At 36.9% G+C, this 72089-nt stretch overlaps 1 protein-coding gene across 5 annotated transcripts; it reads left to right on the top strand.

Annotated features, from left to right (window-relative positions):
* The first annotated feature begins 19389 nt into the window (after positions 1–19389).
* On the top strand, positions 19390–65004 carry pax2a (paired box 2a). Of its 5 annotated transcripts, XM_088916601.1 has the most exons (13): positions 27255–27297; positions 29368–29545; positions 30192–30212; positions 30892–31089; positions 36050–36135; positions 36777–36896; positions 38161–38173; positions 39062–39096; positions 46877–47052; positions 49500–49620; positions 58333–58434; positions 60522–60608; positions 61499–61575. In XM_088916601.1, exons 1-13 carry the CDS (start codon positions 27255–27257, stop codon positions 61573–61575), a joined length of 1257 nt encoding a protein of 418 aa, XP_088772727.1. The 5 variants fall into 5 exon arrangements, with proteins under 5 accessions (XP_088772729.1, XP_088772727.1, XP_088772726.1 ...); XM_088916603.1 differs by lacking the exons at positions 30192–30212; positions 38161–38173; positions 39062–39096 and adding exons at positions 19390–19405; positions 55627–55836 and having other exon boundaries at positions 27277–27297; positions 29380–29545; positions 61518–65004; XM_088916600.1 differs by lacking the exons at positions 30192–30212; positions 38161–38173; positions 39062–39096 and adding exons at positions 30420–30430; positions 30673–30679 and having other exon boundaries at positions 29380–29545; positions 61518–65004.
* The last annotated feature ends 7085 nt before the right edge of the window (positions 65005–72089 follow it).

The following is a 72089-nucleotide window of genomic DNA, read 5'->3' as shown; positions in this document are numbered from 1 at the left end:
ATTTTATTTCAATAATTTTTTTGAATATAGATTTAATCTTTCTTGTTAATCTTCAGTAAAATGGCAATATTTGCTTGCAATTCCACTTTGTGGTGGTATAATTTCTGAGGTAATGTTTGAATTGACAATTTAATTTGAATCATCAATTATTGGAGAGGTCTCACCATTTCGGCTGATGATAACTGTATTCACCTGACCAGATGTCTGTCATTCACGATCATTCTGGTTTTGTTAGACCATTTCTGACTTCCATTTCATTCAAGTGTGATGATTAAATCCTGACTAGTATATGTATTTGCCTTTTTTGACTTTTACCTTGTTGAGTCTGAAGTTTTGCATATTTTCAAAATTGTAACTGAACAAAAATACATTCATCTTCAGTAAAATGAAAATAAATACAAGTGCTCTAAAATGAATAAATGAGTCGCATTACCTGTTTGTTGACTTTCACTCAAACCACTTATTATCATATATTATTATCACATTTTATTATGGAGTCTGTATGCTTGACAGTGCCATGTTTGACTCATATCTTAAAATCTGAAATGCTGTTCTATAAGGTTTATTTTTAAAATGGTGCAATAATGCAGTGTTCATACTTCAGTCTACATACTGTATGTATTTTAAAACATGAAAGAGAAAATACACATTTAGTACATAATAGGAAAGTTTTTGAAATTTTCCTGTTAGGAAACTAAAAATGGGAAGATTTAATTCCTGTTTGAAATTTATTTGTTCAAAACAAGACAAAATCCTCCAACATTCTTTCATCATAGAGTGTAAAAATGTCCTAAGACAAAAGTGCTTTACTGCGAAAACACCACATATTTGTAACATACTTTTCAGATTAAAAAAAAAATAGTTTTAGTTTTCACAACATTTTCCTGCTAATAGTAGCTAAATCAGCAACTGCATAAGATCATCAGACACAATATTAATGGAATAACAACCTGCTTTGTTTTTGTCAATTATAAAACCAATTATTGAGTATTCTGCCCAAGATTAAATCCTTAAAGATGTAGTTCAATAATCACCAATTTTCAAAGAGCCAAATGCATTACACAAAGCTTTCTTGCTAAGACTTCCATTGATGACAACTTTGTTCTGATGAAGACAGTCAATCTACCTCTATTCTTTCATCATTGCCAAGAAATTGTACAGGTTTTGGGACAAAATGTGCCAAAAATGAGTTTTATATGTGCTTTCTGATAATATATACATCAAAACACAAACTGATTACACCTAATCAGACTTTTAGAATATTTATTGTATGCGGAATGTACTAGAGCTTCTCTCATTATACTCTTATTTATTATACATGTGGTGTATTTTGAGCACTTAGTTCATGTTTCTTTAAGTAAATTATTTTGTATTTTGTACTACAAGCACTATTTTTACTGGCACTACTACTTATTTTAAATTTTTAATTTGAACAAAAACAGAAGAAAAATCAAACTGCAGCTTGATTCCTGTTTTATTTATATTAAAACAGAAAGCTGGCCTAAAAATAGTTAATGGTAACTGTCAGCCTACCTAAATCTGGCAGCACCTGCATATTTACTGAAAGTCCCAGTAGAATAACAATGTGAATAGAATAACAGTGACACATCTCATAAAGAGGCTTCAATTCTAAGATTTTACTTTGTATGAGATGATGTCATAACTGCTGATGTGCAGAATATCCTGTTTCTATGCTTTATTTCTGTTAATGAAGAAGTATTAATGTCTTATGGGTCAGTATTATATGAATATGCTACTCTAAGGAAAATGTATTGATACCAACCACAGAGTGTGAAACAGATCTACTGAAAATGTTCTCATTTGAGCATTGCTGGAGCTAGTGACCCTCACAATGTGCTCAGTTTCAAATGTTAACTAATCCTGAAACTAAACGATTTCTCCCACTGTGATGGGGTTTCTGCTAACCCTCCCCGTGCAATGAAATTAGGTAGAAAACCATGTCTTCTTTTTCTACCTTGATGTAGGATACAGCCTTGTCAAGCAGTCTAGAAATTGACAGAGACAGATATTGGTGTTCCACTGCTTCTGTGTCACAGAGTTTTGCAGATTTTGTGACCCATATGAAAACAGGTCAAAGGAATAGAGAATGACCAATTCTGTCCAGAGTGATATTATCAGTACATTTATTGGGTTCACTGACTTTTAAACTTACTGGAAAAGGCTTCTCTCCAGTTGATTATAATCTGGTTTTATAGTGCTCTATTTTCATGGTGTTAAAACAGTGTCAATTATGTTGATGTTTTTGCATGTGCTGCAGCCATATTAATTAATTAATATGTTTGTTTTGTTATTACACATTTTAATTAATGAAGTATCACGTCAAGTAATGTTAATACATAAAAAGACACTAAAACAACTGCATGTCAGAAAATTGCTTTCTTTCAGCTCATAACTGTTTTTATTGCTATTTTTGTTTTAATTCATTAACTTTGTAAATCAATACAAGTGTGTTCCTCTGACAAAGAGAGAGATTCTTTTTTTTTTATTCAGAGAGCTGAACATATGGGATACATCCATCCTTGACCTATTTAATGGCTGGGTACTGCTAAAGACCTGAAGAGCAAATTGAAAAGTTTTCAGTCACTAAGTGAAATGTATGGCTGTGTCTGAAGTCCATAAAAATTGGGGATTGTTCTATTTTAATTTTGAACTCAATTTCAGACATTCTTACTGCGACAAAGGAGAACCCAAGGCCATCCATCCAGCAATACAATTTGGAATTTCAGCTGCCAGGATTCGCGATGAATGAGTGAATATTGATGAACTCGAGAAATCCACAGTGCAATTTTTTTCCCTCAGTGGAGAATGGGGAGAAGCGCAGCCAAGCTCCCAGGGGAGGGAGCACCTCTCTCAATATTCAGAATATTTTGTATGAAGTTCAGAAGGAGATATCAATCTCACTTTGAAGCTCTGGGGCTTCATTTGTTTGTGAGGGACAAGACGTGCTGCTAAAAATGACTATGCCAATTCTTCAAAACCCACTTAAACCAGACACAAAGGTGCTTCTGAGTCTACAAGTCTTCTTCAAAGGAATGTTGAAAGCCATTACTGAAACAGCGCACCCGTTGGATAAGACTCCTAAAAATGAAGACTGCGAAACGTTCCACTTATGTGTGTTGCCTTAGTTCACCTTGAGGCACAGATTTACTGATATCCACCAAGCTGAGCGAATTCAGGTTCTGAAAACCCTGAAAGTGTTACTGCAAAAGATCAAACGGCCCTGCAAATATTTTTGGAAGAATCTATTTCAAAGTTGTTGTTTTTTTCAAAATAACTGCTGTTTTATTTTAAGAGATTTTGATAATGACGTGGCACAATAAAAATATAAGTATGGATTTTTTTTTATTTAAATATTTTGGTTTTTCAAACCTGCAGTAAATCTGTTAATTTCAAAAACAGATTTGTCCTACGAGGATATCTTCTGTTTTTCCTTCACAAGGTTATATGAAAATGCTTTATTTCTCAGAATTAAAATGAATATTTTAAGATATAAATACACATTTAACAAATACTGCATGGTGGTAAATGATTACATATATTAAGCAGTCGTTGTTACGTTAATGGTAAATCAACACTTTTCAAAATATTATTCAAATGCGTCCAAAGCAGATTTTTATGAACTATCAGAGGATACACTTTTTACACACTGTAAAATTCCAACCTGAGCAGCAGTCTCGCCAACTCTGACAGCAAGACCAGAGGTAGGCTTTCATTTAGGGAAACACATGTTTCAGTAGCTGTTTAAAATGTTATGCTTGTGTTTAATTCATAGAAGCTTCTGGACCAAAGTCCTTAACCACTGTCAGCTTAGTGTAGGCCTAATAATGTCTATATGAAGCAAAATAATTATACATGTCCTTTTTAACACACTCATCCCCCACCTCAATGAGCACCTCTCACAAGTCTTATCTTCATAAGGATGTTGCTCACTGGAACATTTGAACAGCCAAATGTTCCTGTCAAATTGCTCTCCCTTTCTGACACTTTAAAAGGATTTTGTCAACTGCAGATTCCCTGCTTATGGTATTTTTCCCCTTAAAATGGCAGTGTGTCTGGAGCCATTCTCCTTGCAGTTTTAGCTGTGCAATGGCCCATAAGGTTTTCTCAGTGTGTGTTTATAAGTTGAGACTGCATGTCTGCTCAGTTGTGCCTGGTTTACCACTACTATTGATTGTAGGTGATGTTCTGGACAGAGTCCAGCTGACCTCGAGAGGGATTTATATACATCATTGTCCAGAACAGACCTCTGGAGACCACTGGAACATCACACATAGGCCTCTGCTCTTCATGTTAATCTATACTGATCGAGCAATTTGCCAAAGGAAAAATGAATAAATCTAATTCATCGAAAAGTGCATGGAGAATATATGCTAGACTTGTGCATTACTGCTGTTGTTGCTTTCTGTTTGCCTGGTCTTTTTTTAACATTTCTCTTATGAAAAGAGACACATTAACATTTTGAAATAGCAGATGGTTTAAGGCTGACAAAGATGATAGATGTGCATAGGAAAACGCCAGGCTTAGTTTCCAGCAGTTCTTCCAGAAAATAACTGAAAAAGTTATTTTCATCCTTAAACAAGCAGTAAAAACGTGTATTAGCTTTGTTGCTATTTTTTGTAAGCAGGAGAATTTTATTTCAACATACAAACAGTTCTTATCTTCAGAAAATAATAAAGAATGAAATATGGATTGCTAAAAAAAGTTTCATATTTCATAAATGAGATCAAGCAAATCTTTTGGTGTGTGTACCTTAAAAACTCCTGAGTCGCAACAAGCAAAAAAAAACCAAACCTGAGAAACGTTGTCATGAACAAGGAAATAATCCACAGAGCAGAGCCCTTCCATAATGTGGAAATTCTAATATTAGTCTGTTCTTCTTTTTGCAGTACTGTGAATACTAATTAGAATCCTTAATATGCAATCATGTTAACATTCACCCTAATTTGCGTAGCGTGCCTCTCTCTTTCCAACACACCTCAAAGCAGTTGATAAAAATCCAATGAGACGTAGGCTTACCTGCCTTGAAACTACCTCTGCTGTTGTCGACACATTGTGGGGACTGGGGGAAGTACGCTTTAAATTAATTAACATCAGACCTCTTGTAGCTGTTCATTTCTGTAAACAAACATTTTAATATGCAGCAATTAATTAAATCTGCCAAGCTTCCCCACTCCTCCCATTGATCTTTCTTCACTTCACTTTCTCTTCACGTTAAAGAGTTTATCACTGTTGGGTTGAAGAAGGAACAAGACAGGATTCTCTTCAGCCCTGCCTTTCCGGAGACAGTGAGCACAAACACGCACGCACCTGTACTTGGCGAGATTCAGGCTTAAAGAGAAGGAAGGCCTTGCGTCACTTCTTGCACATAGACCTGATGTACTAAACCCTGTTTAAGACTCACAGTGGAAATCCTCATTGCCTCTCAACACAGTTGAACCTAGGAACCATAATGTTTGCTGAACACATACTGAAAGAGTGATGGTATTACTAAAATAATGGTCTTGTTGATTAAATCAAGGTTGCTCCAGGAAATGCACACAACCAGTAAATTCTGTGCCTGTTCTCATGACTTATTATAACATCTCCATCTTCTCTTTGTTTTTCTTGCAGATTGCTTTTCAGTTGCATCCCTATAAAATGCCTTTTGAACCAGATCCCATGTTACATGTCCTTTCTATGAAATGGGGCTGATAAAAATAGAAAAGCCTGCCTGTTTTGGCCCAGATGAAAGTGGAACTGCACCATGAGCTGAGGGCAAGCATGGCTAATCAGGATCATGAAGAATAATGTTTTGCCTGGCAGATGATTAGGGGTGTTAATTTTTGTTGGCTTTGTGATGTCACTTCTGATATCTGAGCAATCTGGCAGGGATTATCCCTATGAAATGCTGCTCCATTTCCTCTGTTTCTGCCTGTTAATGAGCAACATTGCTCCAGGTATCCATGTGTACCATGTCATGAAAATAACATGCAGCCCTTTCACCTGACAGTGTGACAAGGATTGGACTGAGCAGGTCCCCTGACAGTCAGTTGGTATTCTGGAAGAAAAATCGTAGATAAACAGACAGGTGGACAGACAGACAGACAGGTGGAACAGGGCAAGAAGTGTCACAATATTGATTTCTTCAAGCTTATGCATGTGATTTCAGACACTCAGCCATGAAGTCTTCATAATACCAAAGAAGATCCAGCCAGGTAGCATGTGTTTCAGCTACTGTCTTAGTCTCTTTTCACTGCGAGGAGTGCTCAGAGGTCACAGTAGTTACTGTTAGAAGATTTCTTTTTTGTCCTATTTGTCCTTATGAAGGTTTTCACAAAATTACTTATGATCTGAATACATAGCAAAGCAGTATGTCTATTAATATTAGGTGCTGTTTTTGTATTATTTTACATTTCCTTGTTTATGAAATATCAGCAGGGGTGTGCAAAAGGACATATTTTTATGGGATGTTTTCCTGGATATTTTTCGCTATATTGAACTTTCTGCAGACTGCAAGTTATCACAGTGTGTCTGTCACAACACTGCATTTGTGTCCCCCTAGTACTCAAAATAGCCAGTTCTGAAATTCTCAAACATCTGTTTTTATGTTGATAGATTCCTGATAACTATAGTTTCTTTTCAGTCAAGAAATTATTAAGGCAGCCTAATAAGGAATATGTCAGTTCCCAGTTTTCTTCTGATCAACTTCTTGATTCACTGATCAAAATCTTTCAGGAAACCAAACATACTACCATCCAAACCTTGACAGTTGTGACTTGCCTTTACAATACCTAAAACAGCTCTCAGGTGGGTTGTCATGGTTGATTGCTCAGGTCTTAACCTTGACACATAGCCAACCATTGCACTGGTTTAAGAAACTCTTGATGTTCAGGGCTTCTCTCCCCTGTCTTTTTAAAACTGCACCCCTCTTCTACTAAGAAACACTACAGGATACACTTAGTCTACATTTTCCTGTAAACATTGACAGGTAACAGTTAATGTACCCCAGACTCCATTCAAGAAGCAAACCTCCTTGAGATATGTGACAAATATAATGTTTTTAACATCCATGCAAAATTCCTGTTTGGAAAGGTTTTGCATATACTGTATGTTTTTAGTGCTGTTTTTTTATTTATAAATAATAAATTATAAATAAAGTGCTATATTTAACATATTTATAGATAATGTATATATACTTATTTATTTATTATTTCACAATAGTATACTTTAATTTAACAGGATTCCAAGCTGGTTGAGATTCCATCTAATATGTTTTTTCCTGCTACAAATGGGATTGCAAATTCCATCCATTGCTGTGTACATCAAAACCCATTACATCACAGTGTAACAGAGATATCAGCAGTTAGTTGCTAGCACTGGCAATAAAGACTACAGTGACCACTGTACAGTACACATAGTTAAAAGTTAGTGCTATCAATATAAAATGATAAGAAAAGCCAGATGTGAGAGAAAGGACTGTCAGGCTCACTGCAAACAGGGAAATCAGACAATATCAAAACAAAGATGTTAGAACACTTGAACAAACAGAAGCAGAAAAACACAGAACTGGACTATATGGTCTGATGCTTCCATGGAAACACATATTCTAAAAAGGATCACATATTGATTAAGAATGTTTATCCATAGTTCGACAAAGAATTGAAAAATGTTTTTTCAAAAGAAAATGACAAATGCATATTTTTTGCTTATATTAAAACTACGCAGTCATTGACACATTGTTAATCTGCTTGTCATAACCATTTTGTATTGAAGAGTGTGTTTTCATTGCTGCCTCACCTTTCTCTGTTTTTGCAGGAAAAAAAAGCATTTAATGAAATGTAGCATCATAGTGCACTTGTAACAGGACATTCTGCCTTTTCTGTAATTTTTCCAAATGCATGATCGTATATGAAATGCATGAAGTTTCCTAGAACACCTCCATAAAATTAAAAGGTTTCGATGACTAAAGTGGCAGTGCTGAATTTTAATGACAAACCACCAGTCTGAAATAAGTACGAATCTCATGTCATTTTCTGAGGTTTCATGCAACGTTAAGCATGTACATCTTTTTGTGGCATACTAACTGGTATTACTTTAATACTATATCCTGGTGTATATCAATATTGTAGTGCAATTAACTCTGAAGTGAGCAGTTCTAGGTCCAGACCTCCAAAGTGTCTTCTGATGATATGGAGATAGATAGCGTGAACCATGCACAAAGCTGTCACAATCTATGAGCTGTCCCCGAGAATTCAAATACGTCTAAAAAAAATGGGAAAACCTTGTTTAATGTTTGTGCTTCTGGAAAACTGGTAACGGATGCATTGCCCTGAGTGTGTAACGGAGACAGTTTATTTTTTCTCTGTGATTATCCTAACAGTGCTGATATACGAATGTAAATGTGCTGCTTAGAAATCTCCCCCCTCTTTCCCTCTCCCATCTGCCAGACAATAGTTTTTAATCTTTAATCCATGAGCAACCATTGAACACCAGCGAATTGCAAATTACAGATGTTTTACTGTCTCCAGCATTTTTTTGCTTTCTTACTTCCCACTGTCACTCAGTGTCTCTCACACATCCTTCGCTCTTCTGCATTCATTAGACACTCTGCACCATCATGGCACCATATGACACTGTCATCATTTGGTAATTAAACCTTTACTCACTTTAAATATGAATAGCTGGCTAGGGTTTGATCATAACATTCGCTGTTGTAGGGCCTGCAAGAAACCTTAATTTTCCATAAGACTATATCATTTTTATTTAGATTGTAAATATTTATTACATAAAACATTTTCTTTCTTTTTTTTACTTTCAGAAGACTGGACGTGCTGCTCCTGATTTTGCCTTTTTTCCATTTTTCCAAACATCCTGTCTGTCCGATGAGAGACGTATTCCAGGCGTCCCATGAAGGCCCAAATTACAAAGTAGTTTCAAAATAATTTATTTTAATATCAACAGGGTGGCTCAAGTCAGGTGAAAAGCAGTTAAAAATGTCTTCTCATTCAAAGTCACGTTCATTGTTGGTTATTATCATTGGATTCAAGTAGTGTTCTAAAGTAAGTAAATAATCAATTAGTTCATGTGTTATAACAACATGTGTGCATAACTAACATAACAATAGACCAGCAATTAACAGTGAATTGGTATTCATTAAAATGTTTGTCAAAAGAAAGACATAGTATTTTTACATGTTACAACAATGCTACACTCTGTCAAGCTTAAGTTTATTATTCATAAATACATACAGTAAATTATGACAACAGCGAGTTTACCAAGATTTTACAAAGACAACACGGAGAAAGAAAATTTTCATCACTGACACATTTTTTTTTCATTCTTAGAATAAAAGTAAATAAAAGATTTACTCAGATGTTTTCCATATAACTGTGTAGTTAAAATGTTCTAATTTATTGATTTACAATCCCTTTTCTAGGGATTGTTTCTGGCTTTAAAAACTTAAAACATAATCATACAACTGAAAATCACATTTCTCTTGCTTTCAGAATTACATGTCTTAATTTAAGGTTTCAAATAGATTTCTAAAATGTATAAATCCTTGAACATTTTTTGAATTATGCTTTATTATTTAATAGTGAGATTTTGCAGTTTGGTGTTTAGAGTGCCATGAAAGTTTCATCAGCTACATACAATTTCTGATTAACTCTTTGTAGTGGACTGATTTTAATTCCTATTCTTATCAGCAAAAAAAACTCTTAATTAAAGATATATGTGTGGTTGCAATACTTGTTAATGCCACATTTCAAGTGTTTAATCTGATTTAGTCCCCTGAGAAAACATGGCACTGCTCTATAATTTTAGTTCTTATTTATTATGTGGTTCTCCTTTCATGAACAAATAATTAAAGGAGATCCTGAATGACATCCTTTCTATCAGCTTCTTGTGTGTCTCGGTTGGAATAGACTTCCATTTTTCACACAGCACACCAGTGCAGGTCATCTCAGTGATGCTCAGCCGAAGACTCTCTGTAAAATGGCCATCTCATTATCTATGAACCACTCCTTCAGAAACCTTGCTGTATGGCAGGACATCATTTGCTGGAAATATCGCACTACCACAGAGGCCTATTATCGAAATTGCTTGGTCATTCAACATGGTTTGATAACACTGTACATTCAATTTTCTAGCCACTTGGATAAGAGGATCGTAGTCTGAGTAAACAGAGCTGACATTGAGCAAAGCCCCCGAGTGTCTTTCAGAACAGAAAGGAGATAATAATGCTTATATAATACTTCTAGCGGGAGGAACTGTGACGCATTCAGAAGTGGTCCAGCGAAAGGTCTCCTCTTGGTGCTTTTGACTGCCCTGCAAACTTAGCATTGCTACCAAACCACTGATTTAAAAAGCAATGCCTTTATTCTGCTGATAAAAGCGAGGGAGCACGCGATAAAACCCCATCTGTCATCAGCCATTCCTACAGTCTCATATGGACTGTAATCACAGCGACTGGACAAAGCGCACACCAGTGAAAGCATACCCTGGATATTCCAGTCCTTCCTCTGGCCTTTACCGCCTCTCATCAGTCTTACTGGAGTCCCTCCTTCACTTTCTCCATGTTCAGCCTCCAGCATCAGAACTGAAAAGTATGTAGGGGGCTTCATCACTCCACATTATAGTTTTCCATAGATCAAGGTCACAGTTTTCATGATCATTACACCACTGAAGGTGACAGGGAGAATTTACTGGAGTGATCAGGAGTTGATGTGTGGCTGCTCATCCACAGATTTCAATGGAAGGCAACATATCCACACACACACGTACCACACACAGAAATACACCTACACAAATAGATGTTTTCTACACACACTTTTTTTTTGCTACACAAAAAACATCAAGTACCGATGATTCAGATACGTTTCACTAAGTTTGTATACCGGCATATAGAATAACACAATGCATCACAAATGTGATTTCCTACTAAAATGAAAAATGACATAGAAAGGAAGGTTTATTCCAATATTATGTAATACAAAGGTATGCAAAATCTTCCTTCATGGAACTGATTTATACAAAATATCAGATGTTAATATTAAATGTTTAGAGCACACGCATCATATTTGGTATTGTTCAACAGAATTATAGAGATACCTTACTTATGTTGCTGCCAGAAGTAATTTCATTCAAGCTGTGTTCATTTGCAAAGATGCTTATTTACCAACCACTTCCAGAAATAGTGAAGTTAAACATAAAAAATAATTAGCCATAAAGAGCTGTCTGATATTTTAACACTCTGTTGTTATTTATTGTTCATATTGGTAAGACGTGCCAAATTCAAATACATATGAAAAAGACTTTGTATGTCAATGTTTTCATAAGGATTTTTTTTTCGCCCTCAGGAGTTAAAGAAAAATAGTAACAGTTCAATGTATGGAGTACGGCCCAATGCAACTGCCATTGTCATTATCTGTGTGTAAGCATAGACCGGATTAAACACACAACAAGATGCCAAGGGCAAACAAAGGCAAGAGTGTGCCATAGGCTCCTTGGAAAAAGCCTTGTTTCCCATATTGCTGACATGTTAGTGGAAGCTGTTTCCTGTCTGGTTTAAAATGTGGCAGCTGGGTTGAAACACCCCCAGGCAGCCTCAGGGCTAACATACACAGATACAGAGATTATGCATCAATTGAAACTTTCTAATGGCCAAGGTGCAATACAGTATAATGTACAATGAATAAGGTTTTCATTCGGGGAATTTTATAGACATTTCACCTTAGGGGCAGGAGAGGGGAGGAGGGGATGGGGAGATTGGGGGATGGAGGAATCTAAAAATGTCATTTTTTCATGACAAGTTTGTATGAGCTAAGCTGTTAATGCGGAGTCTGAATTTCTGGCAGTCATAGATCAAAGATTTTAATTCACAGTTTTAGAGAGGCATTGAAATCACAAAATATAATATTAGCAGATGAGTGATTTCTGTCTACATTTTTAATCTTTAATGGAACAATGAGGAAAGGAACATTATTAACTTCATAATTCTGACATTTTAAAGCCCAGAATATGTAAAGGTAGTACTGTTCAATGGACATCTTCTTGTTGAAAAAGCTTAAATGTTATTGCTGAAAAACTTAAAAATAACATAGATATTTTTAAAAGACACCAGATTGATATAAAGAAACAAGTGGTATACATGTATTTTTTAATCACTTCACGTTTCAGAAATGATTTATTTTAAATTACAATATACAAAAATACATCAGAGTTATTGCTGTTTATTTTCTAAAGTATGTTACTCTTGTACCTAAACAGCAATCATGACAAACTTCTTTTTTTTTTAAAGTACCACAAGGAATAAAATGTGTTAAAGTTGCACAGTCAATAATTACAGTATATACATACAGAGCAGGTTTCCCAGTATATAAGAATGAAGTTAGTGCCAGACCAGGATATCATTTAATTGTTGGTGTGTTGCTTTTATTAACTTCACCTAGCTCTGACCTCAGATCGTGCACGCATGAAACAGGCTCTTAAGAAATGTCAAGCAAGGAGCACAGAAACAAGTCAAGCAATGTTTTCAAATCAATTAGATGCTTTGAGAGAAAATGTCAGCTCTGCTTCTTTCTGTGTGGGAAGAAGATTGACAAGTTTAAGGAGAATGTTTTAGCCCTGGAGATTTACATGTAACCTTATGCTAAAGATACACAGTTCCAGTTGACACTGATTATTCAGATATCTATTACCAGCACTACACATGCAATGTATATAGCAATGCATATCTTTAACGAAACTTTGGATGTTGTCAACAGTTTTAATCAACAGTTTTAAAATCAACTTAAATATATTTAGGAATTGCTGAGGCTACATACAGTTTGCATGATAGCTTGATAGCATGATAGCATGATAGCATGGTATTGGTTACATACAGTTTATCTTAAATGAAAAAAAGTTAGAGCCTCGCAATTTCCTTCATGGGGTTTGTGCATTTAATTCAATACCGACAACACCTTTCTTTATATTCTCTGGGGTTAATGCCAAAGGGCACTTCTTACTACATTGGTGAAAAGATAATCAAATCATTCACACTTATAAGGTGACTTTGTATTTTTGTATTTTTTTTAAATTGGGGAGTTTGCCCCAGTCTCAATTAGAGTTAATTTTAACCATTACGCCTCGTCGTCACATCCATTATCATAAGGTCGGTTCACTGTTACAAGAAATTTCGTTTATTTTTAGGTAGTATTAAACGTAAACCAAAATACTCTTTTAATGTTGAAGTCCTTCATTAGTAAACGACAAAAATACAAGGAGACAGTTTTAATTTTTACAATACAAACTTTATTTTTCTCGTTTTTTTTTCTTTCACAGAACAAGCAGGTTTGGCGAAGTTCATAACATTTCATATGCTGCAGCCGCGCGTGGGTGGCATTTATTTTTTTTGTTGTTGTTCTTTACTAGTAACTTTCCAAATGCACAATATCACGACAGGTTGTTTCCCCACATGACACTTTGAAGGCATTTACTGGGAATTATTCTTGGGTGTTAGAAGTGTTCTACGCAGATGAATATACACGCCCACTAATTCAATTATAAAGAAATGCTATATAGAGCATATATCGTTTGTCTCTGTTCTTGTATGTGTCAGCTCTGAAGTATATATTCACTTTTAAAGATGAAAAACTAATTCAAAGTTTTTCAGAGCTAAGAAATTAGAATGAACCATGTTTAAACCCAAAAGGTAGTTAAATAACGGGATTTCTTCCCGTTTAGCAACGAACGTGTTCGCAACAGAGCACTGAACTTCAGACGTCGCCGTAGAGGTTAACAGTGCGGAAGAATACAAAAAAAATCAGAGGAGGATTATAAAACTTACTAACTGGAACATTAACAGAAGAGTAACTTGTAAAAAATGCAATATTACAATATTCACAAGAACGACAGAGCGTGGTAAAGCAATAAAATTCAACATTTAAGTCTTATAGCAGCCATATAGCCTAGTTAACAAACATTTTCCATGGAACTACTTTTTCACAGTTTAAAATTATCTGAAATGACAAAAAATCAATCAACCAAAATATTCAGCACAATTTTGAAATGCGACAGCTCTTCACTGGGCGCATATAACCTATTTAATACAAACATGGGTAGAATGAGAATTTTTAGAAATAAAACTTTTTGTCCAATCCCTGATTATGAAAATAAATGTTTTCCATCCTTAAAAATTACTTCCTTCCATTGGTTTACCTAGAAATTCGTTTTTTATTGGAGCCTGTCAACATGCTTTACTAATGTGAAATAATCGCTGAAAAACCATTTCTCATTTTGTCAGTTAATAGTAAATGCGTTATTTGTACATATCCAGGGGTATCTTATCTTACTCTCGGGCACTCAGCGGCTAAGGGTAAACGCTGCTACATGTATGTCTGCTTTTGCAGTTAATATTTTACATTTAAGTTTTCTGCAAACGGACATTTATAAAATGGGCAGTACAAATGAAAGTCTAAAGTCTATAGTCACACTATAGTTTTAAAACGGCACAGTTTAAGTAAACGGTAGTTGAAGGATGTTGGTAAACGTAGTTATCAATGGAAAAAAATGTTCCGAAGGCGGACAGTTCCAACCGCAAAGATTCTGTTATCGTGTATCTTCTATATTTGATGCTGATGTGATTTATTATTATAATATATATGAGGAACTGCCAAATATAAACCGAGAAGATCTCGGAAGAAGGTGTGCGATTGTTAATTTTTAATCCAGAAGTCTTATTTCTCTCTTTAAATTTAAAGTGATTTGTAACTTGATCGCTAGAAAATCTTTATAATCTCACAGGCCACTGGGGGAAAAATTACCTGACCCGTACTTGGAAAGAAGACCTCATTACCTGAAATCCCTCAAGAGGGGAAAGTAAACTATTAAATACGTACATCAATGACTCATGACCCACACATGGAGAAATAATGGAGCATATTGTGAAAAGAAAGAAGAAACAATTTGAAAACAACATTTGATTAATCTACATAGTACACGCATGTACAGCTAAAAAGTAAACGTGGCTAATGGTCTTGTTACCTCTTTTGTTCAAAACGTTCACTAAGATAAGCGGGAATGTTTTTTTAGACGAAAAAGTTTTCTTCGACAAAAAAAAAAACTTTATAGATGACTTATTTGAAAAGACGCAAAGTCGAAGATTTGACTTTAAATGTCGCCGCCTTTAACCAAGCTCGCTTTATTTTCCTCCTAAAAGAAACTGCTTTTTCCAGAATGGGTGGCTGTTCACTGATACAGCAGCGGCACACCTTTGACTGATCGGCTGGAAAGATGGAGGGGAGGGTGCCCTCGCCCACGTCTCCTCGCCAGGTATTTCAGGGAGTCTGCCCTGCTGCCTTACAAATCTCAGGATGGTTCTGAAACCCGAACATGAACAGAGTCCTATTTTAATCATCTACTCCAGGGCACATTTAATAATTACTCAAATATCTGCATATTTTATGAACTGCCAGAACGTGGTCTGTGTATGTAATTATTTCTTATTCCTTGGTGTTTTAAATATAAGGGATAGTCACCAAATTAACCCCTATCTGTCATTGCCGATGTGGGTAACAGTCGTGCCCAATAATCTCCGTGCCCGATAGCAAACTTTTAAGAACCTAAATAAAACAGAAATTGCAGCAACAAAAGAATTTCGTGACACTTTATTTGTGAGTTAAATTAATACATAAATAAATGATCTCGTGTTGGATAATGCATTTTTTTTATTATTTTAACATAGGGAACGGTGCTGTGATTTTGAACACTGGTTTTTGTGGGCCAAATTCATTTCGTTTTATTTCAGTTAAGTATTTTAGGCACGTTTGCCGTGTTTAAAACGTCACATGGAAGTTTGGCATTGTTGGCAGGCATTTGTACAGTGACACACAGACAATGTGATTTTTGGTAATGCTGAAAGAGGTAGAATGTCCCATAAAATAAACGAAGGAAAAAATCGTTTTGCTCATTTCTTTAACGTTTTTAACACGTAAGTCCTCTGCATTTAAAACTCTTTTAACTGTTTCTACCCGGGTATATCTGTACGCCTGTATCCACAAATACAGACACGTACAGACGTGTACATTCGTTTGGAACCTGCGTAGTTTATTTCCAGCCCTGACTCAGGTGCAGCGAGCCAGGACTAAGTTCGTTTGGTGCAAAGCAAACTCGGCTTAATGAAGTAGAAAGTGCACAGCGCTCTACCCTCCAAAGTTGCTCTACAGGCATGTCCACACTAAAGACTCCTGGCTTACAAGCTATTCTCTACAGGTTTCCACGGGTATACAATCGGCTCTGGTTTAAGCGCATATGTGGCACGTGCTGCGTCTTTCTAGTTAGTATGCAGCACAAACTTAAGCATGTGAACAGACCAGAAAGCCATATAAATAATATAGCCATATAGACTATTTCTAAATGCTGGTTGGGTGTTTTGACATGAAACGCAAGACAAAACTATGTTGGAAAAAGTTCTCCAGCATGCTCGTGGTCTCCTGGGGGTTGTAATATTAAAACATATATTTTCTTCACGTTCTGATGCACAGTGTAAAAAAAAAAAAACTTTTACACTGACAGAATTCCAACAAAACTGTTTACTTAATCAAAGTGCGCCATCGTTTTTAATCCCTTCACCAAAACACCTGATCTATTTCCCCTTTGTTTACATTTCTGATAGACTATTGTAGGCTTGGAAAACTAGCTATTAAGTATCACCTTCCATTAAAAACTGAGAGTAAATACTAGAACAATGTCTGAAAAATAAAACAAGCCTTAGCAACGGCTTCCATCATTTTTAATATATACATTATATAAAGCCGTGAGGAATATCAGCGAAATATTCCTGAATTGCACTGCCCCTTCTGGTCGAAAGAATTAGGTTGTTGTTGTTGTTGTTGTTGTTGTTGTTGTTGTTAAATAGTGTCAACATTTGTAATTTACTGTGTAAATGATGTTAGCAGGCCCCCATATCAGAGGACTGATGAAGAAAGAAACAAATGTCACAAATCATCAAATACAAAATTGAAAAGGAACACAAGAGCGAAAAGAGTTTCACGATATTGCGAATAACAACAACAACAAAAATACATAAAATGAAAATATTTCAGGGATTAAAAAACATGTAACAAGAAACAAATACTATTGTCCTTCTTACAATTCCAATTCCTTTATGTGTTTAAATTGCAAATGAGATGTTAATTGTGGTTAATAATCTGCTGGACCCCGGGCTGCAGAAACTCGAAAAGCTTTAAATTCTGACTGATATTACGCTCAGGGTATAAAAAGTAATTTAAACAAGTCTCTTCTAATTAAAATAATCTAACCTGAATTCATTTTCCACATCATTTTCATTTTTGTTTCAGTGTACTTTATATGGAAATATAGAAGGGCACCTTACATTTTAGTCATAATACCTACAGGATATTCTTTCATACACATCTTGAGTTTTTTTTAATAACGTCAGTTATAAAAGGAATTCCCTCCTCTCTTTTCTCCGAGACTTGTGGAAACTTTAGTCTGAACTTTTACATCACTACTGCCTATTTCTGAAAGGCTTATGGCATTGGTTGTGTATTCCAATTTTCAGTGTTAATTGATTTAACACGATAAAGGCAGGTAGTGCGTTTTACGGCTGTAAATTAAGAAACAGATTTCCTCCAATTTAAATTTTATGATCTGGATTATACCAATTGTAAAACTCTTATGTTTTACCACTGATCCAGGTCTTTGGTCGTGACGTTTGTCCCGGTTTCGTATTAAAAACGGGTTAGAAAACCTTAACAGTTCTTCTTTACCTGGACTGTACCTCGTCATTTCTTTCATAATAATTTAAAGGTTAACTCATTAGACTCCTAACAAAGAAGTAACTGAACTTGTACTTTGGACAACTTCATACAGTTGTATTTTTGTTTGGAACATATCCCATATATAGCGTAAAATAATTAAGTTAACTGTCTATTTAAAATGCCTTCACCACCCTCAGTGACATTGCTAACTGTTATTTAAGAAGTCAGATATATTCAATTTCATTGTGTAAACACAATGAGCTGCTGTTCGGATGTGTCCGCTGGCTCTCGAGTGCTATTCTTAATTCAATGCTATAAAACCACGTCTAGCTGTTTGTTTGTCTCAGTGTAAGACAATAATTGCAGTTTATGAAGTTCTAACAGGTTTTTGTCAGGGACATTTTTCAGACTGGAAACTGGTCTAGCGTGACGCATTAAACATTAATTATTTATATTAAAAATTAATATCAATTGTCATAACGTGAATCCTATATTCTTAGCTAATTAGCACGTCTGAAAAGCTGAGTGCTGTTTGTCTGGTGTCTCCTGGTCCTTCTAGCTAGGTAATATTTAATAAGCTGGTTTCAGCAATCGTACAAGCTGTGCTCTTATATATGATCAGTACTTTATTACTGCAGCAATATAAAACATTTTATGTCTTTTTAACATTATCCAAATCTCAAGCACAAAAAAAGCAGACAAAATCAACTGAATAGAAATGTCATCGCAAGACTCAGCAAATCTTGGAAGAGATTAACCCTTATTGATAAAGAGACACAGGAGATAGCTGGACAGATAGATGAATACAGATGCATGGATGAACAGATATTGTAGAGAGATGACACAAAACGAAATCTCTGAAGTATCCCAACTGGACACGACTGCAACGCCAAGAATTCAGTTTGCTCATCGCTTTCCCTCTCGCGGTCTTCTTACCGTAAAGGCAATTATATCAGATATTTTCTGAAGCAAATTATTCCTCCGTTATTATTATTAGTATATTAGGTGTGCTTTATGATGAAATGGATCCTCCTACTTTCGGCTGCAGGTTCATTGCTGAGTTCAACCAATAGGCTGCTCCCTTCTGTAATCAAACTGTGTGCAATACCCAACCTTTCATTGAACTTTTTTGTCTTAAACTTCAAGGAAGTTATTGATGAAGATAGCTTTTGAAAAATAAATTTAAGAAATTAAAATCCGAAAGAACTACTTACTCCATGCACGACTTGTGAATGAGCGTTCAATAATTTAGATCCTACCTTTTAGTTTCCTGTTAATGAACGAGAAAGACAGGCTTCTGGACAGACCTAACCGCATTTCATTATACAAAGTCTTCTTTATTTCCAGCAGGCAAGTTTATTCTTTCTTTTTATATAACACCTGAAACGCTTTACTTGCTTTGATTGCTATTTTTCTCTTTTATCAACCCCCCAGCTCAGTCGAGCAAGGTCCGCTTCCCTTTTTGTTGTCGTCTAAACCGTTTAGTTTTGGATGATCGCTCATAGATTCTGAGAGCCAGCGGGGAAAGGCAAGACGCCCAGCCGGGGAGAGAGCGCAGGAGGCCGGAGAGATCTAGTGGGCTGCATCGGAGAGACGGACCATTACACAGGAAGAAGCCATGGCTCACAGCGTTGGGCGATCAGGTAAGGATTTTTTTTTATTTCTCCCCCTTGCTCTCTCCGTGATTCTCACAAACCGTGTCAGAGTGTTTATTTGCTGTCGAGAGAGGTGTATTGGCTTCTGTTCCGAGATAAGATCACGTTTACTTTGCAAGAGGTGAGTCTAGGTGCCCTACTCTGTTACGGCCTTTAAAATAGCCGGAGTGTATATATATATATTCTCTTTTATGGTAATGCAGTGATAACAGCATTTCAATAAAAGAAATGCATCCAGAAGAGAAATAATTCTGTAATTTAAAATTGTAGAATAAGCTTATTTACATTACTGTGGTTTGTAATTCTGTATACTGTCACGACTGATGGATTTATTTAATCCTTTTGATTCTATTGATAATAAAAATGAATCACGCCACCACGTATTTTAAAGTAATCGTAAAACAACACAACCATGATTTTCCCAGCACGTTTTGTTCAGGCAGTTACTTAGCCTCATGCACAGAGCTTTCGGGGGTTTAATTGACATTTCTTTTGGGTTTATAGAAGTTTCAAACATACAGTAAAGTTATGCATTTGATCTTTCTGCTATCAAACTCACATTTACTTTCAAAACATTTTAAACATTATTCCTACATCTCATTGCGATAATGCAGTATTTGTCTTCCAGTGCCAGGGTAAGAAAACATTCTACCATGGATTTCTGTGGCTTTTGTGGATGTCATTTTTGTCTCAATATGCTGTCTGTTCTTGATTTCGCTAGTTGTTTTTTAAACTTTTAGCCGATTTAAAATTGGCTTTTTAAATTTAAATAGGGAAAAAATGTCCTTGATACTTGTAGATAATCACGAAGAACATAGGAGGAAGATTTGTCTTGGTATATTTAATTATTTGTGCTGTTGATAGGGTGTAAAGTATGCCTATTTACAGAAATAGAGAGTCGTTTGCACATTAGTGCTCGTTAGTTGAATTCATTGCAGTCGTATCTCTATTACAAATATAATTATTTTGAAATTCGAGTTACAATATATTTTTCATAGACGTGGTCACATGGTTATATGTACAATTTTATCTCTCTTTAAAGTCCCTTGTAGTTATTGTTATTTTTGTTTTGTTTCACTTTCTCTAGTTCTTCAATAGCGTGCAACGTTTAAAATTAGTTTAATAGGTCTAAATTGTTACCCTGTGTACTTTTACAAGAAACGTCGTCCTACTACTTAATATAATGGAAAACATAGATCTCATACCATTTCACCTTTCCATTTTGGGTTTAAATGGGGAGATCAATGAAAAACAGTTGTAATGATCTAATTAATTATGGCAAAATTAAAAGCAAGTACAAAATCAATCTCTGATGGTGTCGAGGATAGAATTAAATTGATGGTCCATCTGTTCACACTACAGACTACATGAATAAGCAATCTAAGGACGCAGCTAACAGACTGCAGCTCAAGGTTTATTTTACTCTACTATTGTAGACTTACATGCAGCTGAAGATTGATCTTAAGATTTTACTATTTAGGCTTTTAAAAATGATAGAATATATGTTTTCTTTGTTGTACACAAAATGTTAGGTGTCGAATGAAAACGTTACCTTCAAAAAACAAGTGCGTCTCTTACTCTGAGACTTTTCCGGACAAAAAAAAAGATGAGTTTGGAATGCCTTCTCTTAACTGTCCTTCCTAAGTAGCCATACTGTACATATTTTAACCTGGAATCCTTTTCTAAAACATTCGTTTTTAAAATTCTGAAACAGGAGATTAATGTAGCTGTAGACAGGTCAAGATAAAGCTCACATAGTTTTACATTATCGATTCTTTAGGAAACAGAGGTTGATTTTGGGATGGAATTACTAAAACACAGAGTACAGTACATGCACCTTGGCTTTAGAACCCAGTCGTATCTTTTGAGTTTTTCCTCATACAAATACAGCAAAAATTATTATATCTCTGATCAGGATAATAAAACATGTATCTAATTTCACGAAAACACTATTGTTTATGAAATTTCTAAAGACCTGGAAATGCAATTAAAATCTCAAATTTACAAAAGGTACTAAAATTAGTGATTGTGATCTATTGTCGTTTTTTTCATTATGGTTTACAGGGTGATCTTAAGTAATGTACTGTATATTACAGAGACGATCAAGAATTTATCCTGTCATTTACTTTTAAATGAAACACTGTAACAGAAACAAATGTGCTTTCAATTTCTGAAATTATGAGAAATTTATCTTTTGCATTATCTTCGTGGTAATCTCTAACCGGAGTAAAATATAAAGTCCAGTCGTTTATATTGCAATTTATTTAATATAACTATAGGCCTTGACTTAGTAGTTACCATAGATTACAGTATTAGCTTGACCAGAGAAAATGTTTGAATGACAGCTGGTTTTGTTGGACTAATTATAAATAAAAACCTCAGCAAGATAAAGTGAAAAGCGTAACATTTAAATAAAACATTTTTCAAAACCGCTTTGTTTAGAATTACTTAATTGCTTAATAAAACAAAACATGCACCGTGCGTTTCAACAAAACAATACGTCTACGTCTTACTATGCACTTAAATCGTTTACCTTTAATCGTGCACTTTACAGTATTTAAAAATGCAGTCTGCATCATTTTCAAACATACAGTTTTCCTCCGGATCACTAATGCTACAGGCATAATATCCTTCCGATAAGCAGCTCAGGAATATCAAATACAGAAATTCAATTTTAGGATTACAGAAATAATCTCTCCAGAGATCTAGAAGGTTTGATGTTCAACTTACACCCAGTGATGCCAGCTCCCAACTGAAGTGCACGTCAGGTCTAAGGGAAAAGCCGTATCGATTGGTGACGTTGGCATAGTAATATTAAGGTGAATGGAAACAGGAACCAGAGGCTGCAGAAAATTGAAGAAAAGCGGATTTCCCCCTTCTCATAGGAAGTTCATTACTGTTCAGTTGGCTAACTTAGTGTTGGACAAGGTTGTGTGACAGACGGGAGGCAGGAAGCAATGCAAGACTCTAGCTTTTTGGTTCCTGGGCTCATCCGATCTGAGGAGTTTCATTCTGTCCCATTCTCTCTCTCCCTCTGCCTTCATTCTCAATTCCGCTAATCCACAGGCCATTAACAGCTGAGGCTAAAGATGAATGGCTTTCTGTCACTTTAACAAACCTCTTTTAATTAGGCGTCAACTCTCTTTAAAAAAATGTTCAATATTTTTAAGAACAAATCCTACCTTTGCTGGCACACGAAACGCCATACCCACCCTCCAAAACCATCTTTCAAGTTTGTTTACTATTACTGTTTTATTACCAGGGTAACCTGACAGGTTCATCCATTCTATCTAATCAAATGTAATTAATAACTCGATAAAAATATTCACATGGCAGCTTAAGGGTGCATTGTTTTTCAAGATTTCCTGCCACGATAATGGTTGTTTGTTTGTTTTTTAAGAAAACCGACATTCTATTCCTACGGAACGATGATGTGCCCCATACAGACACAGTCATTGCCCTTGACCGAGATTACAAATTCATCACTAATATATTAACAGTTTCATCATGGCACAGCGTTTCGTAGGCACTTTCATCTTTTTTTTTTTTTGCAGTGCTGTCATTTAGTTTGCAAGGACGGAATGTGGTCTTCCCGGCTTCACGTGTGTCCTCTTGTTTTTCTTATTGATTTTCCGAGCTTGATGTGAATATCAGATTGGTGATGTCATGTGTTTGGTGTGTGTAAATAATGAAACACTACAGCCGTTTGGCTTTGTTGCGCACACATGGCAACTGTAGCATTAAGAAAAACTGGTTTTGGTTAATCAAGGAGCCTGTGAAATGAATGGGAAAAAAAACATAGTTCTAAATCGAACTTCGGAAAAATACTGTCCTGTTAGTTCTCCGATTAATTAGTTTTTTTTGTAAAAGAAAATAGCGAAGATAACACGTTCAGAAATGTATTTTATCACCACATTTGCCTTTTGCACATTTGCACAAATTGCCTTTTTCCGCACATGTGCACCGTTTCCGTATTTCGGGAACCTACAAACATTTCTGCCACTTGCTCTTAATAAATTGCAATGCCTAGATCGGTATAATAAACATGTTTTAAATCTAAGCTCGAAACACCAGAGCTTATTACAGTTTTTGTTTGGTTATGATTTTTGCGACGAGGTGCTTTTTGGATAATTTTAAGGAAAAAAAAACAGTAAGAAAAAGGAAGGGTTAGATGTCGAACCGAGAACAGAGAGTCTTACACGTGTGTTATTAACATTCAAAACAGGCAGATGCAAAACAACGGAAACCAATTTAAAACACCACATCAAACAGCGTTAGCTTAGCCGGCTTGGGCCGAATAATTATTTATTACCATTATTGTCAATATTATTTTGCATTGCTGAGCCCAGATATCACAGTGCAGAAGGGAAGGGGGGAAAGATTTCAGGGGGTCTTATAGAAAAAGAGGAATGTAGCTTTAGGGGAAATGTGCAGCAGAGTGTGAAATTACAGCCCATGGTGCTACATATTGTACCAGAAGCTCCCTCCAAAAACTGTAACAAAAAGAAGAATCGTCCTCAAACCTGCCCAGAAGGCAGAGCGCAGAAAGTGGCCTCCTGTTCTCTGTCAGATACCCCCAAATCCTGCTAGTTCGCAGAGCCTAAATAAATATGATCGTAGCCGCAAACAAAGATGAAAACACCCTGAGACATCATAAAACCAAGACTCCATTCTTTCGCAAATACTTGCGCCTGAAATTAAAGACAGTGCTAAAATACTTTGCAAAGTTACATTTTATTTAATTGCAATTGTCCGACTTTTAAAATCTAAAGCTGATTTTCTGCACATTAAAATGGAATGAATTTGTTTTAGAATCCCAGGTTACCAGAATCCAGGGATTCTCGAGGGTGGAAGTCGTCAAATCGCGTAAAGATTTTCTAACCTTTTATGAAAGTACTTCGAATTGAGCATTGGATATCAGCGTTTTAGGAATCGATTTGCCCTTTTTTTTAAACAAAGTGCGGTTTTGTACACGGCATTTCATTTTCCTGTTAGTTTAATTATTAATCTGTCACATCTTGATTGTAAACCTCCTTCAAAAAACGAATACACACCTTGCATACACCACTAGTTCTGAAACGTCGCCGCACGTCCATCTAGTTTTATGTGTACTGTATTATTATAGTTGTCATTATTAACAATACCACCGGCTTCTACCCTAAAGAATTAGTCTGAAATTGTAAATCCACATCACATAGGCTTCTCCATTTAAGTGGCGTTAAATATTACTTAAATTACCAGAAGGTTTATTGAATTGATCACTCGTATTGGTGAGGTAATGATGCAAATCCAGTGATTACTATCTCTTAAACCAAAAAAAGTTTATTTTTCTTTAATTTCCTTTAAGGGGTGGGCAAGCTTTTTGAAGTGTAAATTCCGGTTGCTTCCTCCTATAAACGTTAATGAAAACTCCAGATCCCTCACTGGAAAATTAAGCAACCTGTCTCAAAAGATAAGCGACAGGAAACGATACAATGAATATAGTATTTCATCCATTTGATTTTTTTTTTTGCCGTGAAAAAGTTTTAAATTTACCTCCATTGGCCTTTCACTAAGAACTTAATTTTGGAAAAAGAAGCACGCCATCAAATAGTTGTTTTTTGCTCTTCACAAAATACAGTTCTGCCACCAACTGAGTACCGCTGAGTCGCTGATTTGTGAGATGTGCTTCCCAACTTACACTTTTTGTATAAAAAAATCCTTTGTCAATAATTATCGTCAGCAATGAGTTTTAAACTTACTTTCCAATATCAATTTTGTTATCGGTATATTAAAATACCATATAAACGTTTTAATATCAGGTGGCATTGTGCGTTATGCAATTTTAAATATTTGCTCCATGGCCTTCTTAATAAAACTTACGGATGTATATGAAAATATTTGCATCTTCCAATAATTTCAAAGTTTTTCGAATTTTTTACGTCTTTTACATAAATCATCTGAATGTGATTGATAGGGCAGTCATCTAATTGTTCGAACTTTAATAAATGAGTATTTCTTGAAACACTCATTTCACATCGAAAGTGTCTAACCTAGGACCGAAGAGTAGCGTCAAGGTTGTATTTTGAAATAATTGAATTGGGTGACGGAAATATGGACTGACGCAGGTCATTTTCCTAACTTGTGATATTTATTCATTCGTTTAAAGAAAATCTTCAGAAAATCTGAGAATGCCCATAATGTGTGTCGTAATATTTCCACTTATTTTTCGTTTAAGTTTTAATTTTAACACATGATTACAGATTAACAGCGCTGTTAAATAGTACTGTAGTTTTTGAAGTTAAACTGTCCAACTTTTTTTTCACTCTCAAACCTTATCGGGAAGATCTAAAACAAGCGAAACCAAGGAGCGCCATCTACAGGACACCTAACGGGTCAGCGGGAGCACCTTTGTAGCTCCAGCTCTTTAACCCCAGCCCTAATCCCCCACCCTATTCATTAAATAAAAATAAAAGAATACAAGAATAGCAGGCACGTCGACACAGCCAATCGGAAATTTGACCGTGATCAGTTTGTCCACTCGTTACCTTACTGAAAGTATTCAGTCGTGCTTCCCACTCACTGCGTGCAATTTCATTTTCATATTCAGTCTTCATACGCTTTGCAATCTGAATATTTTGCACCAGTCTCTGGTTAACGTATCAAATTTAGACTTATCGTAAATATCATAAAGACACAAAATGCAGCACAGTACTAAATTGTGCGATTTGTACCCTACGATGATGTGCACGCAATGTGTGTGCCTTCTGTGTATACAGCATATGCATATGTCAACACACATATGCTTACATAGGTTATGTTGGGAATTTGTGAATAATAAAAAATAATAATAATTATGATAATAATAATAACAGTTTGGCTGATAAATTAATTTTGGTCATCTCGATCAGAAATTCTTTTTTTTTGTACTTCAGAAATGGTACACTTCTAAACTTTCCCAAGTAGCTCACCACGTGCGAATTAAAATAGATTGCGAGGATCCATATGCGCGCTTTCTTTTTTCCCCTTGTCCTTTTAATTTCTCCCCTTTTCGTATTCCAAACTCTAAATCATATCCCTGTTTCCTTCCCTCCCCTTTCGAAGTGTCAGATGAAGGGACCTCCTCATTTGGGCTCCAGTTTTTTGCGTTAGCGAATCACAAAGTGTCGGAATCTATTGCCTTTGTCTGACAAGTCATCCATCTCTAAGCAAGGGGGGATCGGGGGTGGTGGATATGGTGGTGGTAGGGGGGGGATTGCAGCTTTTAGAAACAGACACACAAGGAGAGGGGCTTCATTCTCACTCCAAAGCTTCTAGCAAGCACATCCCATCTTTAGAAAAAAAAAGAGACCACGAGACACTTTCAGTGTCCATGTTTCCCCTGTCAACCTTGTACATATCTGATCAAACCCAAAACCTTCCAGCTTCAGCCACAGAGATCATAAGGAGGAATTTCTACTGCAGTTTTACAAGAGGACACGGGAAGACTCCTTGAGCCGAGCAACGCTTCTTACCTCGTCATTATGTGGTCCAAAGCTATTTAATAAAACCCACGGTTGTTTTTTTTTTGAGAATTTTGTTGCAAAATACGTTTTTAAAACAAGTATCGGTCATGTTCTTCACCTGACAGACCTCCCTCCTATCTTCGTTGCAAGGACTGATAAACGCGAGAGAACAACTTTTCCGTCTTTCCTTTTCATTTTTTTAAGAAGTTACCTTCCGATCGATCGGTGTCGGAAGCAGACAGCCTGTTTTCTTCCGTCTTGTAGAATTTGTTTCGTTTCTTTTAAATTTTAAGCTGCATTAACGAGGCGAAACGGCGACTTCAGTTGATTATCTTTCTTTTCTTTGCTATCCCATGGATATTCACTGCAAAGCAGACCCGTTCTCCGCGATGCACCGTGAGTAGAGAGAGTTTTAAATACATAAATACTATGTACCTACGCATGTTGATTTTTTTGTAGCTATCATTGTGGCTGACGAGGACTGTGATCGCAAAATACATTTCTGCTGTCAGTGTGTGTGGCGGAATAGCATGTTGATTCGATTAAAGACGTCGCGTGGCTAAATGTATGCCTGTTTATACGGAGTTTCTCCACAGATGCTAAATGGAGGAGCGATCATGTAAAATCTTCCATGAAACATGTGATATTCGCAATATTATTTATACTCTCAGGCTTTGGATTTGTTAGATGTTAATTGTTGTTTAAATGCTGTAATTTAAACGATGTATGTGTTTACAGTCCGGGAAAATTCTAAATGATGCGCTACTGCAATTTCCGGCTTGATCTTCCAAATAAGTACATTTCCTAAATACCTGCATTTAAGCGGGATTTCCATGTTTTAACAGTCGTGCCTTCAGAAACAAGGAATGTATCCATTTATTTTAATGGATGAAAAGCGAAACGTTCAAATAGGCTACGACTAAGAACCCTTAACGAATATACACACCACAAGCAAAGATGCGAATGTCAGCGTGTATGTGTGTCTATGTTTACGTATAAGAGAATATTTAATTCCTTTGAAATTTGCTCTCTTCATTATTTTACCAACAAAAAGAACTTGTATGAAGTTTAAAACATGAGAAAAAAAGAAAGATGGAGATTGTAACAATATTCATTCATAATGCTTTTTGTTGGGCTATTCGAAAAGAAAACAGGCTTACCTGCATTTTTAAATAATTCATTTCTAATTCTTTCCTCATGCCTTTGCTAAATAATCTGTAATATGAGTTATCAAAGCTCTTTTTAATTATTTACAATAAATGTGCAGAGAAAATTAAAGGGCTTGTAACCTAATAGCTACGACATGTGCTGGGTTGCGTTTGAACAGTAGGAAATAAAACTCATCAGCGCTATTACCGTTCTATTACTTTGTTGTGAGATGAGTTAGTAGCATATTTTTGTATTTGCTTTATGTTTCAAAATAGTCAATTTAAATAATATATCTTGATTAAAATACGTAAACAGAGAATATCATGCATGGCAGTAAGTGTGCTGATCATATTTTCAGTAAGGCCTCGAAAACGTGAAGGGATTATGTGCCCAAGTTATAAAATGGACCAGAGTCTGTGTATCAGTTTAAAAGCAAAGCATGTAGCATGAAAAATATAATATTAAAAATGCAGTCTATTGAAAAGAGTAGAAACAATCTGTGGTTGGCTTATTTTTAATTCTAAGCACTATTCATCGTAAAAAGCTGATTACCTATGAAGCGAAATACATTTCATGGTCGGAATTCAATTAAAATTGGCTTTATGCAAAACAATTTATAATTTTTATGTTATATGTTGCTCGTTCTCAAAAATAAGCTCGTGTATGGATATCATAAAGACTTGCAGTAAAACTAAAACCAAAAGGGGCATTTTATAAACAATTTTTAAAGACATTACCAGTGTACAGTTCATGCTATACCATGTTAAATCTTGCGTATAGGCTGTTGTCAAAATATGGACTGCCAATATCAAGTAATACACAACTTTGCTTGAAAATCATAATACAGAAACACGAAACCTCTAAATTCGTCCTAGATGCAAAGCATCAATCTGTATCATTTGGAACCTATAACAATATGAAAGGCGTTCAAAATATAAATAGATGAATGATTGTGTGGACAGTTTTGTGATTTACAACTGTGCTGGGCTCGTAAGGTGAAACCCGTCTTAGATTAAAAAACAGAAAATAACGTAATCATTATTAAATGAAACTAGAAACTAGAAACCATTATTTTTTTGCACTGACACTCATAATGTGGCAACTTTGTAATATCAGAACGCAAGAATTTCAGGCCCGTTGATAATGTTTTGAATTGTTGTATTTTTATTCCTGTCTGTTTTACTAGTTGCCAGCAATAGTAAGGACCCGTGTTGATTTTCTTCTGTTTTTTTTTTTACTGTTTTACGGCAACTCCTTGCGAGTCCTTCTGCATCACCTCCTCGTGTGTAATGTCATGTTTGTGTTTTGTGCGTGTTGTCTCCTGCGCAGGGCATGGGGGTGTGAACCAGCTAGGCGGGGTGTTTGTGAACGGCAGACCCTTACCTGATGTGGTGAGGCAAAGGATTGTCGAGCTCGCCCATCAGGGGGTGAGGCCCTGCGATATCTCCAGACAACTGAGGGTCAGCCATGGCTGTGTCAGCAAGATTCTTGGCAGGTGAGAGACGACACAACCGCGCCACGAGTTTTGCAGTCAAACTTTATTTTATTTTATTTTATTTTTTTGTGTGGGTGGCGTGCGCGCGGGCGCGCGCGAGTAAATAACCAAACTTTGTCATGTGGTGTGAAGAAAATAAACTTTATTGGGGAAGCCTCAATTGGGGAAGGCTGAGTCTCGTTTCTAGTTGAAGCTGAATGAACAGTACGACTCTTTTCAGTAGAAGACACACACTCACAAACTACCGTGTAAATTCACGGGGGCCGGAGGGTGGTCGCAGGTGAGTCAGTGTCCGGTTGAAAGTTCCCAGCAGACGCAGATCTAGCGGGTGTACTGGACCTGAAAAGGAAAAAAAGTGCAGGGTGGCCTAACCATTAAAATAAAGTGAATATTTTCTGTCACAATCTAAGCCACTTTATCAAGGGCACAAACGAGACAAATCATGATAATATTTCGTACAGAATAAAGTAATACTGTACAACACAACTGAAAAAAATTACAACCACGATTTTTTTCAACCACAAAACTTTGTACTTTTGTTTGTGATCCCCACTTTACTCACCTGAAAAGGAAAATAAAACAATCGGTGTTGTGCTGGTATCATGTTTATATATGGCAGTTTGAATGTTTTTGAAATATTTTTCAGCTATCAGACGGATTTTAAAAGGTATTTTATTTATGCATTTGGAATGTTTCTCACAAAAGTGTTCTGAAATATTATTAAAATTGGTAGCATGTGTACTTTTTAAATGCATGTTCTCAAGTTTGTTGTTAGTATGAGCCGTAAATAGCGTTGAAACCATTGGGTACATTTCTTAAATCGTATGATATACATAGTTTTAATCATTTCTATGACTGCAGCCGATAGATTAAGTCTCATAATGTGTACCATTCGTAAGCTACATATCATGATGTAGAAATGTTGTCATTACAAATATTCAAGAAAGGAAAAGTGCCTTTCGTATTTTGTTAAACTGTGTGTTGATGTCCCCGGGTGCCTTGTAACAACGGCACGTGTGACAATACTTCCTAGGATCGAAGCTTACGTTTCCTTACTTCGGATCAGCGCACCATTTATTGACGTTTTGTAAAATATATATTTATATAAAAAGCAACACTTTTGACAGTTTATGTGTGCTATCCCCCGCTATCGCCCCCTGGAGAAGTTTGCAAGTGATAAAAATGTACCTTCACGAAAATGTATGTCATACCTGGCTGCAATTATTGAACCCCATAAATTTTAAGTCAAGGATCTTTACGCTCTACGTATATATATATTGTGGAACCAGTCATTATTACTATTCTTATTATTATTATTGTTGTTGTTTTTGTTGTTGTTGTTGCAGATACTACGAGACCGGCAGCATTAAACCCGGAGTAATTGGGGGCTCCAAACCAAAGGTAGCAACTCCAAAAGTAGTGGATAAAATCGCAGAATACAAGCGCCAGAATCCCACCATGTTCGCCTGGGAGATCAGGGACAGACTGTTGGCAGAAGGCATTTGCGACAATGATACAGTCCCCAGTGTGTCATCCATCAACAGGTAAAAATATATATGCTACGAAACCGCTGCTTTTAGCGCTAAATTCAAGCTAATATATTTTCAGCAACATCATGCCGATGTATGCCAATTAGAACTGTATCTAAAGTTATATCGACGAGCATGTCAATTTTATTTTCTTCGTAACAAAAAAAAAGAAACAGAACCCTCTTTTAAAGGTATTTAATGCCAGATCAAGAACAATCTAGACCTTTATACTGTAATATATATAACATCCCGATATCTTTAGAAATCACATTTATGATATCTATTAGTAAATCAAGGTGGTTTTCTTAAAATACAAATTTTTTAGATCATTATTAAAGTTAGCTTTTTACTTTCTAAATGTAGTGTTTTAATATATACCCACTCCACACTACTAAAAAAAAATCTTTTCAGCTTTGCCGAATTTTCATGGAATAAAAAGAAAACCGGATCTAGTAATAAACGGGCAATGATTTGTAATGAACGTTTTTATGTGGTAGACTAGAAGAGTGAGGAAAAACGTACAGATATTATTTTTTCAATCGCCTGATGGGAAGTTCGACATCGATTTATGGAAAAATGAAACTACCGTCTTGTAGCGTCAATAGTATGATAAAGGCGAACCATTTCAAACGTGTTTTCATTAAAACTGAAAGTTTTTCGGAATAAATATTTCCCATTAGTATCTCTGTTTGAGATTTAGTATCTTTATCACAATTGAAGAGGTCGATCAACAATCAAATTAATCTACGCGAAGGCTTAAACAAAGCAGCACAGACCAAAGAATCAAGACCTAATAGTAAATATGGAGAATATTATTAACTGTAATTGAAAGTCATATATGTTGTCTGAAGATGCTATATTAAAGATGGTATTTCATCTCATTCTCATTTGATAGCATTAATCAATAAATCAAGTCTGTTCGTCTAATGTAGAAGTTTCAAACTTAAAAAACATTAAGTAACAACATTCTCAATAAAAAGGTAAATTACGTTATATATATATCAAATGTATTTAGTTTTTCATCGAGGGTGGTCTCTGTGGTGTAATTCAATCCCAAATCCTTCAACAATCAGCCTTTACAGCACTGAATCTGAAGCTGAGCGCACCAAAATCACATCTGTCTGGATGAAAACCGATCAATACTTTGTAAGCAGATCCACTGCCACCGGGAAATACTCAACACAAAAGTTCAATACTAGACCTAATATGTTAGAAAACGTAGTTTCTTCATTGTGGACAGATTTCGCAAAACCTCGTAGTTTGAAAAAGGCGGAAGAGCCGGTTTGGGTAGTCACAGTGCATTACATAACGAGAGTATTGTGTCGGCTATTTCAATTTAAAAGGCTGAGAGATTCTTTCACAGCTAGAGCACATTTACTGTTTCTGGGGGGGAAAGACACGCTGTAATTCATACGCTAACGTGTAAAAATAATAATTAACGGTTTCTTTAATTTTGGTATTTGGCAGAGAGGGTGGACATGGTTGCAAAATCTAAAAAGGCTCGATTTATCCATTTTACAATATAAGAACTGCAAGTGTGCATTTATGAAATCCTGGATCATATCAACAACGCTACAGTGCTTTACATTTTCATTTCTAAAGTGTAAGATAAATAGGTGGGGGCGGAGGTGCGTTACTTTTTGCTAGGATTTCAACCTAAAATGTCTGTTCTGAACAGGACCATACAGGGCGAGATTTGTCAAAGAAATCTTAAATTAATATATATATATATGCTTCATGAATGACGAGAGCAATCCAGTAAAATAAAGACTTCCAGAAGTGTGTTGCATGAAAAGCTCACAGCAGTGGATGTGCAGGCATATGAGTTTTGGTGATTATGGTATTTCTTTATTTATTAACATGTACAGTACAATATGTCTGATGGGTTACAGAAAGATGAATACACAGATTATTTGTTTATTACTGTGCTTGAGGGTTTCATAAATCCTTTGTAAAGCTGTAGCCTGTTACTCTGTTGGATGATACACCCCTTAACAAACAAAAGCAAACAACATTAACAGCAAATCCCATCTAAACCTTCATCTCTTACTAGGGAGGATACAAGGGTAAACAAAGTAAGTGAGCAGGAGGGAAGACAGAAAAGGGAAAAGAACATGGTTTAGAGAAAACCCCCTACCCAGGAACACAAGTAATGAACTTTGCTTAGGAGGCAGTCTTCCATAGAGCTGGCATCAGCATTACATTTTAATGAGCTGATTGGAGAGCATGGGCAGCCTCACACAAGACAGCTAAAAAAAAAATAGAAAGGTTGAAAAAATTCATTTCATGCACCATGGTTGCTTAAAAAAGGGCAATTTGAGCAGGTTCCAACACATGTATGTGATAAATTTTAAATGTACATTAATCGTATTAAAAGACCCCTATAAACTTTTCATTTCTAATTAAATTCAAGCGAGCGATTTAGAAATAGAAGCACTCTATGGGCCTTTGTTTATGTGGGAAATTAAAATGCAAATACAAAGAAATTTATTTCTATTACCAGAGGAAGTTGAAGGATCTTTTGGTGCTTTTTCAAAGGACTACAAAACAGCTAGATTTGAATATTTCTCTTTGTGTAAGCAGATTCTGAGTTCCTGTGTCGTGTACCGTTTTAGATATTAAACTTTAAGGAACCACCCTACATCCAGGCACATTTTCAAAAGGTGGTTTTGAACCAAACAGCATATTATTGTGTTTATTTGCAAATTAAGAGAAATTAAAAGCTGAGAGTAATGAGTTTAGAGGACTAATCAATAGTTTCAGGTATCTTTTTATCAATAGTTAATGTGTAACAACTAAAAGATGAAAAACCCATGTGAATGTAAATGAATAATAAATCAGTGTTGTATAAAAATGTGACATATGCATTAGTGTAATATAAAATATACAGAGTAAAATAAAAATATTAATTTTAGAGTCAACTCTTGTTCTGAAACAAAAGTATGTCTATCACAAAACAGCATGAAAATATATCTGTTTTTCTGTATATCAATGCAAAATTAGACATAAAATATGCAATGTACTGTACAGGCATGTAGACTACCTAACTTAAGATTTCCTGTCCTTTGCATGACTGCTGTAGAAAAAGAAATAAACTGTGTTTGTACATCGAGCACACCCAGTCTGAATATCTTCCAACACAGGGAAAGTCACTTTAAGGCTGATATTTATTAACAAGCTGATACAGTATTACAGTGGAGAGAGGTTTGAGTCTCTGACATAAATTAGACATAAGAAAAGAGAGAATCCACCACTGGGTTTATGTTGTAAGGAAACTGACCGCAGGTCTGTTGACAAAAGAGGATGTTCTAGATTTAAACACTTTTTGCCTGCATGAATTATTAAAGATTACACAGGGATGAGGGTGTACTTTGTGTCTGAGCTGCTGCAAGGAATTACCACCAAGTACCTGCTTGTAGACATTAAAAAACCCAAGGTCCTCAATGGCTTTCAATGGTATCGATTCAGACTCAAAGCAATTTTAATATTTCTTCAGGGAATTTTCAGCAACAGCTGAAGTCATTAATTCACCCTCCCAAATTGCTTATTCAATATCAAGAACATGGATTCCAAATAAAGTCCCTGAATTTATGTGACTCACACGAGTCAAGGGGTCAAATAATTGTTATGGAGGGAAGTTAAAAATCCAGATAAAATATTGATATGTGTTTTCTAGAAAAGGCTTGTAGCTTTTGTCGCCTTGCCCCAAGGACAGTGCATTGGGGGAGATTGGAGGCTGCCTAAGTCATTGAGATCAATGGAGGTTTGATGTATATAGACTCCTTTGGGTATTAACTCTTAGCTGCCTGGTGCTGACAAGCAAGTGGATCATTTTTAAAAATAGCTTTAAAAGAGCTAAACACCATCTATGGTATCATAGGAGCACATTCTTTTCAAATCATTAATTTCAAATATTTGTACCTTACTATTTATGCCTAAAACATGTTGTTTACCTCTATAGAAGAGGAAAACCATAGTCATCCTCTTCATTTAGGCACTAAATGGACAAATGTTCTCAAAAAGACTTAAATAATCTCTCTGGTCATTCATATTCTTCCACGGAAGATAGTGAGCAGTGAAGCCAGCCTAGGCACAAAGTCATGAAAGCCTTTATTAGAAGGTTTTCAGTTTTCTTCTACTTCTTAAATTTGAACTCAGCAAATGGATACTATGTCAGTTGTGATAAATAGTTTCAAAGTTTACAAATTATTGTGGCAGCTACCTCTTTTTTCTAAAATGCCATTCAGATTAAAGGAATCTAATGCTGGAGCAAGCTTGTGCACAGCAATAAGGCACTATTGCTTTCCTGTCACATATAATTTATAGCTTTCCATTTGCATCTGTTTGCGTGTGACTAATCCCCAACTTTTTATCCCCAAGCCCTGATCAATAGAACCTCATCCGCATTGGCACTTGGGGCTGTTGAGTTATACAGAGATGTTTGATCTGGGAAGTGAGAAGCCAAGAGTCTCGGGTACTCCTGTAAATGTTCCAGAAAGAAAGAGGGAGAGAGAGGAGGAGAGAGCTGATTAGTCTGGGCCAGGTAGAGTCAGTGAAGCTGATCATTGAGGTGAATTGATGTGATTTCATGGTTTGTTTGCAAGATCATTCAGACCAAAGTGCAATGAAGACTTTCCCCATATCTCACCTTAAAGGCGCAGTTTTTTTCCCCCTTTGAATTCTGGAATTAAATTTGATATGATATACTCTCACGGATAGTTTCTACTCAGCCTTTCTCACTGGTGCATTGAATTACTGTTTTCGCTATCGCACAAAACCATGATGATTAACAGAAAGGACGCACACAAGAAAGCCTGCACTGCATGTATCCGTGCTGCCCTCAATAAATAAACGATTAAATAAAAACATGCACGCTGGTACATGGAGAGATAATTCTGATTGGTGCATTAACTATGTTAGATTAAAAAGGTAAGAGGGCAAAGAAATCTAATTAAGTTGTGTATCTGTTGTGCAGGATTATACGTACCAAAGTTCAGCAGCCCTTCCATCCATCTCCTGACGGAACAGGAACACCTCTCTCAACACCTGGCCACACTATAGGTAAGCAAATAATGGGTAACTGACTACAAATGCCAAGCACCAGTTAGTGATTTTTAGAATTTTATTTTATTGCAGAATACGTGACACATCACTGTTTGTGTAAAAAAAAAAGACCTGTCTTCAAAAAAGTAGGATCTGCAATCCAATAGAGCATGAATCATAGATGAAAACTTAAATATACTAATAACAAGGCAGAGGTGTAAAGTGGACAGGTCAAGGACTGGTGAAGGAAGCTAGAGAACCCAGACAACATAATGACTCCAGAGCCTACCCATTATCTGAGTGCTAAAGGCGCAAGATTTACTGTTTTTGAAAGATGCTCTCATCCATCAAGTCATATCCAGAGAGTCGTTTACTCATGAGAAGCAAATGTCATACTTAGTAAGGATGATACTACTCCATGTTACATGTCTCATCAAAAATCTGTTTAGCTTGTCCAAATCTTATAATGAATTGGAACCTTCTAGAATAGAGCAAAGTTTTAGATTATCTGAGTCAGACTCAGAAGCTTACTTTTTCACAGGGGGGTTCACAAAGTTGTACTCCTCCAACCTGCTGAAGGATCGGTTTTTTAAGAGCACTTTCTCTGATACGATTGTGGCCTTTTCAGTTATATTCATTGTAACCTTCCCATTTCTCAGTACCGAGCACAACATCGCCGCCCGTATCCAGTGCTTCCAACGATCCAGTGGGGTCTTACTCGATCAATGGCATTCTGGGTATTCCCCGATCCAACGGTGAAAAGAGGAAACGAGACGATGGTAAGAAAATGGGTGCTAAAGCTTTTTCATGTCTCTTCACCTGTAGAAAAGGTTAGCATTTCTGACTGTGGGACCCATGTGCCTGCCATCTGCTTTTCTTGGGGTCATAGCTAACGCAGAGTCCTGGATGGAGCCTGTCAGTCAGGGCACAGATATATTTAACTTTACCTAGTATTTCATTTTAACTTGGTGTCTTGATTCCATGCAATATAATACATCAGGAAGGGTAAATTAGTAGGCAGTGGCGCTCTTTGTTTGGCATCATGGAGGGATTATTTTAATGGCTGTGTACCAGAGACAACGGTCTTCCATGCACAGAGATCACTGTTGGCCAAGAATCGATCTCAAAAAGCACTTTCGTAGATCTGAACATGCATTTATGGAATATCAGTGTAAGGATAATTGGAGGCGGCACTCAAACATTTGAAACCTCATCTAAGTGAATCTACGTGCATTATCATATTAAATACTGTGCTCTCATACCTGCATTGATTGTTGTATATGGCAATATAATCCGATCTGCATACAGACGCATGTAGAAATCAAGGGACACAGAGAGTAATTACAGACTATTTTTTATTTCACATTCAGTATGTAATTGTCCGATTTTCCATTTAGGTAATGCAGGGAAGAATAAAAGTTTTACAAGATCATTTAATTATTCTGATGAATGACCAAAAATAGTTGCCAATAGTCACTGGTCACAATAGTTTTAAAAAATAGTCGCTAATTTTCCTGCTATGAGAAAAGTTAGCAGAGAGTACCGAGGCTGTGTGAAAGAGAACTATCACATCCCTTGATCAATTCAAAAGGAGGGCATAGTGAAGACTAAGGAAGAGAGTTCTTTTTTATTTCAAGACTTGACCTCCACGTATGTCAGTGTTGTCTTCAGCAATTAATCTTAGCTGAAATGATTAAGAAGAGTTAGGATAATTACATGTCAAGATGATGTAGCCAACCACCCAGGTCAGCCAGAGAAAGCACTGCTGATGTAGAAGACATTTCAACTCAGTAGCTCCAAGTGGAATGATTTTTTTCTTTTTTGAGTGAGTGAGGGATACAGGCAGCCTGAGGGCTTATAGATTATTGGTTTTGCAAGCAATAGGCTTTTTAATGCTATTGAATAAACATCCCCCTGGTGAAAAATCGAGAAGTGCAGTAATGCCAGAATAGCACAAGGAACAGATCTAGCTGGAAATTATTTCTTAAACCACCATTTATCAAAGCAGGTGACTTGATTCTTCTTATTTTCCCATATTTTTAGTTCTCTGGAGTGGGCTACCACACAGGGAAAGAAAACATGATTTTATAAGTTGGGTTTGCTCACATTCACTTTGCCCGGACAATCGGAGAGTCGCAGAGACTGGACGAGAATAGTGTTTGTGGGGCAGAAGAAACAGGGTGGGTGTATCATGCAAAAGTTAGGACTAATGATAGCCTTGTGGTCAATTACCTGAAAACAAAATAAAAATGGGGATAATCTGATTATAGCAAAGACCATCATAATAGTCTTTTGCATGCAGTAATGCAGCAGCCAAAGCCAAAAGACTAGTAAGAGTTATTGTAAAAATGTATGTGCTGCTTTGAAACTGATAAAGCTCTCTTTCTCTAACCTCAAAGGGAGGTACACTGGTCAGAAGGTGAATGGCAGGGGAGATTAGTATGTACCTAGTCAAACGCCAATCTTTCAGTGTAACTCAGCCCGTATTTTGATTGAGATTGACGTAGCGAAGACTCACAAAGGCATTCGGAAAGGAGGTGCAGAATTTTTTCAGAGAGCGGTTGGCTGTTGCTTTTGAGGCCTGCTCGATGTCACACCACATGTTTCCTCAGCATTTTGTGTTTCACATTCTCAGCTTTAATGAACAATTTTCCTCGATTTGAGTGGCCTGGCCTGCATTGTGGGGAAATCTGCCGATATGGAAGGCAGCGATTTTTATGCGGTGTGTAGATTGTTTTATTTAACAATTGCCTCTTCGAAAAGCTGCAGTGAAATAGCCTATCTGACTGAAAAGCATGTGGATGCGGTATTTCAGTTCAGAAATCAGTTTAAGGCCTCCCTTGTGGATCGCTAATAGAGATCAGTTTATTCTTCGAAACGCTGTTGCTTGAAGACATGTGAGCATTCTGCACATTGGGTCTATGAAACAGCACTACCCTCTGAGCAGCAATTTACATATTAGAAGATTAACAGCACATTGTGTAGGTCCCTTCCACACATACCCAAAGAATGCAGTTTGTTTCTAAATCTGCTATTACTGCGATCTGCGATTACTGCTGTGTTAGTTATGAAAAACGAAGTGAAGGGAAAATAAAAGAGTGTTTTTTAAAAATTAAATATATATCCTACAAAATGATTATGGACAATAAGTTATAATGCATAATTACAATAATAAATAATTCAAAAATGGTTGCACATAAAACTAAAAATACTTATGTTACCAATATTATTGTTGTCATTAGAAAAGCAATAAAATGAAAAGGATGGTAAATCAAGTAATACTTAATATTAGTCCTAATGCTGCAGCATACCATTCCTTTTAAAACAAGTATAATAAAAACACAAATAGATAAAAAAATATACAGTGCAATTGTTCCACCATTAAGTGTCTGGAAACACTGTAATCCTGAAATGAAATGTTTTTAGATGACAGGTTTGTATTAAACAGTGAGTATTAAATTATGCACTGTACCTCTACCTTTGCTTCGAACTGTTTACTATTTAAATAATAAGGCCCTAATGAAGACTTCATGACTGGTTATTTGAGACCCTGCCAATTGTCTAAAAAGCTATGTGTTATTTAAACTTAGTCCTTATTTCACACAGAGACATCAGGGAGGCTGTACGACAGCTAATACATGGTTTAAATTTCATAGTGCTACTGTAGCCTTAGGCTGCCTGAGCCTCGTTTGGCTTGCTATATCTCAGCTTGATTAGATATTAATAACTGAAAAATGCACAGCTATTTAAAAATATATACACAAATGTACCAAAGCAGGCAATAAGCCTAGTCAGATGCAGCAACGTATGGGAATATTGCGGTAGACTGGTAGCCCATGTAGCCACAAGTCTGAAGACAAGTCCTTGTTTTAACCCTGATGTGACTCACAACAAGATCTGGAGTCCGAGTTTCTGTATCTCCTACTGTAACTTCCAAGTCAGCAGTGCCCTTAAAAAAGGCACCCATTAAAAGAAGGATGTTGAGATAATGTAGTGTGACACACGTTATGTACACCAGGTCTTCGGAAGAGGAGCTTCAGGGACACAGGTGTCATAAGAGCCATTAATCTGCCATTGTCATGTGTTATTGCAAATTAAAAGTAGCATGTTACACTTGGCGGCTATTGGTGGCGTTGGCAGTAGAAGTCGGGTGGGGGGAATAGTTCTCATGATTGTTTCTTTGGTGGATAGCCCCCTGCACGTTGTACAAGTGACATTTAAGAGAATTTGCAATTCCGCAGAGAAAAGCTATTAATTCACAAATTAACACACCCCCCCCCCTCCTTTTTTTTCCCTCTCTCTCGGATGTGCAAGCTATTGAAAAGACAAAAGAAATAGCCTAGAGGAGAAGACTGGGCTTCAGTTCTATCTGTGTAAAGATTGGTATCACTGCTTGCAGATATATAAACCAATTACTTCTGCATCCGTGTATGTGCCTCCACTTATTGCTTCCATTGTAGGCCCTGAATCCATAGCTAGATTTCGTCGTGTATCTCATTATGTAAAACAGAATGATATTGCCTGTCGGACACATAACTAGGCCAGGAAAATTAAGTTTGGGTGAGGTATTGTTTTGACTTGACCGCTTTTACTTATTTACAGAATAAGAGCAAAAACAGGAACACGCAGTGAATTACTGGAATTTTGATTTAACTTTTTTGTTTAACTTTTGGCACTGCTCTTGCAGGATTAGCGCAGGTTATCTAATTTCAGGAATGCTGATCGGTAGATCCAGATCTTTACAGAAGAATAACAGCTTCGGTTCAAAAGGTCATTCGAGTACATGGCTAAAATTCACAGCACAACTGTAATCCTTTTGCCAAAATTGTCAAGTCTGTTGACTTAATGGCAAAGACAGAAATGTCACACTACATCCCTGAAGAACATTAAGAAATTCTTTAACAGGGTCATGTCTCAACGTAGCACGTCAGTTTTTCGTGTATATAGTTTTTCCAAATTATCCAACGATCGCGACCATGAAAGTTACAGCAGCTTCAGGGAATATCAAAGGGAGGGAAATATCAGATGGGAAATCCATGCTTTTCAATGCAGACTCTGAACTTAAGTAAGGACACCAGTTTCTGTACTTTTCTAGGAGAGAAACTTTTGTCTGCTTCATCTTTTCAGCAGACTGATCAACCAAAGAAAAATAATTTCAGTCAATGACTTTCCAACCAACCACTGTAACAGAATTACAGATCTAAATCTTTCACCTTGATTGTACCATTTGAGGTGGAAGAACCGTTTGAGGTGAAAAAAACATTTTTTTGGACTCCAGTAAAGAGAAACAAAAACTGTCTGAAAGGAGAAAGGTGTTTAATTGCACATGTTCGTTTATATCTGAAAAGTAGGATGGCTATGTAGGCGTGCTGTAAAGAATGATGATCTGATTTTGCACTAGACGTGAGGTTAATGACTTGAAGTGTGCTGGTTGCAATGACCTAGCTGTTGGAATTCTTTCACATGTGGGTTCTGAAAGGCTTCCAATGTGTTTTTACCTTCCCAGGACATGTGGGTGGAGGCTGGCTGTAATAAATAACATGCACAAAAATAAAGGTCTTGACACCTTGAAGAGCTAGCCCGTTGAGGGGGAGGCATAGGACACAGGGTTGATATAAGAGGTAGAATGTCCAGGTCAGACAACAGCAATGTGATTGAAAGGATACAACAGTTATGTCTAGAATAAAACATGTTGGACTCCAAGTTCATGCCCGCAATGCATGAATAGAATCCAAATGTCCACATCTAGAAATCCGGGCCTTATGTTCAAAATATCGATGGGCTTAAGTCGCTGTAAAACACAATGTGAATTCAACCCCCATGTTAACTATGAGAATTTTGAATAAATACAGCGTATACTGTGTTTCCTAGCGTTAAAAGGACTAATTTGTATGTGAAAAATCGTTTGTCACTCTAGGGTTCTATTTACAAGAAAAGTTCTTTAACACACTATGAAGAAATAATGAGACAGCATAGTACAGAAACAGAAGAGCCCCTACAGAAACTGTGCTTGGTACTCACACAGATGCATGATGCTTGTTCACCTATGCAGATACAACAGGGGATGCCACTTCTAATTTCCTTCTCTTTTTTAAAAAAAGCCAACTTCAATAACCCAATTAATTAACGTAAAAGCTTACTAAATATTCTGAGTGATTGCAGATGATTTAAAAGAAACAAATGTAAAGAAAGTAATGAAAGAAGTAAATGTTTGCCAGAAGTCTCTGTTGCAAGCAACGTGAACAGTAATACACTGAGTAAACCATTATTAAAACTGCTCTAATCAGTTAGGCATTGTAAACCTTTCAGATCAGGCTGATTTTATTGATGTAATTGCTTCTCAGTAAAACACAACAACAATAAAAAAATACTTTAAGTTTTTTTTGGCATTTGGTGAAATATTGTGTCAGAAAGCTCCACAGTTGTATCAAACACATTAAAACCCATAAACAGACGACGGCCTTCTTTCCTGTCACACTCAGAGGTGCATCTGCATTCAACAAGACGTGTCATTAAGCAACCTGATTGGCTGTAAATGATACCGCCGGATCCGAGGAACGCTAAAAAATAAAAGGAAGGATTTCACATAAAGAGAAATCATGTCAGAAAAAAAGTCAATTATGGGCACTGATGCTGAGAATTAATGGAGCGATGCGTTACCAGCTTAAAAAAAAAATGCATTAATTGTGTTCCAGAACACGGCACCACCAAGGCAGCAGCACTAAATGATGGAGTACACCACGATCATGCATGTGGGTAGATGAGAACGAGGAAGAGCAACAAAAAAAAAAAATCCTGCTCACCACTGTCAGGCAGTGCATTGTTCGGCATGATAAAATTAAATTAATAAACCCCTTCAACATGCAGAAACATAACATGAAATTAATAGCCCTGGTTTTGCTGCCACCTCTTTTGATACAGTTGTTTGCAGTACAGCCTTTCTGCACCACGGGTTTCATAAATGCATGGTTTCTCAAAACAAGCATAGTTAGGGAAACAGAGTGGAGGTGTCTGTTCCCAGTAGTTGAATGCACATGAGTGTTTGCATCCTGTGCTGCTACAATGGCTCCTTCTAGGGCTCTCCTCACAGGTGCTGAAAGCAGTGATTTCGTTGACTAAATTTAAAAAGCAGGAGAAAAGGAAACCATAGGCAGATGAAATACATGTACTGTAGGCAGTTGAAATTGAGCAGTATGTACAGTATTATATCTTTTCCCAATAAGTACATTAAGGGCACAAATCTGCAAATGGAATAATCCCTTTAGAGATTTAATATATCATCTTTTATTTTTTAAAAAATACATTCTTTATTTAAAAATGAAATTAATTTCTTTATTTTGTGTTTTTTTATCAGTTGGTAACAATGGTGAAATTATATGCCAATCTGCCTATTTTCAGACACCGTGAAAAAGACCATATTTAAATTAAACAATGCTTTGCAGTGCGCTGTTGTAACGTGAACTGACTTCTGCTCAAAGTTGAAGCGTTTGCCCTGAAACCACACAGTGCAGCTAAGAACTTGTGTGACCCTGAGTGCATCTCTCTTCACCTCCCTGAGACTCTGCCAGTCGTAAAGCAAATACCAGCAGGATCCCACGGTGAACAAGATGTCACACCTGATTAGAGAATTCACAGATACTAAATTAAAACAAAGATCAATGAATTAACAAAGCCTAATTAGGCTTTTAAAAAGCTTCACTTTCTGTGATAAGATGTTATCAGGAAGAGGATGAGATGAAAGAAGGAAACATGGTTTCCTTCAGTTAGGAGAGAAAGCACCACCTGTCTGGCTTAGACAGGCCACTCACAGGCTTGAAAACATGGGCACTGTTTTCAGTTTCAGATTTTCTGTTTCTTTTAAGGAACAAGTTTCACTTGAGGATTGTGTACAAAAAGCGGACAAAACAGAGAGAATACCACATGGGTGTTTCAGGGTACTATCTTGTACAGTTTTTGTCTGCTCTCTAATGCAGGTACATGACAAGCACTCTCAAGTACAGAATTGTGCCAGTCCACCTCCTGCTAGGGGTCGTGACCCCTGGGTGTGAAGCCCGGGGAGCCAGTTTTATAGAGCTGGTTATCTGATCTGATAGAGTCTGGTCCCTTGTTACTGGGGTGTTAATACTGAGAGATGTCAAAATGAATACACTCAAGTGTGACAATGATCAATAAAATACCAACAAAACATCACAGAGGGAGGCTTGTTCAAATATAGAGCCCAGAGTTATCCTGATTAGAGTTAATTAATATTGCATCGCAGCTAATCTGAGAAAGTTGCTTCAGAAGGATGCACTTTTTTCCTTTAAATTCAATTCTCTGTTTCTGCGTTCTGTCATTAACTATTGTTGTAGCCTTTTTCTTGGTTTTCATTGTAGTTTCAGTAACAGATTCGGTCCTCTTGATTTACAAGACACAATTGTTCTGATCTTGGTAATAACAGAACTAACCATGGCACATGCATTTTAACATTATGAAATATATTTCAAGGAGGATCAGTTATGTTTGTACAAGATACAGCTTTGTTATGCTCAGATTTTAGTAAAATGCGAGGGAAGCCTAACCCGTGTAAAACAGGGCATTTCAAATGGGTTTTTAGTACAAGTAAAAAGAAAGAAGACAACCTCACACCTCCACAAGATCTTGCTACTGCCATGCTGCTACCTCTGTAGGCAAACCTTGCAAGGTTTGTTATTTTGTGTATGGGAAGCATGCTCCACTATAGTGAATGACAAATGCCGGGTTATTGATCGAGTTTTGTACTCGGGCCAGCTGATAGAAAGTAATTAATGACTCTATTTGCTTCAGTACCAAAGAGAACAATTGAGTTTGATACAGTAACAACTGGCAGTGGTGTGAAAGGCCCCCGAGGGAGCTGTCCATAAGAGACGCCTGCTCAGAGATATGTGGTCAGGCTCCCAGGATACTGAAAAAATATACACTACAATCCAACAGGAAATAATGGGATAGAAAGGAATAAACCATTTTTAATAGTGCTCGCCTAATCTCAGATTCAAATATTTTAGGCACACACATCACGTTCCATGTGTGTACATACGTGACCTGTTTCAAGATAACAGTATCCTGTCATGCAAATGCACTGATGATATCCCAAAAAAATATATATAGTTGTTCCATAAACTCTTTATTGTCTCCATGATTTATTTAGTGAAAGATTACTGGTAACTTACAAGACGATGTAAGGAATTTTGCAATCTGAACAGGAATAAAGACGGTTTATTTCAGCAGCCCTGAAAGGTTCCAGAAAATTACAAAAGAAATGGACTTGAGGACTGAAGATTGCTACTCATCAATCAAGAGCTGGTTGATCCGAGCTCAAATTGTTCTGGGGAACACGAAGAGTTTACAGTGATTTAAATATCACATCTACAAAAGAGTTCTTACAGAAGAAGTAATTAAACCGCGTGTCGCATCGTGCGGACATGTGTGCATCTATAGGCTTTATTAATTGTAAGGACATATACAAAAAAGGTACTTTGTTAATCAAACCTGTTTTCTGAAAATAAAACATACTTTAAACGTATACGTTACCGGTGTAATACCCTATTAATTTCGGGGTATATCGGAGCCAAACATTCAGCAGTTACATGTTAAATTCGTACACACATGCGGGCTATTTCGGCCTCATATTCAGTTCCCCACACATTTTGTTCTTCATGAAAGTCAGGTTCATCCTCTGGCCTCAGCCATTGAAAAAAGGTCAAGCAGCAGAGTGGAATGGCAATAACGCCCTGAAATGGTACTATCAGTGAAACATGATTGATCAATTGAATTCCATAGCAGAGAAAAATGTGGGATTAAGTAGAGTATTATACACACAATGAGTTGAGGCATGATGTTCATTTCAAGTTCATTTCGGCTGCCTCCTGCCACCAGATCAGGCAATCAATAGGGGCCTTGCATATCATATATCACCACTCTCTCGCTGAAGAGAGAACATAATCTGCCGCAAATTTAGAATGACAGATTTGTAAGGGAGCTGAAGCCCTCCTGAATAAACGGCAGAGCAGAGAGGCTGCAGGCACAGATGCTGCATTTTCAAGGGGGGTGGAGGTTTGTAAGAGGTTTAAGGTGTCTTACACAAGTGACAAAGGAAAAGCAAAGGTATCCTTCTTGGAATAGCGGGGTAATCGGGTCAAAAGTCAGAGAAAATGCTCATACTTTGTGAATGTGTTCCCAGGAAGTGATTAAACCAGCGACTGGGCTGTAAAATTGTATTCAGCTCGTGTCAACCCCCGTCTTCCTAAATGAAAAGCAATCTCTATGTGAAAGCGGTATTAAATTGTAAAGGAAATTGTACCTGTAAATTACAGCCCCTGATTTCCAGTAAAATCTTCTGTAACTGGATGTATAATGAAAGCCCACCGTAATTGCTACTGGTTGCACTGAAATACATAACCTCTCCAGCAAGTGTGTATTTGCGCTGATGGTAATCCATCAATTACCACAGACTCCTCACAGCCCCTTGGTGCTAATGCTGTGATGGGCGGGACTGCCACTACCCTAGCGGAGTGCATGAGGGTGACAAACACCACTCAGCATCTTCCCGCTATGATTAGGATTTGTCTGTGGCATCATCCATCTGAGCTGGCGTCACGCACCAATTTCTAATCTAATCTATCAAACCCTGAAACGCGCACCGAAAAAACACATACACACATATAAGTGGCACGCTAGTGAACTGAACTAGAGCGCGGCTTCCAGGGGAGAGAAAATCGCATGTCGCTTTTTCTTCTTGTAGATGGCTCAGATGGTTCTGGCCCAAACAGTGACTCTCAGGGTAGTGTGGACAGTTTACGGAAGCACCTGAGAGCCGATGCTTTCACTCAGCAACAGCTCGAGGCCTTGGACCGAGTCTTTGAAAGGCCTTCGTACCCAGACGTCTTCCCAACATCTGAGCACATCAAGCCAGAGCAGGTTAGTATCGTATTATCCAGACTGAAGCGATGAGCAAAGAGGCAGAGGGCCCTCATGGTGAAGAAGTTGCCTGTTTGGGGGAGATTTCCGATATATTCTCTGCAAGTGCGCTTTAAAAGCTCAATTTAAAAAATCAGTGGTGAACATGTGCACCTTTCTTTTTTATCCTTAATTAAACCCAAATACCAATGTATCCTACAATTTATCTTCAATCTTCAGTTTGTCCAAATCATGTCCTTTATTGTAATTGGTTAAACAGAATGGCATGCGTGCCTGAAATGTTACTTTAGGATCTACTGTACTTTCCAGTAAAATTAAATCTTTAATTGCTGGGATGTCCTTGATGTATTGGCTAAAAAGCAATCAGAAATTGCACATGGAACAAAATTAAAGCAAAAAACAATTCTCAGCATTATAACATGGTTTTGATAAAGCTGTGGGTATCACTAAAACCTCCCCTGCATATTGTTGATTTTGAAGATAAGATCCTTCAAACTGACATCATTGAAAAGAACACAAAGCACAGCGTGTAATGAATTGCTGTCTTATTTTGTGGGTCTCTCAACTCTTGTGGTTGTTTAGGGGTTGTTTTTCCACTGTAATGCCATGGTTAAGATATAAAGAAGGCATTTTGTGCTGCCAGATTTATCATTTAAATTAGGTTGTCTGAATTGTAAATACAGCAAAAAAAAGCTCTGCTTTGGATTGTTATCAAACTCCACATTTGCCTTTAGTTTCTTTTGATGTTAACACTGCAAACATGGCAAGCTATCCATCATAATGGACAAAATTAAAAGGAGCGCTCCAACCAACAATCCACAAGGAAAAAAAAGAGCCCTATAGGTACAACTTTTTTATTTTAAGCCCTGAGCTTATTACAATGGATAACCTTTATTTACTTTCATTAGACTATTAAACAACAAGAGACTATTAATTTTTCCCTTGAAACTCCAAGTCAAGCCCATAAAGCAAAAGCAGTCGCCTAATTGAGTTCATTTTAATTTCTCTCCAATCGCGGCGAATTACGCTGGTGATAAATCAGGGGGACAGCCCTCACCCCTAGTAGAAGGCCTAATTTGCAGCTAATTACAAAACTGATTTCTACTGCAAGATCAATACCAAAACGAATTGGAAATGACTTGCAATCACAAAGAGCAGCAGAGAGAGTATTAAAAACAGAAGAGGGAAAAGGGTAGTCTTGTGGATAAAAAGGACCTGGAACAGTCCAGAAAAATCAGTTTTAATTTAATGTAATATTAATCAGACCACTTTCCCCTTTCATGGATGCTTTTCTCTATTTTAACTCATGAAAAGGTTAGCCTGTTAGCCTGTGTCTGGTGTCTAAAGAAAGGCATTAAAAACCCATTCTGCTGAAGCAAAACTCAATGGATTCACCCCTCCCACACTTCTGCTGGCCATTTGGCCATCCTTTTCAAAACTCCCTTTTCAGTTGTTGTTTCATTTTTTCTTCTTCTTTATCTGCATGATAAAATGGCTGTTGTGCATCTGAAGCCCTTAAGAATAGAAGACAACATCCGCCATGGTGCCAGTGAACAGTTGTAGCAGACAATTAGAGTTTATCTGGGATAGAAGCAGACATGACTGGGGTCACAGGCGGTCCTCGGGGGGCTACTGCCCCCAGAGCTGCTCAGACATAGGGGGCTGGGGTGCTGTTTGCCACATGTACGAGCACCGCTCAGAAAGAGGGCTTTTAAAATAAAAGACAAAACTAATGTACATCTGCTCATATTAGAGTAGCCATCTTATTTAGAAACTTAAAAAAAGAATCCACCTCAATCCCCTGCTGTAAATAAATTGGATTAAGAACAACAGTAGCATGAAAATGACTATAGTGGCCGATTAAAAGATAAATAAACCGTTAATCCTTGTTTTTTTTAATTATTGTTTCAAAAACATTGCAGGAAGATGAAATAAAGAATCGAGTTATGGCTGAATAAAGCACTCCTCTGTTTTAACTTTGCACCAACAGTAAGCATGTATTTGCTAGATTGTGTTCTGTAACATTTAAGACAAGCAAAGGCATTAGAAATTTCACATTCAAATTTCGGATTAAGAAGCGTTATCATTTTGAATTTTCTTTTCTTATTTCCGATTTAACTTGAGAAAAAAAACGGTGAATTATTCGTACAAAGCCACATGGTGCGCTTCTGCAACAAAGCAGCAATGTCTCCTCTCTTGACTGGTCAGGGGGATGATTGCACTGAAGCACAAAGAGACAGCTGACGCCTTGTCTTTTCACTCATTTCAAAATCCCACTTTGATTTGCTTGTTGTCTCAAAGAGATTCCCAACATGTGCATTAATTATATACGTACTGACGGATTCTCCTGGACACCATACTTTTAAAGCTGAGTGAAAACACTTGCTTTAACCGATTCTTGCCGCAAAACTTCATGCTGGTGTTTAATCCCTCAAACTTCTTTGCAGACTAACGAGTATTCACTACCAGCACTGAACCCTGGACTTGATGAAGTGAAGCCCAGCTTGTCTGCCAGTGCCAACCCAGACCTAGGACCCAACGTGTCACAGAGCTATCCTGTAGTGACAGGTAGGACACTCCCATTCATCTGCCCAGCCGCAGGTTCCACTGGGGATTAGGAATCTCTCCTTATCTAGCTGCTGCTGCTGCTGTTAAAACTCGTGTCCTTTTATTAATACCCATGACAGGGCTAGAAAATGTTACAATGTGTTGTTTTTCTATCGGAAAAGGACCCTTTGTAATATCTGATCAGAAAGGTTGTAGTACCCTGCTCTGTAAGGTAGCCCCTCTTTATTTTGGAAAATGGATCATGTGAAAGAGGCTTTCTTATAATTAAAAGCTGCATGACAGGTCCAAGACATCAAAAGCTGGATCTGTGAATCGACAGACCGTTGTTTAGAAGCCAACACATGTGGCTGAATGATTTAAGTCATTGTACAGTATCCCAGCATTGAAAGAAGGGCAAAGTGCATTGTAATTTCTTGCAGACTGGCATAAACAATGTATGCAGTGTATGTATTGTTTTTCTTTAAATGGTTATAAGCTTGAAATAGTCTCTATTAAGCGTCTAATAGTGATTTGGTTTGGCTGCTAGCAACACCTACTTTTCAGTCTGTCATGGTTAATGACTATCTTGCTAATTGAAATATTGTTTCGTAGTTGCCATTGTTATTACCTAGAAGAAGGTTACGTTTACTGATAGCCAAGTGTCGGGATGAGATTAATACAGTGAGGTTTTATTAAAATTCACATAATTATGCAGGAGCCATCAAAGGCAATGAGTTTTGCGTGGGGGAAGACAGGATGATTGAAAATTGCAGTGCCCCTTCTGAAACGATACCATGCAGTGTTATGTGGAAAAGAAATCCCTTTTTTTTCTCATTAATATGTGGGAGGTAGAGTTCCCTAGCAAGCTGGGCCTCGTGAGAAGAAAGGTGTGTTTTTGTCCTTGGTGCTCTGGCACTTGTATCAAAGCAGGCCCAGTCTGGTTTAGACCTTTCATGGCAGGTGCCTTTGTTTGCATCTGGGATGTTTTAAAAGGAGGTATTTCTCCTTAAAGGGGCCCAGCAAAGGTTACCTGTCAGTCTACTGGTACAAAAGGATGCCTAACTTCCAATGAAAAAAAAACTAAACTGTAATGCTGTTCTTCAAATATTTAATCGTGGCAAAATAAATTAGAACATTTTAATAAAATATATTTTAAAAATATTTGAATCCTTTCATGAATAGATTCTTATACTTATACACAAGTGTGTGTATAATATATACAGTATGTGTGGGTGTACACATAGGAACATTACGTAAAACAGCAAGAGAGGGCCTAAGGCTCTATGCAATTGTATTCAATTGGGAAATTAATTGGCAGTAGGTTAGTGTTGTTAAATCATGCAAAATGTGCAAATAAAAATAAATAAATAGCAGAATCATTCATTGCTGAACTCTGCAGTCTTTTTGCAGTTTTAAATATATTGATTAGATTTTGATTTAAGCTTGGGCTTGTTTTTATATTTGTGGTTATTGCCCAGTCACTGGCACTTAAAATTTTACACTTGATTTTCCCCTAGTGACTGTTGACACTAATAACTTAATCTGCAATGTATTTTAATCAGGTATAGCGTTTTGGGGGTTGGTTAATAGCAGGATATTATGGTTTACTAGCATATGATAAACCCAAGCAATCCGAATTGAAGCCAAGCAAAAAAGGTGCTAAATTATCTTCTGCATTTAGGCAGGGATCCAATTTTGAATTAATAGTGCCTTAACAGGGGAAAGAGCTGGAGATTATGTTCATTCTTAAAATGTTTTCTAGTGCCAATTAAAATGCCTGCAGTTATTGATCTTGTTGATTTTATGTCCTTAGATTTGCATAATCTATTAAAGATGAATGATTCATGAACTCTTCATTACCAACGGAGATTGGAATTTTAAGGGAACTGCAAAGCTAGAAAGATAGAAATCTTTTGTGTCCTCTGTTTATCCTATTACAGCTAAAAGTATCTGCAAAGTAGGCAGGCAGTTCAAATAAGAAAGGGATTTAAAGCATTGTGTACATCATTTAAATTCAGCAGAAAGCAGCTACCCTCCTTTTATATGAATATTTTCAGCGCATTTATAGCAGTTTTTATATTAAATGGTCTCAGAAGTGGAAATGCTAGGGGTCATCTGCGATGTGCAGATAACAGCCAGTCTCAGCTGACTTTTTCTTTAAACAGAGGAGGTTTTATTTATTATACCTTTATAATACATCTTCAAAAAGCGACTGTACGTGAATATGGGTTTAATATTTTACATTTGTGAAGTAACAGTGAAAAACACAAAAAAACTTGAGTGTAATTCAAAATTTCGGTAGAAATGTGCAGGATTTAATGAGTTAACTACCTGAGATTTGAAGTGATGTTTTAGAGATGATAGAAACGAACCAAAAGAAACAACTCCGGAAGCATTGTGCCTGCTGAGTCTATTAATACGAGGCATCCTGGTTTCAGTGGGATAGTATAGTCTCAGTGGGCACCCCTTGGTCCCACATTGAGAAATTGAAATGGTTCGGCAGGGGTCAAGATTGCTCTGCATCATTTCATGAAAAAGAGTGGATAATGTAATCTCAAACTCTGCACTGATATCAAATGAAATTCAATCCAGGCAGAATACAGTGTCAGGGAAATGTGCTCCTATTAAAAAAAAAGTCGTAATTTTTGCTTGAGGTACATCCATCCCGTGGACCTTTTGTTTCAAGTGTGGCTTTCCATTCTCCAGTGCACTGCAAACAACAACCAGCCACCTAACCTCCAGGTCTTAATGTGTGGTCTCATGACAAACTGCTCCTCTATCCGCACACTGGAGGGCCTGAAATTAATGTTTATTTCGTCTTCACACTAGCACACTAACCTTTGAGCACAGATTTGATAATGAATGACTTTCACCAAGTGTAAGGGGAATTAAAGCAATTTGGCTCTCCAAACATTCTTTACTTAGTTGTAATTAATTAGGGTGTAAGGGTTTTTGGCTGGTGATAAATTGCTACATCCTGGATATACCAGAATGGATGGAGGTCAAAGATTTTTTTTTTCTGCTGTTGTTGTTATTAACATGAAGGTGTCCCTGTCATGGTAAATTTAATATTTCACCCACCTAAAGAGACTTTTCGCTGATGACTTTGTTGCACCACTGCTAAAAAAAAAACACACAGGGAAAAAAAAATGAACAAAGGTTGTTGATGTTTTCTAAAAGCGTTTGGGGAAACTATATTTGCTACACTGCAATAACTAAAAGAGTTTGTGAGCTGCTGTATTGGGAGAGGATTCTCACAGGTCTGTGTTTCTCCTCCATCCCAATAATCGCAAGCTGACAGTTTTCCTTTTGGGGAGTATCTTGTCTCTTGGACAATAAGCAACACCATTTTTATTAGTTTCAAAGTTCAGTGGTCTAGAACACCACACTCAGGTCAGTGTTCTGTGGTGCCCTTGTCTGTCAGGCAACTACTGTACAATCACTGTGCAAACACTCGCCTAATTCTTTGAACAAATGGTTTTTATTGTTGCTGTTTGGTTGTTTTTTTTGCCTTGCGATTTATGTTCTATTTTTGGCAAACGGTGCTGTGTCATATAAAAATTAATGAGAGTTTTGGATTGATTCTGATGCTGGTTAATGTAGTCTAAAAGGGAGATTTTTTAAAATATGAATTATATATGCAGATATGTTATGGTCAAACTATTGTAAGTCAAATATGTTTTAGATTTTTTTTACCATTCTTCAGACCTTCCTGGATCTTTGTTTTTTTTCTGTGTTTTTATAGCCATGTGAAGTGAAAATTAAAGTACATATCAATAGCCTCCTTAATTATAGAAGGATAAAGGCATTCAGTAATGTTCTTTTTTTCTTAGACACTTAATGAAGCAGTAAGGTATTTTTATCTTTAACTTCCTTTATTCTATTTATACTAGATGAGTAAATCTTCACTTTTGAATTGATTTGTGTGGGAAAGGGGCCAGTAAGGCTGTTTGATTTCCTGGCATTAGGTCTAAGAGGGTTGTCACTAAAGCTTTCCATATAAAGGAGCCCTTATCTTAATGAGGAATCTCGACACACAATTCTGTTGTAAAACAACAATAGTTAGGAAGCAGCTAATGAGGTTATCATGCAGTCCTGAGAGCCTTCCCAACCAGCCTTGCAAACTGAAAAAAAATTTAAAGAGGACATGTAGCACCGTGAACAGCACTCACATTGATTGCTTATGTTTCAAAAGGAAATCCAGTGAAATAAAACATGTACAGCTTTTGAACATTTGCCTACAAAAAGATATCTTGCGCTAAAAAAAGCATTAAGAATGCATTTAACAATAATCTAGGAAGAAGATTGTTTAGTTTTTACTACAAAAAAATTGTGAAATTCCTTTGTGACTTCTATAATTAATGAAACAACATAGAAGGAACAGCATGGTATGTTTAAAAGGCTTGTTATGTTTCAAATTAGAATAGCATTAGGTAGTTATAACTACCTAATTCCATACAGTTGCTTTAATGATTAAGTCCTATAGAAGCAAGCCCGCATATACTGTAAGCTTTGTTCGTATGTATCTGATTGCTAGATATAAGTCTTGCTTGTATTCCTTGGTGTAACCTGACAACAACTATACCACTTTCTAATCTGATGTTTTCAGATTTCAGAATCTTAAGCAAGCTTGGGACTGGTTAGTACTGAAATAGGAGACCTATAAAGAGAATCAGGTTGCTGCTGTAAATGGTGTTGGTAGACAAGTAGGTGGCACTATTCCCTCTTAAACAGAACTTCTAATCCAGTACCCCAGTATGCTGACTGGGGACATGATGTTGTGTCCGCAGTAGGAGGCGCCATCCTTTGGATGAGACTGTTAAAAGAGATCCTGAGTGTTCAGTAGTTAATGATCCCATGGTGCTATTTGTAAGAACAAGGATGTTAACCCTGGAGTTCTGGCTAGCTTACACTAGCTACACTAGGATTGCACTAATTGTTGTCCTTAATTTAGCTGGTGAAGAAATGTCTCACTTTTCCACCTGATGTGTTGCACAGTGGGACTGCTGGTCCACAATGGCTGCCAGGCTCGGAAAGTGCTTTTGGGGACCTCTAGGGATGAAAGTTCTATTAATAATAATTAATATTACCATACCACCATGACTGTACAATGTTCTCTCAATAGCATGCAGTCCAAGAAAAACCTGACAGAATTCAGAATGATCTTATGCGCTGTATCACCCTCAACAGCTACAGTTTTTTTGTTTTTCCCACCACATTACCACATCGCTTCCGTGTGGTTTGAAATGGGAGGTGTTCGCTACTAACAGCTTGAACCCATGGAGCCAAACCTAACACAGTAAGAGCACTGTGAGCTCTAGCCAGAAATTCTGTCTGTGAAGCCTGGCCATGAGAGAATTCCAGGGCCTGTGTCTGACAAAGAGGACTGCTACTGTAGTTTGCCTACTCTCCTTAAAGAGGGATTTGCAGAGGGATCCTTTTTTCTTTAAAGCAAAGTCAATGTTGGGGTGTATGTGGGTAGGGGGTGGCATCTGCACTCTGAGAACAATGGGATTAGGGGATTAAAGAGGTAGATTCCGGTGCATTAACACAACACTGAAGCAAACCGCCACCGGCGTGTAATGATAACAAGGGCTCCAAAGCCATTATGAAAACATCTGTCCCACCCACAGTGTGTCCATTTCAACTTGAGCCCCCCGTTCCTCGCTGTGTCAGACTGCTGAGACTATACCTTCACCTGCGGCCTGTCTGCTGTGACTCCACCACAAAGCGTCCGCAGTTCTCCTCGGCGTTCGATACACCAGCTCGCACACAAGCGGCATCTATTTTTGCGAAACGTCCAAGGGACCAGGGCTTCCTTCTGGCACGCACCTGACTGAGGATGTTGAAATCCCTCAAAATCTGACACGGGGCATTTCCACCCTTTTACATCCATCCCGTCCAGCATTGGTCACGTTTGGTGTTTTTCACCTTCTCCCACCGCTCATTGTCTCCCCTTGTTCTTTTCTCTGTGTGTGTCTGTGCGTCATTATTTTTTGTCTGTATTTTTTTTTCTCCATCCGGCAGAATTCCATTCATCCTCCATCTGTGTAAAGCAGGAGCCGCACGAAGCCTCGCTGGCTCCTTTCACTCCCTCGTCCCTGGTGGGCTCAGGCCTAGCGGAGCTGCAGCCTTTCCAGCCCACCGTGTCTGTAGACGCCTCAACCCCTTCCTACTGTGCCTATGCCCACCGTGGCTCCAGCTACGGGCAGTACGCAAGCCAACCTTTAATAGCAGGTACATCCCTACTGCAGTCACAGTACTCCGCGCTGGTGGGGAAGCCGCTGCTGGAGAGGATACTGTGTGTCCAATTAGCCATTCCCTGTTAATACACTGCTGAAAGCGACGCCAATGAAAATGAATTCCCGTTCAGCTATCGACGGATCTGTCTCTTCCTTTGTGTCTTCACTAACACTATAAAAAAGGGAGAAATTACCATGGCGACAGAAATAGTAGAATCTCGCAACAAAAATAAAAGGAAACTTGCCGTTTTCTTCCGATTTTTCAGTACGCTTTTTCTGAAAAGCTGATGGCACTGCCTGCCTGAGCAATGTTTTTGCCGTTTGTTCTTTGCTGGTTTATACATTTTTTTCATAATCTGTGAAATTTTAAAATCAAAACAAATATATATATATATCAGTTTGCCATGAGATATAGTAGTATATCTATATGGCTACATGGGAAAAATCATTCCTGTTCTTGGTCACTGCTTTGGACTACCTTCAGATGGCCATATGGATGCTTGTCTTAAAAGCAGGCAAAAGTAACACATTTATGAGTTTTCCTCCGAGGTGCTTACAAAGTTTTTTTTTTCCTAACAGCAGAATGTGGACCTCCAAGTTGTGAGGCATACCACAAAGCCTTATTAAAATATTCAGGGTTGTATTGTGTAAACAAAAGCAATTTTGACTGCTGCCTTCCTCATTAATGCACAATTGGGAAATGATTTTCCCCTGACCCTCAGTGCTCCTCCTGCTAACAATGTATCATCTGCGGGGCCTCTGAAGGCCGGCCTTTGGATCTGCTAGAGCTACGTGCGGCAACACAAGCACTCTGGTGCTTGGGTAGGACAGTCAACCGTCACAACCAATTACAGTGCTGAATGTGGAAACACTGTGTTTATGATGCTCAAGACTTAGAGGGACCGGAGCCACAAAGGCTCTGCTGTACATCTCTAGATTCTACCATGGCCGAAGTGCTTTGCTTTGGAAAGTCGGGTCTCTGGGGTTAAACAAGCTCAGAATGAAGAAAGTTTGGAAGATGTTAACGAGCAGAAAATGAAAAGGTTTCGCTACATGTATGGAGAAGATGGAAATTAAATCCAATAGAGAAGGAAGAAAAGGATTTCACATGGTGTGGACTTTTTTGGTGTGTGGTCAGGGAATTATTCTGTTTAAAAGCATAGGCTTTAGTAAGCAATATGGCACACCATTCCTGAGAACTGCCCAGGTTCTGTTTTTCCAAAACATTCTAACCCCCACTGATACCATTATTAAAGTGAAGTGTTACAATTGCCCTGCAGAGTACTGTATATGCTTACAATTACATAAAAAGGCATAGCCGTTGATTACATGTGACCATGGTTATTTAATCTTCAGTGCAGCCTAATGCCCTGTCCTGAGTCATTATAAGACAGTTTTACAAAGTCAAGACTCACTAGCACTCTCACCCTAGTAAATGGGACTGCTAGTGCTTTTGGTTTGATACAAGACATTGCAGTTTCCTACTTTTCCTTTAAGATCTACTTTTGTTCTTCTTTACTGTGTAACCCTAAAGGCAATTATTCTCTTTCATTTATTACACACCTTAATCCATGAGATGTTCGAATAAATAAGTCTTATTTTGAATATGATATATATTAACATGTTAAATATGAGTATGAGTTTCCTTAAGAGTGTACAGTGCATATTTATCATGTCTCTGTTCTATACATGATATCATTTGTATAATGATGCTTTTTTTTCCATGAAATGTGTACAACAGGTGTTGGCTTTGTCATTGTGCCTTTAATTAAAGCAAATATGGATTTTTTATTTTGTGATGTGCAGAATACTATTGAGGGAAGACAAATTTTTAAATGGTGGAAGTAAAATGTGTTTAATGTGTTTTTCTGAAGAATGAGAAAGTAGTTAAAAAATATTTATGAATTTTAGCATTGATATCATGGACTTGACTGTCCTCAGGAAAACACACCTAAAAGAATATTAATAAAATAGAAACTGTTGTTAAATATAAAGTTACCAATAAGGTAAAACAATGTTTTATAAATTCCATATATGTTAATAGCACACCTTACAATAACATCATGAGAAATCAAAACAGCTTAGGTAGGTGGATAGATATATTATCATGGAGACAAGCAGGAACAGACAAAACAAAGTACTAATGATTGATTTTATTGGTTGAGGCATTTATCCAGAGCAACATACACTTAACCCAATTTCTATAGTGGGATATATTAGGGGGGGGCAGTCTTTGCCATGCTCCAGGGTACCACAGCACTGTCCTACTGAGGATTTGAACCTGCAACCTTGTAGTTAGAGCCTGTACCACTGTTCCACAAAGAGACCTGTACCACTAGAGAGGACAGTATACACTGTATAAACTGGGAAGTTACAGTTTCTCTTGGTTACACTTCCATGGTTTCTTAATTAAATAGCAAACCAGTTCTTTTATGTTCTCTGGGAAGCTGTTCAAAAAGTCAATTTTTGTTCTGGTCTGCCTTCTGTCCAGGTCGGGAGATGGCCAGTACTACCCTACCTGGATACCCACCTCATGTGCCGCCCACTGGACAGGGAAGCTATCCCACCTCCACACTTGCAGGAATGGTTCCTGGTAAGTGAAAACCTACTCTATCGTTCTTTGGAAAATTTGTGGGAAATTTGAAAAAATCCTTGAAAATTCAGATACAAAATGTGAGGTTTATAGGCATCTTAGTTGCCAAATTGTTACTGACTTCATACAAACTATTTTTAAAATATTACATACTCGCATATGTGGCATTTTAACAGCTTGTGTATACAGTAATCACAGCTTTAAGAGAAAAAAATATTATTACATTTTCAGGTAATTTGTATTAAAGAAAATCCCGTTTTCAAATGTACAGAACATAAAGTAATGTAGACTAGACATTACCAATAAAAAACTAGTTTTTATATATTAAATTTCAACAAAATATGACTTTTCTGGCTTGATTAAATTAATCTAAGGCGTGTATTAATTATTCTTATCAATTAAAATTGTAAAGTTTTAAAACTTCATAGTTTTCAGTCAAGGGAGATATATATGTATATTTCAACAGGTACAGGAAAAATGTTTTAAAAATCGCATCGTTTTCCAGGATCCAGATTATAAATCAGAAAGTGAATACTTGTAGGAGTTGAAATTCATTATTGCTGTTATTGTTTTTCACGACAATACGATAATAATTTTAGATCGTGATCAGCAACATGAATCTGCATGCCAAGTGACATTGACCTAGAACCGGGGACTCAGAGCTGTAAATGTACTTATCTGAAGTGGATGAGGAAATTAAACGTGCTCAATAACTGATCAGAGGAAAGGAGATAGGACAGTTCCTCTCAGTTACACTTCACTTCCAAAGCTCATTATCCCCTTGTGCGCGTACTTTCACAAGTCGTCGATAAACATTGTTTTCAGCCGTCCTCCAGCCCCAGTGCTACAGAGCGTATCTCTTTCGCCTCTACTTAACCTGCGGTTCAGGTTCATGGCAGACAGTTAAGGGTCACAAAACAGAGGCAGGGGAGGCCTGTAAATATTTAAATCACTATCTCCCAGGGACCAGGCCAGAGTTCCAGTTCCAGCCAACAGGATGCAATCCGCCACTGAGCTCAAGCCCTCTCTTAAACCAAAAATGGCACCAGCATTTTCTCAGTACACGTTCACCTATGCAAAAAAAATATTAGGACACATTATTCGGGAAAGCAAGGTGATTTCGATTAACATAAAATGGGGAACTTGTATATCTTCTCTCACTTTATCAATAAAATATTTATATATCTAAAATGAAAACAAGCTTCAGTTTTTATGCATTACCTCTGCATACAGTGACATAAATATTGTTTTCCACTTGATAATTTGATTTTGTGACAGACTTCATTCCATTGGAAAACATGTCTTTTCTAGTACTTCAAATATGTTTTTTTATCAAAGATTCATTTTCATCAGTCACACACAGTAATGTGAGGCTCAGAAATCCTCTTAATCCTAAGGCTATACATTTTGTGCACTACCCCATTCGTCGGGCACAGACCGACTAAGATTTAGTGACAGGCCCCAAACACTGTTAAACCAAAAGCCATTCTTCACCAGCTTCATATAAAATCTTGCCTTTATTGTCTCATAAAAGAAAGAAACGTGTTGGACCAACAGCATTGCTCACTGACATGGTCTGAGTTACTTCCTGAAACTGGAATTCTGCAGCATAAAAAAAAAAAATCAGTGGAGAGAGAAAAGAAATCTTTACAATTCTTTTCCTACCACGGCCCCAGGAGTTTAAATGGCTGCTTCAACAAATAGAGCAGGGAGAAGAGTCTAAACTCATATCCAAGGAAACAAAGACAGATCTTTAAAACTACCAAAGGATCCACTGAGTAATAAATTGAAGGGAAGTACTCCTGCAGGAGAAATGATCACCACACACAAAAACAAAATTTTAAAGGGCTTGCAGTCCAACGGTTTAATTTCAGATGCACTGATTATGTTAAAGAAGTGCAAAGCAGGGATTACACTTTTTCAAAGCAGAGTGGGAAGAAAACACATCACAATTTACATTTCTAAAACAAACAATATTCACCATAGAACAGACTACAAGTCCCAATGCAGAAATCCTTTCCTTTTTGTTTTGCTGTTACATGCTTTTCAGAATTCAAAAATAGAGATCTTATAATTTATTTTTCTAGGGAGTGAGTTTTCTGGAAACCCCTATACCCATCCACAGTACACAACCTACAACGAAGCCTGGAGATTCAGCAACCCAGCATTATTAAGTGAGTATTTTTAAAATTGCATATTTCTTATGCATATGCACTACTTCTATTGTCTCTTATAACAACTTCCCTTTTAATAATTAGTCTTTCATGTTAATAAAATACCACGCTCATGTCTGATCAATATTTTAGTGAAAGTACAGTTAGGACACAAAGGAGAATAATTTATTTTGCAGCTAAATGTTCATTGCAAAAGCAATTACATCTATCCATGGAGTAAATAATGTATAATTACAATATTAATTGACAATAAAAGTGTGGCGTTTGTGGTTTACATGTTGTGCCTTTTTTAATGATCAGTTCTGTCTGTGGAAAAAAAAAATCAAATTAGGCCGATTGCAAGCTAGAGTTTTTTAATGTTTCGCCAATAAACTTCATCAATCAGTTTTAAGATGAGTATGTTAATGAGAATGGTGTTTTTGCAGATGTAATACCATCAGATAAATTTTGGTCTTACAAAGGCAATTTAATTTAAAAATAAATACATGTCCACGTGTTTGTAAGGCCACACCAGGAAGCCATCCAGCTCATCTAACCCGTTTGGTAGTTGGTATTTAATTGATAAAGGATCTCATCCAGCTGCTTCTTGAAAGAAGCTATGGTATTGGCTTTAGGATATTAGCTTATGTTATATTTATGTTTATAAAATTCAACTATTAGTCTCAACAATAAACCTATAAATAGGAAAACAACACAAACGTCCCCCTCACATCTGTTGTACCTCATAATTTGTTCTCATTCTAAAGTGATTTAATTTATTATTTTGCATATGAGTTAAAGTCTCGCTCCATCTAAATCAGAGGGATTGGAGTGTGCATGAATTAGAAATTTTTGTGTTGCACTTTTGTGTCTTTTCAACCGGTCCATTCTTCTCCTGTGTTAACTTTCAGGTTCCCCTTATTATTATAGTGCCGCATCTAGAGGCTCCGCCCCTCCCACTGCTGCCACTGCCTACGACCGCCACTAGTTACCATGGAAACCAAATCAAACTGCAGGATCATGGGTATGGCCTCCATATTGTACCAGTCTGATCAGCATTAAGGGCAAACAGATGGAAGACCGCTCCAAAACCCTCCTACTGTCTCTTGCTTACATTATGAAGGACAAACTAACAGGGACTCCCAACCACTACACACACCAAAACACACACACACTATTTGGCCCTTCCAACTTCACAGTCCTATGCTTCAATCTGCAAGACTGTAAAATTTCAAGAGACTTTGAGAGATTATATATATATATTGTTAAAAAAAGAAGAAGAAAAACAAGGCTTGTTAAGAAGGCAACGTAAAAAACGTGATGTGATTTTTTTTCTTTTTAGTTGTTTTTTTTTCATGGATCAATACATTCCTTTATCTGACTGTGATCTCACCTCTTAAAAGTTTGCAAACGGACTCAAACTTGAAAGCAGCAGTTTACTCCGAAGCAGAGAATCTTTTGACTCTCCTGAGTTGCCTGGCACAGCTCCCTTCACTTGCGCGCTGTAACCGAGAGGACTGCACATCACATTCATTCTGTGGAAAAGACAGAGCCATCAGTGTGGGCCGTCCCCTTGTCAACAGATTCCAGAAACTCTTTCTGACAAGCAGCACAGCACGCCTAACGAAGTATATTCCTTACTGATGATGCCATGAGAGGATTATGTGGACATGTTTTATGTGATACACAATCAGTTGTAAAAACTAAAATGTAAAAATAAAGGAAGCCATGACACATCATGGTCTTCTGCCGACCAGAATTTAAATGAGTAAATATATTCTTAAATTAATTTTTTCTATTTTTTTTATCATTGTTGATGTTATTATGAAGGTCGTTTTTTTGTTGTCGTTGTTGTTGTTTTGAACATTCAGGATCATTTGATTTTTTTTTATTTGTTTCATTTCATTTTTGTATTTTAAAGACAGAGCAAATGATCCAATTCCATGCAATATCTGACCTTTGTTCGTTCTTATTTTGCACTATTATCTGAAGGTGTGACACTATAGGATTGGAACACTCAGAGCTCACTGTTGGTAACTACCTTTTTCTGTAGGGCAGTATAGACAACCATTTCATTGAAAACATGTGTGTAAATATATCAATTGATCAGAGCTGGCACTTAAAGAAGCCCTGAATTGAAGTTTACAAATTACTTATCCATGCCATTGCATTGGTTAGATTCACATGGTGTAGTCATTGCAGCTACAACATACATACAGTACATGTAAACATTTTTAAATCTTTCTCTAAATTTATGTTACATCCTCCATGTACAGTACACTGGCTTCAAAGCCTTAGTCCAAAATTCTATTTTTTAGCAAAAAAAATAAGACAAGGTGTCTTTTTAAAGGTTTTCTGTAACTATTTGCACTTATAATGAAAAACAATGAAGAAAGCAAACAGCTTTTGTGACAACATCCAGGTATGAAAGTTAGACAAGAAGGAGGCACATACTGCATAGGGCAGCTGTTTAAGATGCAGACAGCTGTGACAGGCACTATTACTGCATTGCTGGCTTTACGTAGACTCTGTCAGGCCTCAGGCTTCAAGCCATATCAATAATGAACAAGATTAACACTATATTCAAGCAACACATTTCCCCCAATCACTTGCAGAAAAGGACAAGGGCATCTTTATTTTGATGGACTAAAATTTGTTTTACTAAAAAATGGATCATGAGTGATAAAACTGGATATACCCTAACCCCCTCACACTGAATCCATGAAGATTAGTCCAAGACATGAACTGAAAAAAAAACATCTCAAGTCTTAAAGTTTGAGACCACAGTTAATGCCTTACAATCTACATTTTTAGTATAAAGCATCATTACAGCAGTTTTCTGTTTTAGAAAGCAACTGTAAAAACTCAACCAATTATTGTTAGTTCCGCTACTAAAAGATTAGGTAATGCAGTGAAGAAGGAATATAAAACAACAATATTTTTTCAGTGGTGAAATTTTTCACTCTTACTGCTCCTAAAAATGTAAAGTGAATGTAACTTTTTACCACATTTGCCAAAGACTTAGTTCTTGTTAATATTTTATTTACAGTCTGTGTATGCATTGTAAAAGCAGTATTATAGTTAAAACCAACTAGTCAACACTGAAAGTTTATGTGGTAATATTATGCAGAGAAAAAAGAACATCATTATGCATATTAAATCTCTGTATGCGAAAAGGTGAATTCTAGCAATTATTTAATTTTATGTTATTTGCAACAAATTGCTGCTTTGTAGAATGATTTGTGTATAATGTGAAGACAATTCTTCTCTGTATATAAGATCACGTACACCCTGAGCATTACAGCATTACATGAATACTAATTTACTTCTCCCATTTGTAGATATAAAAAGGATAAAAGTGACATCACATTTGTGTCTGAAGTGTGGTTGTGGTCTACAAAAAGACCAAGCACAGCATGAACCTACAAACTCACAAGTCTCCTACAAATTGTTCAAGGGATTCAGGCCGTGACAGTCATCACCTGTAGGTTTGGTTGCGTTGTTTTGTCTTTTTTTCCCAACATGACTTTTTTAAATCACTATGCAAAGAAAGAAAATGGCTTTTTTTTCATTTCTTCTGTTGCTGGGCTCTGCCACTGGACCAAGTCGAACACAACCCTCAATTTAAAAAAACTGAAATTACTGATGTGCTTGCCAGAGGGAAAAGAAAAAGATATATATTTTCATTCTCTGATTCTGAAGACTGTTGTCACAACTATTGTCTAAACGTGACCTTCATTCCACATTCATTGTGAAGTGTGTAACTATGTTTAAACTGAAGTGATGAGAAAGCCCAGCCTTTCCTTGCTCAGTAAAAAGCAACTTATTTTTGTGACCATTAGATGTTATAGTGACAACTTCACCTTACCTACTTCATTGTGGTCAGGTTTGCATGCTTTTTCATACACACACACCCAATGGGATAAAATTAAAAGCGCACAGCAGAGTAACATCCTGGGCAAAGCCTGCATCAAAAACTCTTCTCGTGTAATTATTTGGGTGAATGTCACATCTGAATCAGGTGACCCTATAACACCGGCAAACTTCTGGCAGAAATATCAAACAGCAAGACTGTGCTTCCAGCATTGCAGCCCCTCACTTGGAAAGAAGAAATGATCATGGTCATATTGCACTTGGGATTCGACAATAAACTGCTGTATTTCTTATTGAACTCTAAAGCTATGGTTGGGTACTACATTTGTGCCACTTTAAAAAACTGAGGCATAAAAAGTAAGACTGCACAGCCGACAACAGCAGGAATGGGTCTCCTCCAGTTGTAAAGATGATACAAGGGATGTGTCACAGATCTTAACAAGGATTTTTGATGGTCTATAACTAAAGCCACATGGCTTCAATCATTGTTCCAGTTCTGTTCAGATTTTTTTGTGCACATGAGAAATAAATTTTTGTATGTCAACTCAGAATCATGAGTAACTTCTTATTAACTGCTTCATTGCAAGGTCTCTTTCGAATTCAGAGGCGCCTACGCTTGCCTGTTGTTTTAAAGGGGCACCTCTAGGTGCCAACTTCCTGTTCAGTGCAATGAAGGTAACGTTGATATTTTGTGTGTGTGAGTGCGTGTTAATTACATATTCACAACTTACATATCCAACTTTACAATTCTTTGGATTAATAAATCTTATCTGAGTGGATCAGTAGATCAGTGACATTTGTAAAGGGGTTTTTTCACGTTACAGCAACCCAAACAAGTGAATGTAGTCCACAGTACACCTACCTGGATATTTTCATTCGTTTGGGTGTTACAGCACTGTGTAGTAGAATATTTGATTTCATAAACAAAAATGCTTGTGGGTAGTTCTTTAAAAAAAAATAAAAGCATTGCTTTATTAGGGGATGATGATCACACTTACTACAGAAATGACAAATATTTAAAACTATTAGTAAATACAAAATAGATATAAAACATACTGTATACACATTAGCTTGCCCAATGCAGAATGCAAAATAAATTTAAATCAAAGCAAATTAAGTAAATTCTTAAAAGTTAAAATTGTTGTATTTCATCCACATTAATCAACCATTTATCATTACCATTAATCAACCATTTGCCTTTTTGAGGCAAATTGAGCCCACTTTGAATGTTTTTAAAGGAAACCTTTAACCAAGCACAAGACAGGTTTTACATCAGGCATACTACTGATGAAATATAAGTTTTATAAATGTGCCAAATCGTTGGAAGATCAGCACATCTCGTAAAAGGTTCTTACATGTTTTACTTTTGCAAATGTGACTAGATTTGCAATACTTTCCAACATATAATATAAAACAGCATTTCTATCTTTATGACCTACCATCACAGAACCCTGATGAAGTTCTCAGAAAACAACTTCTGTGTTACCAGATGAACTGAGAAATTGTCTATAAAATGTATACTAAATTTCAATTCAATTAGAAACCACTGTTTTATAAAATACTGTTGGGTGGCCAGTATTTAGAGCTGTGTTCAGTCAATAATGGACTGAATTCTGAATGTCAGGTGCTTTTGTATTGTTTTTTTAGTAATTTATTAAACCAGTATGATGTTGATTGTTACGAATCAGGAGTGGTTTATTGCAAGCGATCGAGCTTCTGCACCAAAACTACTTTTCAACAAGTGTCTATCTAAACACCCCAACAACTAAGACAGGACACGGACTCACATTTACACAGCTCTCAGCCCACTTGTTCAGGCTCAGCCCGATTCAGATTCATTCAGCTGAAGCAGGCGGAGGTCTGCAACGCCAATGACCTACGAATAGTCGCAAACACTCCTGATCGGGATATCAAGATGTGACAATTAGAGTGTTTACAATCTTTACGACAGCCGGGTACTCATGCTCATGTTAAAACAGGTGTGACAGTTTTGATAGCGCGCTGTTAATTGTGTCCCTTCTATTTTATCCACACGCCTCGTGTGCCAGGGATGAAACGTGATGATGAAGAGGGATTTGGGGCTCAAGGAAGTATGTTTTGTGCATGTTTAGAATGTCTCTACGGCGCTGTCGTCACCAGTTAAATGAGAGCAAATCCTACTCATGTCTTCGATAAATGCTGGGAGAGCACGTGTTTGTACAGCAGGGCGATAGAGCAAGTTGGGTCAAGTGCTTTGCTCAGGACTACCACAGCAGCCTTCTGCACCCACTATACACTGGTATGGAGACTGGAGCCCCAAGCACTAGTGATTTGGATCACGTAGCAGGGAACAAACAGCCCTCTTCTCTTAGTAGAATGCTTGAAGCCAATACTTTGACTGCCTTCAGAAAATGGCTGGATGAGATCCTTGGATCAATTAACCAGTAAACACCGAAGGGTCTTGATGGGCTGAATTTCCTCCTCTCATTTGTAAACATTCTTATGTTCTTAGTAAAGCAAATACATTCCTGTAAATGCCATGACAGTTATTAATTATTATGTTATTAGTGCTCTGTAAAAAATACCATTTGAATCCTCTCTGCAGAGCAGTATTCCCTATCATTAGTAGAGCTGGCATTGCTATTTGTAAAGCAGTTACTTTGTTCCCTGAAAGTAAGTCAAGTGGAGCTTGTAAACTGTCTTGTGAACAGTTAACTGTCTTAACTGTGAACTGAGCTTATATGCTCTCTAGCAGACCTGGAAAGCAAGTTTTTTGTTCAGACGCCTAGATGCAAAATTTCAGGGTCTTGGCTTTGTTTAATTTTTTATGGAATTTTCTAAGACACTTCTTAGAAGAATATGTTTAGGTCTTTCTCTTTCTGCTTGCTAGCGTGAATGTTCCCATTGACTGGGCTGTACTTCTTGCTCAGCAAACGATGAACAATAAGGTGATTCACAGCTGTCCAACGTACAATTCAAGAAATGACTCAAGAAGCTTCCAGTGGCTGTCTTGGCCCTGACAGCGTTTATGATCAGACAAAATACCTCTTTCTGCATTTCTTTAGATGTCAAAACTAAATTTCCATTTCTTTTGCTTTTTCTGATTCACAGCCGATTGCATTGTAGATTCTCATCACCTGATTTCCAACATTAAAAAGTACATTATTCAGCACATCCCCACGCTGTTGTTTTGGACAAACAATACAGAATTAAAATCATTATGAATTTCTAAAAACAATTTAAAGTCTTTTGCCGTGTGCTGTATTTACCTAGTGTCCCCTACTCCCAACACAAATCATGTATGTGTATCTAATTTATAATTTATATATTTGGTACATATATAATTTATACTTTACATTGTGTATAGTACCAAGAGCATCATGCATATTGAACACCACAGAGCTTTTTCAAAAGGGTGATATGTGTTTCACATTGTATTGGCAGAGGAATTAGAGGTATTGTGATCCTTTTTTGAAAATAAAACTCAGCTTGTACTAAGTTTCATAGCTAGTGCTTCGGTTAAAAGGTTTTTTGAGCAGCATTGATACTGAGAGACACAAGTCTTGTTTTTATTTATGTTATCTAAGCATGACTGTTGCTCTTGCCAGCTTTCCCCTTTTGGGAGTAACTTCCAGAGAACTCTCAGCTATTATTAGTCTTTCAGTTATGATAGAGCTCAAAAACACTTACTGTACTTCTCCACAGACATATTTCTTCTTCTTTGTGAAATTATCTTGGAAAAGTAAGTTGGTTTACCAATGCCACAAAAAGTGAAATATATTACACAATTGAATGAGCAAAATGTAGAGAGCCCAGATAGTCTTGCTGGTTTTAAGTCTTAGTGGCTCATTAATCCTAGAAAGTCCAGCTGTTCCTTGATGACAGGGGATTGGTTGTAGCAACCTGACGGGATAGCTTCTTTGTTCCAGACACTGGCAACTCTGTGTGTCAAGAAAAACCCTTTTCACTCCTAATAAAAATAGTCAGGAGTCTATGTCTTAAAATATTAAAATATTAAAACACAAATAAATCTTCCTGCACAGCACACCACAGCTTCCAGGAGTGAACAAAGAGTTTACTTCCTAAAATACAGTACTGTAGTTTCAACTGGCGGATTGATATTCATACTGTAACTATTGCATCACCATTGAAATGTAAGCAATGACTTAATCTTGTTCTTTAAAAAAAGAAAAAATAAGGCGGGTAGCTGACATTTGTTTTTCACAAGATGAGATAATCCATCATTAGCTTACACAAAGCGAGCAATAGAAGGTTGTTCTGAAATCTGTTCCACTATCAGAGCTATTAAAGTCTCTGGACACTGACAGGGTCGCTTTAAGTGAAAAACAAAATCCCGATAACAAGATGAATCAATTACTGTCAGAGCTGTAAACACTCCGTCAGTGTACTTTAATCAACGTGTTTTGCCATTAATGTAGTAAATCCTCGATATTTCAAAATGCATGTCATTCCAAAATGAAGTTTCCATTAAGTATATAAAAGAATGGGGGTGTTTCTCAAAAGGGAAAAAATATGTTTCCACAGTACCGCAGGACAGCTTGCATGTTGGAGAATGGAAAGATTTAGCTCTAGAAACTAGGAAGTTTAATAATGCATATGGTTTAAACGCTGACTTATTCTTTCTGAATCACACCACTGGCTGCTCCAATCCCACTTCTTCCAAAGCAGACACTCTTATTCGGTTGTAATTCAATTTCTCTGCCTATTGTTTATTTCATAGCTCCCCTGTGAAGCATCAAAAGCTGATGTTCTGTCAGCCTCTAACTGTCGTATATGTTTGTCATTCAGCCCTTGTTAAAATATAAAAAACACTTGCCTTCATTCTTCCCCCAGCCGAGAATTCCCAGTAGTAAAATTATTCCATTTAGATGGAAACTTTTTTTGTCACTACCCTGTCTAAATTGGCATATCTGGCTCTTTTGCAGAAACCAATAAACTGTGAACCTGGATGCATCTGTCAATCAAGCTCATCTTTACTTGAGCATACCAGATGACAAGAAAAAAAACACCAGAACGGAATCAGCTGATTGGCTCTCATCAGCAAGGCATTACAAAATGCACCTGTCACTCTCTGTGCTCCTCAAACACTCCGAGGAGCCCCATTCATGCAGTATTGAGCCTCCAGAAAGGTTTTAAAATAAAACTTGCAATTCATTGTGGTGGGTCCTTTATTTAAAAAAAAACAAATATCAAATATCCTCAAAGCGTTTTCTTGCTTTTAATAGACACCCACATTTTCTAAATGATAACACAAATGATTAATGAGTGAACTAATAACCAGGGGGGAGACCTTCAGGATCAACAGATTTTCCCTGCCTGAGTAACGACTATGAAAATGTTTTTCTTTACTATTTCGATGTCGTTCTTGCACAAGACCAGGGTATGTGTATAAGATGCAGAGATACATTTCCTGCTATGTAATAAATAAAGATCAATGACAAAATATGGTAGAATATTATACCATATGATAGAATACAATAAAAAATAAAAATCTGAACAGACAAGGAATTTACATTATATTACAGTAATACAATACAGAAATAGACTGCTATTGTAAGGCTTTGGCCTAATAATTAATTTTATTGAGAATTAATTTATCTATGAATAGATTATCACAATACAGTACAAGCCTCTGCTGATGTATTTCAAATTTATTAATGTTAGTGTTGTGACTATTAATCTATTGTTTATATTTTTAATTACAATTATTTTCAACACCATCCTTGGAGGCTCTTGCTAATTGTATTTACTTACATCACCACTTGGACAACTTTCTGTTGGAAATTATTTCACCCTCTGGATCAGCGTGGGATGCACGTGTTGAGCGCCGTGGAGTCTCACAGCTTTTAACTCTTATGTGTTTGGTACTCAGTTTGCACAAAAGAGACGCAAATATGAATTTTACTGAACTAGGGGGCAGCCCCAGAGTTCCTTAGAACTCTGTTTAACGGTGTTCCTATCCATCTGATTATTCCCTCCTTAAAAATGCATAAAAACATCAAACTTTCTCATTCTCGACTGATAATGTTCAGCGTATAATTCTTAATGAACTTGAGCATATCGTACCTCCTCTTCAGAGCAATTGGTAATTGTTTTTGTTGCAATTTGGTGACCTCCGCGTTACCTGAAAATTAATAGCACATCAGAACTTCATAAATCGTGAAACTACAGATTGGAAGTGAGGGGTCATGTTTAATCAGCTGATATGTAATACGCAACGCTTTTCTCTGGAGACCGTTGTAATGAAATACTTCCAGCTTCCTTGTTATATTATGCCTTCTGTTCTAGCGCTGTTGCCCTTGGTTCTGTATGAGAAGAAGTGAGAGTTTGGTCTTGGCTTTTTCATATATATATATTTATATTATTTATTCAAGTGCAGTTTTATTTTAAAGCACCCCGATCATGAGTTTAAAAATCCGTCAGTTCGCAATACTTACGTCATTGAACGTGGTACACGAATGATTAGCCTAGGCAAGGTAAAACGACGCCCAAAATAAAGAAGTAGAAAGTTAAAAAGATTATTGCAAAGATTAGTTTCTTTATCAGCTCAGTAACTGAGCCGTATACGTATCCGAACACTTTTACTTTGCCAGTTTTAACTGCACGGAGGAATGTGAGTTTTCTGCTCAACAGAAAAAAGAGCAAAGGTTTTGAAACAGTCCATGCTGAAGTCAAATGTCAGACAAGGGGTTTTCAACTAGGATTGAAAAACATTAATTTTTCAATTAATGTTGAAAAATTAATTGAATTAATTAATGAATTGAATTGAATTGATGAGAATTGTTTTAAAATGTTTTGATAATTTGATAATTTCAGGGAGGCAAACAGAGTAATGAAGGTGAGGAGCTCTGTGAGATTTGTGTTTAGAGGTTTAGAGCTTGTTCCCTTCTTTTTTCACAATCAAGCAGCAGACAAATTTGTCTACAGCCCCAGTATACATTTTTCTAGTTGCTCATAAGCAATGTTTTCAAGTGAAAAATCAGCCCCCCCCCATCTTCCACTACTCATAATTGGATCTTCCTGTCTTCCGCTGATGCAGAACCATTTAACGATGAGTCCAAAATGAAGGAATTACACAGCTCCTTAAATAATACTTTAGGTTCTCTGTTTCTTAAAGTCATTCAACAGTATTGATTTCCACTCATAATTAAGCCTTAAAGTAAATTTGCTGAATTTCTAAAAAAATACCGCAAAAATGTTATTCATTTATTTTTACATGATTTGATTAAAAAATTAATGATATTTCTATTAAATAATCTTAGTTTTTACAAATTCCCTCTTTGCATGTTCAAACACCAAAAACTGTTTTGACCATCCACCAGATCAAGCGTCTTATCACTTGTCTGGGTCACAGGAGCATACTGTATGGTGTACTGTATGTCATAGTATTTTGACACACCTACTTCTTCCCCTAGAAGACCTGAAAAACATTTTGTTTTTCAAATTTTCAGGATACATGGTTTAAAGTTGATAGTGTAGAATCAAAGGATGGAGTGTTAAAATTATATACTCAACTAATTTGATGAGAAGTATCACAGCTGGGAGCTGCTTTTGTGAAAAAGCCCTGTTCAATAAGCCAGGAAAGGGCACTTCGTGAACTTTAAGAAACAAGTTGGCTCACCTTTATTC

The sequence above is a fragment of the Atractosteus spatula genome, chromosome 5, assembly GCF_055471065.1.
Source record: "Atractosteus spatula isolate fAtrSpa1 chromosome 5, fAtrSpa1.hap1, whole genome shotgun sequence".
NCBI lineage: Eukaryota > Metazoa > Chordata > Actinopteri > Semionotiformes > Lepisosteidae > Atractosteus > Atractosteus spatula.
Note: the sequence above shows the minus strand (reverse complement) of the source record. Positions and strands in the feature narration are given on the sequence as shown.

Excerpts from the sequence above, each read along its gene's own strand:
- pax2a (XM_088916603.1), top strand. Across the intron at positions 29,546-30,891 it reads GTCAGCAAGATTCTTGGCAG|ATACTACGAGACCGGCAGCA; the intron begins GTGAGAGACGAC and ends TTGTTGTTGCAG. Across the intron at positions 60,609-61,517 it reads CAGCAACCCAGCATTATTAA|TGCCGCATCTAGAGGCTCCG; the intron begins GTGAGTATTTTT and ends TTATTATTATAG.